Raw genomic sequence first — 71,030 nt, forward strand, 5'->3', positions numbered from 1 at the left:
GAGGAATCGAGATATTTCGGAAATTGTGTGGTAAAGCGAAATAAAGAAGAAAGTGTTTTGCACTTTCCATGCTGGCGTCTCTAAAAGTAAGATTGTGAAATATGACGCATAACTATGATCATGACTATGCTGCAGGAGCGTAACCAGATTTTCTGAAGGGTATGAGGGAGCTCGGTGAATAGGCATCACGCCGATGTTTTTCTTTTAGTCGGGAGACATCTATGACGAAAGGAGGGGCGCCCTAAGGAGGGGCGCCCTCCCCCTCCCCCGCTGAGTCGCACCTCTGCTATGCTGCCTCCCCATATTTGATAACTCAGTCTCAGCAGACCCGCTTAATCACTACCCGAAATCCCGTTTGGGGGACCAGTGTCGAACCCTTAATACCCAGCAAGCCTAAAACGTGAGGAGTCTTGCCAGAGTAGTAGCTCTGCCAGTTTAATATTTTAGACAACGCTTCTGGATGCTCAGTATGTTCAATTTGGCTGCCCTGGGGACCCTCTAGGCGTGGTGTTCCCTTCCTGGCCGGCAGAGGTATCCCTCGATTATGGACTCTCATAGCTGCTCAGGGCTCTCCGGGTTCTGAACGTTCCTTCGGGACACGATCGGGTCTTGTTAACGGGACCTCTCTACTCAGGAGCTCCTAAGTCACTCAGGGGTCGCATTGAGCGCTCAGGGCCCCTCAGACCGTTTATGGCCCCGGTTAGCTGGCCATGTTTTTTTTTGACGCTGAGGGGCCCCTCTGGTCATTGGACAGCCCCTTACAGATGGCGTTTGTCTCTGACTGCTCAGAGGATTCACTTGCTGCCAAGGGCCCCTTCCGTCACGACTAAGCTCCTCTTTGCTCGAGGCCTCGGGGGCATTTCCGGCCAGCCAAGCGCTCGTCTGGCGATTGGGGTACAGAGCCGCTTAGTGACCTGTTTGGCCACTGAGCGGGCCCATGCTACAGCCCACTTTCTGTGATAGTGGGAGCGGGTGTCCACGTGCGACTGCGGAGCGGCAGTCCAACCACAGTCAGACGGCCACCGGGCCTCCATCAGCTCCGTGACTTTTGGGGTAGCGATCGCAACGCTCCTTGTATCGGTGTCCAGTTCACCACCGCCGCCCGTCGGACCAACACCATTCTGCACGGCCCGGCAAGAGTGTCTGCCGGTCACCCGTGCGAGGTGGCCAGGTCCGGCGAGCATAGATAAACGGCGACCTCGGCTCGTCAATTGGCTGCTCCCCACACCGTGGCGACCTTTGTGGAGGCCAGTTGTTCTCTGGAGCGCTAGAGGGAACTGAGAACAGAGGGAAACTTGCTTGGCAAGTGCTCCCATGGCAGTAGTGTGCCATCAGCCTGACCCAATGGACTATTGCTGACCACAGGCGGTTTTGTTGCTCTACGACGATGTCTCATCTGGCGATATATATATATATATATATATATATATATAGATATATATATTATATATTATGTTTGTTGTGGTGTGGTGTGTTGTGTGTATGTGTATTGTGTGTGTGTGTGCTGTTGGTGTGGGTGGGTGTGTGTGTGTGTGTGTGTGTGGGGTGTGTGGTGTGTGTTGTGTTGGTGTGTGTGTTGTGTGTGTGGTTTTGTGTTGTGTGTGTGTGTGTGTGTGTGTGTGTGTCGTGTTGGTGTGTGTGTGTGTGTGTGTGCTGTGTGTGTGTGTGTTGTGGTGTGTGTTGTGTGTGTGTGTGTGGTGTGTGTGTGTGTGTGTGGTGTGTGTGTGGTGTGTGGTGTGTGTGTGTGTGTGTGTGTGTGTGTGGTGTGTGGTGTGTGTGTGTGTGTGTGTGTGTGTGTGTGGTGTGTGTGTGGTGTGTGTGTGTGGTGTGTGTGTGTGTGGGTGTGTGTGTGTGTGGGTGTGTGGTGTGTGTTGTGTGTGTGTGTGTGTGGTGTGGTGTGTGTGTGTTGTTGTGTGTGTGTGTGTGTGGTGTGGTTGTGTGTGTGGGTGTTTGTGTGTGTGTGTGTGTGTGTGTGGTGTGTGTGTGTGTGTGTGTGTGTGGTGTGTGTGTGTGTGTGTGTGGTGTGTGTGTGTGTGTGTGTGTGTGTGTGTGTTGTGTGTGGGGTGTGTGTGTGTGTGTGCATAGCCACAACCGAATAACTCAAGGGATGTGCAAGAATATGTTTGTCTGTTTAGGGCTGGATAGAGCTCATTAATAAATGTGCTTTTCGAACATAAATGTCGAAATACTTCGACATATGACAGGACACTTTGACAACAAACCACGACAGTGGTGCAACTGCATTATCAAAATCAACCGACATCTGCCTACAAAGAGGACGAAAAAGCTCTACGGAAAATCATCTCTCGACATGTGAAAGGCAAGAACGACAAAATATGTACATATTTTATATAGATATATCTGTATAGAGAGAGAGAGAGAGAGAGAGAGAGAGAGAGCAGAGAGAGAGCAGAGAGAGAGAGAGGGAGAAAAGATAGTAGATAAGACGATGAGAGAGAGGGTATATGTATTATTTATAATAAGTTATATATATGTTATTTGCTATATATATATATATATATATATATATATACAGATTGTCATTTGTTATCGGAACAGGAAAACTTCTCACTTTGCTTTGTGAAACAGCCCAGACAAACCCGACAAACGAAAATACACCAATGTAGTGTATCAGTTCAGATGCAATAATGAAGGCTCCAAACCTCGTTCCACACACTGCATTGGTATAACCACAACACTATTACGACACCCGACAATGCACTTACGTGACACCTCTGGACCATATGCGACATGGACATGGCAGGACATTGGCACGATAAGAACTGAGAGACAACATTGACATTCTTCTGATGTGCAATAACAAAAGACGGTTTCAAATTTTGGAAAGCATGTTTATTAACACGCGCTCGGGTGGGGGTCAAATTGACCCCCCTCCGAAGGTTTTTCAGGACGGTTTCCGAACGGTGTGGAGTGGCCCCGCCAAATTTGGCTTAGCTGTAGACATTTGACTACCGGATAGTTTGGTATAAAAATTTAGACGTACCGTGCAAGATCGCTGACCTATGGCAGGTCAAAGTAAGGCCATGTTTTTAGTGAAGGCAACTTCTGGGAATCTTTCAATATGATGCAATAACAGAATGTTAGACGAAGCCATATATCTCTGAGGTGCTTTCTTAGGCAAAACAAATATGGAATGAGCAAATCCCGTTGACCTAAGGCCAGGTATGAATGTCAGACCAAAGTCAAAACCAGCCTGTTTTATTTCTCTAGGGTTTGCTGTATTGGATAGTTTCTGGTGCTCATTTCGAATTCATTGATAGCATGAACCGCATTACACATCTTCTATGGACTTTTTAGAGGTCAGAATAGGTCATTGACGTAAGCTGATGTCGGTCGACGTTTTGTTTTCTAAAAAGATGCTGCCTGGCGTAATCTTTGTCGCTTATTCAAATGCAAAACTCTCAGCAGTCTTGTATGATTTTGGTCACGATGACCTGCAAAAGGTCAAACAAAATCCCTGATCTTAACTAAACATGTGGCCTTTTGCTTAGAAACAGTTATCTAGGTTCTGAGGGCACTCTGGAGATCAACCTGGAATTTGACCCTATTTGATCGTATTCGACCCGAAGGTCATAACCTGGGAGCCTCAAAAGTTGGCCTGAGTGAGTTCACGTACAGATTAACATACCCTGTAAATTTGGTGTCTCTGGCTTTCTTAATTCCGAGATCTCAGCTGGTCGAATTAACGCCCTCCCCACCCGAGCTAAGGTATCCAGCCGGCCACCCGGGCGCATGTTGATGAACTCTCTCCAGCCCCAAGGAAACAAATTATTGCACAACCCTTGAGTTATTAGGTGGTTGGTGGTGAGAACCATGGGTGTGATTGTGGCAGTGTGTTCGTGTCTTTGTTGTGTTTCCATTATGGGTGTAGAGGGAGAGAGAGAGGGAGGGAGAGAGAGTGAGAGAGAGAGAGAGAGAGAGAGAAGGAGAATAAAGAGAGAGAGAGAGAGAGAGAGAGAGAGAGAGAGAGAGAAAGAGAGAGATGTGTGTATATATACATATATTTATATACATACGTGTGTATATGTATATATATACATATATATATATATATATATAATAGATAGTGCTATATTTATGCTTACATATGTATATATATATATATATATATATATATATATATATATATATATATATATCCCCCCACGGACAATCTAGCAATATCGATATTGTTAGATTGTCCTGGTGTTCCCTTAGTCGTAGGCTACTTTCAGGCCACTAAACAAAATACGCTAGTCCCCACCGGCGAGTGTTGTAAGTAAAACAACCGAACGCGCACGTGCCGAAGCAGTCATTCAGCCTTAGTTCATTCGTTCGTTGCGGAGAAAACAGTGAGCCATCGTGACGATCAAATGCATATCGAACCTTTTTCTTTGAGAAATGTTGGAGAAAACATGGATATCGATTTAAGAATAATTTGCAATGGGTGTGATGCGAGACCTCAGAAAATGCTGTCAGTTTTCAGCAAAGCCCTTGGTTACGGTGAAATAGCACTCCCAATATCTTCATGAGGTGTGTCTTGGAGTCACAGCAGAGTGTTAGTTAGCAGATCGTGGGTGATTTGCATGAAAATGCCTCAAATGTCGTTTCCAAATAATTTCTTTTACCACTTTGGTGTGCTTTATCGCCTTCGACGCATGACTTTATGCCACGCGGTTAGTGAACGCAGTGGCCATGAGTTATCCCTATGAGTTAACGATCGCTTCTTGAAGCAGATAAGTTTGAGTTCTTCAGGCCTTTGCAGCAGCCATCTCCGAGTACGCGTCGCGTATGAAGAGCGCGGGGGAATGGGGCGAGCGGTCACCGACCGATTTCCGTCAAAGCTGCCAGCGATTCACGCCCTGTTGCTGCAGCAAAAGCTGGATTACAGTTAGAGGTTGTTTCTCATGACCTCGTACGTCTTTGGTAGTCAGCACATCACACCCGGTTCCCGTCAGGCATTCCGGCAGCCAGAGATAGGGCTCGGCCAGCAAATGGTACGAATTATGCTAAAAGCATTCCGAAATAATCAATGCAATCACTGATCATCCATTGAACACAATAGGCCTCCTTATGCGTTTTTAAAGTCACCTCCATCGTTTGGCGAAGCCAACCCACAGGCACATGGAAGGACAAAAGTTACACTCAGATAGTGTAGTTTACGGGAGTTTCAGAAGAGTCGCGCGAACATAATACGTCAACTTTGTGTCCTAAAATACCTGGTTATGCTGTCCGCCTACGACAGATGTAGCTTACACAACTTGTTTAAGAAAAGTGTCTGTCGTCCGTCCTACATACAAAAGCGGATCAAGTCGACTATATTGAAGATGGGGCAAATGAACGTCCGGTAGACCAAACTATGCACAAGGAGGCATTTTTCTCTAAGTCAATTTTCTGCTGCTTTGTGGTGTAAGGGACGATAATTCTGAAATACATGCTCTGTGACAGACTCCAATCTGCATTATGCACCATCAAGTAGGAATGCCGATCCATAAACCTGCAGCAAAGCGGTCATACCATTAGTTTACAGTCAGTCACGCGGGGACAGCCGGGCCAGGACGCGGCCGCCGACCGCGGACGGGAGCAGAGCTCAGTCACGCGGGGGACAGCCGGGCCAGGACGTGGCCGCCGACCGTGGACGGGAGCAGAGCTCAGTCACGCGGGGGACAGCCGGGCCAGGACGTGGCCGCCGACCGTGGACGGGAGCAGAGCTCAGTCACGCGGGGGACAGCCGGGCCAGGACGTGGCCGCCGACCGCGGACGGGAGCAGAGCTCAGTCACGCGGGGACAGCCGGGCCAGGACGTGGCCGCCGACCGTGGACGGGAGCGGAGCTCAGACAAGGAAACCTCAGAAAGAGGGGAAGGGCCTTTATTCTGTGACCTGCTTTTTACAGGAGTAACACGGATTTTACGGCATTTAGCACTTTGGTTTTGGAAACCAGCATTTTAAGTTTTAGAATTTATTTCTCCCTAACATGCCGCGACCAAGCCTCACCCTTGTGAAGGAGTTGGCGAAATCTAGGATCATGACAACTTTAGCCTCCTATGGGCAATGAATTCGAATCCTAAATTCCTACCAGCCTGTGCCCAGGCCGCCTTTTGACCTGTGTGCTGTGTAGGAAACCGACGAATAATTTCGGTAAGCTGGTAAGTTTTATTTACCGAATGGTATAGATCAGTCGGGTAGGCAAGATTGTGCACAAGTAGAAAACAATTGAAGGCATATGTGTCACATACCAGCCAGGACATTTACATATCTCTAAAATGTGCTAAGTGAATGAAGAGCCTAAGGAATCCTCCATCCCTGCCTACCCCCGCATCCTGGCTTGCCACCGAAGAACAGGTCCTTAAATACCCTGAGCCTGCTCCCCCCCCCCCCCACACACACACTTTTTGAAACGCTTCTACGCGTATGATCCTAGTTGATTCCCTTTTCGTCGAGCATCGTAATTGAACGAGTCAGCGAGCTGAATACGGAATTTTCATCTCGAGGTGCCAATTACTGCTAATGCGTGATACAGCTCCATCGCCTGCCTGTCTGCCCATAGCGCTGTCTGGCTTGGAAAATTTGCGACATCTTAGCCAAACACAACCACTCGAATTATCCTGTAATCGGCTTTGTTCCCTTCGACTAAGTCTGACCTTTCGACCTCTCTGGGACGCATTGACCGTCAGTTCGCCGTAAAAGAGCCACTTGACCGGCTCAAAGTTAGGCGTGACGCCTGCATGGCACGAACTGAGCGTGGCCGATAACCCACTGGACCTTCTGCCGCTTCAGCACTTATGTCTTATGTTGGGACTTATGGCGCGGCTTGGTGTCCGTCAGTTGGCTTCGGGCTACATCGGAGGCTTGTGGCTGCTTGAGAGCGTCCTGACTGCGTATTGGCTAGTTGACAGTGTCGGAGCCTGTCGGATATGCCCGATCTGTTTCTTCCCTCAAACTTTGAACTGTTGAGGAGCTCTAGGCTTTTTCTCCCTGAGAGCATGCGGCCCATTGCCAATTTCAGAGCCTCAAGTGTTGAAGGGTTATTGGACCGTTTCGAGGCTGTGCCTTAAAACGTCTCATGTTTTCTCAACGGTGCCGAGCTCTTTGCTCGCCCTCGTCCAAAGCTTCTTGAGTCTAGAAGCCCTTTGGCAGTCCGGGGGCTCTGGGTCGTCCAAGACCCTTTGATTGGCGATGGGTCCATTAACCACTTCGACCTTACGGAGTTTAACGGCACATGTATATATATATATATATATATATAATATATATATATATATATATATTGTGAGTACTTTCAATACTCCCGAGTTGATGGTCGCACTACGATTCGCTTGCGGTCTAGAAGCATTTTCGAAGCTTTGGAGCTCTTCGAACTTGGCGTTTTCATGGTGGACTCGGAGCCCCCTGGCCAACTTGATGACCTTGATACTTGACTGCCTGAGAACTTGCTATCGTGTCGGCCTTTCAGTGGCTGGTGGCCACTTGACCGTTTAGGGGCGCTTTGGCTGTCTTGAGGAACCTTGCCCGTCCAGGGTCTTGCATCGTGCTGGCCCTTTGGCAGTCTTGGAGACCTCTGATGATCTCGTCCCATGATTATCTTGAATCTTTGTGCCGTGTGGACAATTCGGCTATTCGGCTCCGTTTGCACGCCGTCGTCTCATGGAACCTGGTCATTACCTGGGTACCTAATTTGAACATGACTGAGCAAAAGCAAACTGGCTTACTTATTCATTTATTTACCTACGTCGTAGGACTCTCCCCATTCTTGGTTCAAACCTAGATCTTTTCTTTCCCAGCTTCATCGATGTGAAATAGGAGAGAAGGGCAAAGGCTGCAGTGAAAAGAGTCGCAATATATATATATATATATATATATATATATATATATATATATATGTATATACATGCATATATATATGTATATATATATATATATATAGCATATGCTAAAACATTTAAATACAGGTCATTGGCCGATAATACACCGTTTTAGGCCATATCCAAAGGGTGGGTCAGTCATTTATGAAATGTCAGGGTAGCCCTTTTTTATTATCCCGTGCGTACGGCGCAACACTTCGCCTCGGTGCTCTCTAGCCTAGGAAAGCAGCTTGATCACGGGGCGCAATACCTTACTAGTGCACGTGGAACATTGATCCGGAAAATATACGGCTGGAATACGCAGAAGTTGTTTTGGACTGCAGTTGTTCCTGTGGAAACCTGGCAACCGCTCAGAGTAGCCTTCTGTGATAATGGACATTTGAGGTGAAATGATGCATTTCTTAACAGTTCCGAATCTCACGTTGATAACGGCGAGATTGTAGATGTAGGCATTTTAGTGAGGTCAGACTGATGTTTTCTTATGGTCTTCTTCTCCAGTGTCATAACTCAAGTATGGTGAAAGAATGTCTTTCAATTTCTCTCCATGCGCCGTCACACAACGGTATTTGCTTGAAAGCGTACCACACTTGGGCCGGTACACAAGGCCTTGCTCAGACCCCTGTTATCCCTTCAGCGGCCAAAGGGACGCTCATTCCACTGACGTCATCAGTTCTCGTTCAATCAAGCGACTCCTGCGTACCTCGCAGCAAAGCTCTCGAACCAGCATCACGGGCAACCGGTGACGTCACGGGACCACATGACCTAGCGGTCAAATCGCCGGATGACCGTACTTGGTATACAGGATTTCGGCCTCGCTTTAGCCAGAACGGGCCGAAACACTCACCAGGAGTTTGTGTATGAGACCCTCGGTCCCGGGCAGAAATTGCAGCAACGGCCTCGGTCGCGACGAATCATTTTCCCAGCCCCATGCGGTATTATGTAAGTCGGCAATCTTGCTGTGACAGTGTCGTGCTGTAGAATAACCCGGTAACTAAACCGCCCCAGAGCCGCGGATATTGGACAGGCACAACATATCAGCACGACAGGCGTTTAGTGCCCGATCAGGTCTTTCCCTGGCCCGCAGGGGCAGCGGCTTCGGCTGGTGTAGGGGACTAGCGCCCCCTCGGGTCCCAGCTCCGGTAACAGGTGGACTCGTCAAGCTGCTTCTCTGAGGGCGCAGCGACGCTACCGGTACGTGAGCTCCTGCTCCTTGTCCCGCCCGCTCATTTCCATTACCCGCTTTCCAGCATCCGGCCCTACCACCACTCCTCAGCCTCGTTTTTTCGGGGTTGTCGTGCCCCCTCGCCCGCGTCCCCGGGTTGATAGGATCCTGGTGGTTGACAGGCGAGTCGTGCGGATTAGTCAAGGCGCGTCCCAACAGTCCATTTTGGCCAGGATATCCGGGGGGGGGACTGGGGGGGGGGCTGTGGCTCGTGAACTTAACAACGACAGACACCCAAAAATATCGTATTCGTCCGAAGTGAAAACTTCGTTGTCACAAAGTAATGCCAGCGAGCACATGACGGCAGTTCAGTTCGTGGGACTTTTGGGGTCGTTTGGTCTGTCGGTTGTTCCCTCGGTCCGAACGGCCGACTCCCAGCCGGCACTCCAAGCTCCCTCTCCGCCGATCGAGCAGTCGGTAGACGTCGTTCTGCTGGCCTCCTCGGTGCGCGCCGGATCACCAACGGACGACGGTTGGCTGACGGCTCGGCGTGGTCGGAGTCCCCGCGCGCCGCCGGCCGTGCCTTCGTCTGCGACTCAATTAGCCTCTTCACTACAGACACCCCTTGCCAGTGCCTGTGAGCGTGTGGCAGAGACGCTGGAGCGCCAGTAAGCTGATAGGCGCGCCCGCGAGGCCAAGCGAGCGCGCTTGGCCGAACTGGAGAGCGCTAAGGCGGCAAGCCGTCTGTCCGGGGCAGTCAAAGAGCCCGTCCCTCGAGATAGCACTCCATCGCCACGGAAGCCGGTGCAGGCCCCCGCTGGTCCCTCGAACCCCGGTAGAGGGCCACCGATGGGCCCTCCCCCGCCTCCACCCCGCACTGGGTACGCTGGCGTAATGCGTGCCCCAGCCGGCCCCCCTTCTCCATCTGACAGCGGGATCCCAAGGACTCGTCCTAGGGTGGGGCACGGCCCCCCCGGAGTTAAGCCGTAGCTCTCGGTCTGAGGCGTTCGGGCATACAACTGGCGCAGCCGAGTTCTTTTAAGCCGGGACTTGTTTTAGCTTTTCACATCTTACCGCTTTTTTAATGCGTCCTTTTACAGGCGTTTCTATAGTGGAACTGTAGAGGAATACGGGCGAACGCCCTCTCTCTCGAGGCTGTCGTCAGCAGTGTCTCTCCTGCAGCCGTGGCGCTGCAAGAGACCAAGCTAGCGTTTGAACATTTCTGCTCTTTGAAAGGATACGCGATGTTTCGCAACAACGTGTTGACGGAGAGCATCGCTCACGGTGGTGTCCTCCTTGCAGTTCATCAGAGCGTGCCAGCGAGGAGGTTAATCTTACGGTCCACACTTCAGGCCTGTGGCCGTGCGGCTTTTTCAATCTTCGTCACATCACTGATTGTTCACTTTACCTTCCACCAGGCATCGCTTTTCCGTTGGTGCACCTTAGATGTTTGCTGTCTAAACTGCCTCCGCCACTTCTTCTTCTAGACGATTTCAATGCACATCACACCGCTTGGGGATGTGACGTCACCATTGGTGTGGGAGGCTGTGTGAGGATTTTATCCACGGTGCTTCACTATGTATTTCAAACACAGGAACTCGTACACATTTTACAATTTCATCCAGTCAAACGTCAGCGCTAGGACTTGAAGTCCCCTCCAGTCCCCAGCTCGTCCAACACCTCGGGTGGAGTGTCGGAAATGACCAAATGGGAAGCGACCACTTCCCAGTGTGAGTCCGGTCTAAGAGAGGTGGAGCGTTGGGTGTTAGGCCACAACGCTGGATTTTAAGAAAGCGGACTGGTGCGAGTTTGAGACTCGGCTCGAAGAATCGTTTGTAACTAAGCCTGAGAGGACGGCACCCCCTTTTGAGGATTTTACTCACAGACTTTCAGAGTGTGCCAACAGTTGTATCCCACGCACGTCTGGCGCTCTCCGACGTACTCCTGTTCCGTGGTGGACGGAGGAGTGTCGGAGCGCCATCCGGGCGCGTAAACAAGCGTTTCGGGCTTTTGACGCCAGGAGCAGTGTAGAAAACCTGATAGCGTTTAAGAAGGCGAGAGCTTTTGCTCGACGCACTGTAAGGGAAGCGAAGCGTGCTTCCTGGCATGCTTACGTAAGGACGCTGAACCGGTTCACGCCAACATCGCATGTTGGGTCTCGTATTAAGCGCATATCCATGTTTTAATCCGTGGCTTTTAAACGCATGCGGTTTTAATCCATGGCTCTTCCGGTACTATGTGTGAACGGACAGGCCGTGACGCGCCCGTTGGATGTTGCGAACGAGGTTGGCCGGGCGCTGGCCCATCGCAGCGAAAGTGGCAACAATAACGCACAGTTTGTGCGGCACCGAACGTAATGTGAGCAATCCGCATTGGACTTTTCGACGAGTGAGCTACATTCTTATAATGATTCATTCACCCTGGTCGAGTTGGAATGGGCGATTGCCGAGCTTCGCAGCGTGTCGGAAGATCCGGGCACTGTGCACAACGACATGCTCAAGCATTCGCCGCCTTGCGTGCTTCGCGCTCTTTTAGCGGCCTTTAAAGCGCTTTGGACCAGTGGTGACTTTCCAGCCTCTTGGCGGGAAGCTACTGTCTCCTTTTTTAAAATCAGGTAAAAGCGGACTAGATCCTTTACATTGTAGACCCATTTCTCTCACTTCATCGCTCTCTAAGTTAATAGAAAAGATGGTTAATGACTGTTTAACTTGGTTTTTACAACATCACGGCGTTTTTACAAGCGCCCAGTGTGGTTTTAGAAAGAATCGCAGCGCAGTGGACAATCTTTTTGTTCTTGACACTGCGATTCATATGGGATTTAAAGCAAACCGACACATAGGCGCGGTGTTCTTTGACATAGAGGGCGCCCACGACACCACAGGGCGTCAGGGCATTCTTCTCAAGCTATTTAGGTACGGTATGCGCGGCAATACGGGTACCTTTTTTCCAAACTTTCTAGTTGATCGTTCTTTCCGTGTCCGTGTTGAAAACGCACTCTCTTAGATGCATCTTTAAGTTAACGGTGTGCCCCAAAGCGGCATTCTTAGCGTAGCTTTGTTCGCCGTTATGATGAACGACATCGGGATTGGGCTGCCACATTCTGTAGGTCGTGCACTCTTTGTTGATGATTTTACCATTTGGACTAGCGCAGCAAGAGCACCATCGATACCATAGGGCGCCAACTCCAGTTGGCTTTGGACCGTATTGAGAAGAAGGGTACCATGAACGGGTTCAGGTTTTCAAGTAGCAAGGCTGTAGCCATGTATTTTTTTTTGTCGTAGCCGGCAATACGGTGACCTATCTATCCGTCTGTATGGGCAATGCATTCCAATTGAGCCTGTGGCTAGATACCTGGGGTATGCTTTGACCGCCGACTTACATATAATGCGCATCTTGAGACGCTACGGGAACGCTGTTTTAAATCTTTGAACGTATTAAAATGTGTTTGGCGCACATCGTATGGCGGAGATCGGTGCACGCTTTTGCTGCTGTATTGGGCAATCATACGCTCTAAGCTGGACTATGCATGTTTTATTTATGACAGCGCGTGTGAATCCACCAAACGCGCCATTGACACCATCCATCACACTGCTTTACGTGCCACCACAGGGGCGTTCCGTACATCTCCTACCCAAAGCCTCTTGGTAGAATCGCACGACCCGCCGTTGTCAGCGAGGAGGAAAATGCTCGGCATGCGTTATGCACTCAAGCTGCGACAGTTCCCGTGGCATCCCGCATATCACGCAGTTTTTCCCCGGCCTGCTGTGCCGTTTGTTCGCCATGCACATCGGGCGCATGCTGTGACCGCTGGCTCGCGGAAACAAGCCTTACTGCGGGAAAACGAAATTGCCATTCGAAAGGTGAAGCGATCTGGTCATCTGTGTACTCCTCCCTGGCATTTGATATCACCCTTCACAGACACATCTCTGACTAAAATGCAAAAGAATGTCTCGCTGCCAGATATAATGAGATCCAGAGCGCTTGAGCGTGTAGCGTTATATGAGGGTTGCACACATACACGGAGGCTTTAAAACCTCTGATGGTGTAGGCTGTGCGTTTGTGAGCGGTAGCATCATCCGGTCGTTTTCATTGCCCCCAAACTCTTCGGTGTTCACATCGGAGCTAATAGCAATCACCAAGGCACTATGTTTCACTGAAGTTGGTGACGAACCCTTACATCTCATGTTGACGGACTCTTTGAGCAGCGTTCTGAGTGTGAAGTCTTTTTATCCATCATGTCCCTTTACACAGGACATTTTAATACATTTGACTCGACTGGATCAGGCCGGAAAGAAAGTCATGCTATGTTGGGTTCCTAGTCACGTCGGAATCGCGGGCAACGAGTTGGCTGACGCGGCTGCCAGGCGAGCAGCGCATGGCTCCATGTGTTTGCTCTCTTTCTTTCCCCGCCAGAGACCTTTACCCTGCAATAAAAACCTTCCCTGCACAACACGTGGCAGCGTTGTTGGGATCGGATTGATGGTCATAAGCTTAGAGAGATAAAACCTAAGCTGGGCCAGTGGTTCTCTTGTGTCCACAAAATGAGGCGAAGAAGAGGTGATCCTCTGCAGATTACGTATCGGGCACACGTACGCAACCCACGGCTATATGTTGGAGGGAAGTCCGATAAAGCCTGTCTGTCATCGATGTGGTGCTGTCCTTACCGTTCGCAATATATCTTGTATGCACCTCCTTATATCCTTATATCTTGTCTGCACCTCCTTATATCTTGTCTGCACTATCCTCATATCACCTACCATATCCTTATATCTTGTCTGCACCTCGTGGAAGAACGCCAACGTTACTTTGGACAGCATGACTTGCCCCTGACCCCCGTGATATGCTAGGAGACAACTCACAATGTCTGGAACCTCAACAGATCTTTTTGCTTCTCAAACACATCAACTTTGGGACCATTTATGCGGCTCATTAGAAAGGTAAAACACAACTCGTTATGGGCGCCAAATGACCAACGCGGTCGGCGCGCCCGTAAACTCCAATAAACAACAACAAAAAGGTCTCTCCCTGTTGATACCAAAACCGATGGCGAGAGACCCAGGAGCATAAGTCTTGGAGGGCCTGAGCAAGAGCGCCACCGTCTAGAAATATAGCAAGTCCGGCAATGCCGACCAGCCCAGGGCATCCGGAGCTCCCAACAGCAGCGACGATTGCTGTTCTGTCCACACCGCCAGCGATTTTAAACAGCGCTTGCGGGGTCGTGCTATTTAGGCATTCATGTCATTCATGCCTTGCCAGCCATTTGTCTTGCCTTTTAACTGTCCAATACGGTCAAAGGACATGCCAAATGAATGGCGATGCATACGCCTGTGAAAGGATTTCAGCAAAGAGGGACACTGCAATAGTAAAAAAAATTTTGCTCAGATCTGTTTTTGCCAAGTTGTTTTTCATCAGATCATCGATCAATCAGATTAGATCCTTTTTTATCTGCTGTTGCATTCCAGTCGTGGTCCGAAAGGCAATAAGTAATTCTGCTTTGTTGCGTGAAGTGAAATGGTAACATTACAACCAGCTTCTATCCCGTGCATGTGGCTAGTTCGTCGGCGCAGAAACAGAGAGGGCGGCTGGGTGAAACCCAGAAAGGTCCATGCCCTCCCCTCCCCTTTGTAATCTCTCCTGGACTGCATTTCATCCATTCTCGCCAAGTTCAATATGAACCAAAAAGTAACGCATCGAAGAGCTGACTTTGAAAAAAGGTTTGGCTCAGCCGCTTTGTGCTATGCCCCGATGCTGGCGCCGGTCAGTCACGACCCCGCCGCGGTTATATGGATGCCACGCACTTCAGTGCGCTTCGTAAGGAAGAAGATATTACGCACTTCAGTGCACTTCGTAAGGAAGAAGATACTACGCACTTTTTAAGGAAGAAGATACTACGCACTTCAGTGCGATTCGTAAGGAAGAAGATACTACGCACTTCAGTGAGCTTCGTAAGGAAGAAGATACTACGCGTTTCAGTGCGCTTCGTAAGGAAGAAGTGGCACACATCATACATGTCTTGACTGATGCGCACAAATCGATAAAATTGTTCGTAAAATGGAGTGGCACGTTGTGCCAAAATTGCGCCTTTTGTTAAACGAACACCTCATGGTAAAATAAACACACCAAAAAGGCGCGAAGAAACCACTTTTAAATGGTTGCTTGTCTCTCTGGCAATTTGTTTTTAAAACTGAGTCTGAATCTTTGATTGTATGGGTTTCTGGAATCGGCGCCCACGAGCATTCCTTGTCGTGTGAGCCCTAATGTCATCACCCGACGGCGCAATGCCGGGCCAAGGACAGGACTCCGTGGCGAAAGCTCAGCGCGCCGTTATGTGCGGTACGATCCGTCCTGCCCTCTGACGCCGCCTGACCTTGAGAGCGACCGCTGCCACCAGCCGCAGCCTATTACAGTGAGTCATTCCAGCGCCTAAAGCTACTAGAGCCAGCCCGGCCACGGCGGGTGAATCGGAGAGCAGGCGCTCCAATCCAATGAGCTACCTAGACGGACAAATGGGCTGAACAAATGGCAATCGCCAAAAACGGCTTTGTCAAGTGGCGCCTCCCTGCCCCTCCCCAACCCCCATCCGTGCCACGAAGCAGTGGCTGCAGATCGGGCGTCCATCTCCATGCGGCAACCATTGGCTCCCCGGGTCGCCCCCGCACGTTTGTACCATTGGCTCCTCGGGTCGGCCCCGCACGTTTGTACCATTGGCTCCCCGGGTTGGTCCTGCACGTTTGTACCAGTCGGCCCCGCACGTTTGTACCATTGGCTCCTCGGGTCGGTCCCGCACGTTTGTACCATTGGCCCCTCGGGTCGGTCTCGTACGTTTGTACCATTGACTCCTCGGGTCGGTCCCGCACGTTTGTACCATTGGCTCCTCGGGTCGGTCCCGTACGTTTGTACCATTGGCTCCTCGGGTCGGTCCCGCACGTTTGTGCCATTGGTTCCTCGGATCGGTCCCGCACGTTTGTGCCATTGGTTCCTCGGATCGGTCCCGCACGTTTGTATGTCTTCAACGACAAGAGTGTCACGCTGAGCTGCGCTCAATGGAGCTGACAACAGCAGAACCAATGCCGAGCGCGTACATCCGGGGACCTCAGACAATGCCGAGCGCGTACATCCGGGGACCTCAGACAATGCCGAGCGCGTACATCCGGGGACCTCAGACAATGCCGAGCGCGTACATCCGGGGACCTCAGACAGTGCCGAGCGCGTACATCCGGGGACCTCAGACAATGCCGAGCGTGTACATCCGGGGACCTCAGACAACGCCGAGTGCGGGGACCTCAGACAGTGCCGAGCGTGTACATCCGGGGACCTCAGACAACGCCGAGTGCGGGGACCTCAGACAGTGCCGAGCGCGTACATCCGGGGACCTCAGGCAACGCCGAGCGCGTACGTCCGGGGCCTCAGACAATGCCGAGCGCGTACATCCGGGGGCCTCAGACACCGCCACAAGCCGGACCGCTGTACAGAAGAGCCGCTTACGATGCCTCGCCGGGTATGCCGCCGTCGCCGCCCATCTGGCCAGCCAGCCCATGGCGTTCAGCAGTGGCGCGGCGGCCACACCGGGGGCATCACGAGGCGGCGTCACGCTTGGACCGCCGGCGTGACGTCAGTCCGCGTGACGTCACTCGCGCCCGGCCGCCGGTCGGCGCGTCCGGCGACCGCTGGCCCTGTGGCGCCGCGCCTCCGTCGCCGACGACGCTCTGTTTACCGGTCGTCGGGGAGACGGCCGGTGACGCGCGGCGGCGCTGGCCGCGGTGGAAGCGACGCCGCCGGACGGTTCGGGCTCGCGCTGCAGCCGCCGGCGACCGCGGAGGACGCCGACCTGAGGGAGCACACCTGCAGAAAGCCCCCGGCAAGCCGCGGGTATCGGCCACAGCGTCGGGCGGCAACCTGAGGAAGCACGCCAACGCCTGCAGGAAGCCCTCAGCAAGCCGCCGGTATCGGCCACAACGTCGGGGGGCGACTAGGTGAGTCAGACCCGCTCGGCACGGGCGCGGACGACACACACGTGATGCACACGTAACCCCTGTCGGCCAGCGCAGCGTGGAGACAGAGGTGTCGGACGATAAGTAGCTGCGGATATGGTGTGCCGTTTTACATTAGGTATCTAAGTAAGCATACACATCGTCTTACGAATGCAGTCCATGTACTGTAGGCACTGTTGTAGGCATATTGGTGGAGCACCTAAAATAAGCAGGTTGAATCCAGTCATACTGAGCCCTGATTCTTCACGTCGGCAGATGAAAGCGTATCGACAGTTCATTCAAACGGGGCCGTGCGCCAAGTATGTCTCATCTGAATGATCAGTAAATATCAGCCTGAGCAGCCTGTTGTGACCGGAACCGCCATGACCCAGCCTGACCAGACCTGACCGTCACCCTTTCTATGGTGGTGACGTCCCTCTATCTTTGCAACACTGCTCCTTTGCAGTCACCCACCGTGCTTTCTTGGATTATTGTAGTTTTGTAGTTTGGTAGTCTTTGTGTGCTGTCAAATGTTTCAGTTTCTGTGTGGGAAGACTATTATTTGATAAAGCTAGTTTTCCATTCTACATTATAGCATTACCACCATCTCACCTCCCCTTCGATGGGAAAGGTACACTATTCAAGCTGTGAAAAGCTGATGGACACAGGTCGGAAACTGGCTTTGGTCGTCGACTTGGCTTTGGGGTGACATGAGGCTAATCAAAACCAACGGAACGGAACGCCGACGACAGCCCTGAGTGACGGTAGAGATGCTCAAACCAGCACGTCCCATCGCATCCAAGCCCTGGATCCGCCCTTTTGAGGATTTGGGGCTTTTTGAGGATTAATGTCAGATTTCATCGAACAGAGCAGGAAAGATGTTAACAAATGCACGGCGTATGCAAGTGTAGCATTAACAACCATTCAACAGACCTCAAAATTGCCCGACCCATAGGCATGCATCCCCTCAGCAGACCCCAAGACTTTCCGACCCATAGGCATATAACCCTTTAACAGACCTCAAGATTGTCCGACCAATAGGCAAAGGTGAAATTTCTAACAACAAGGAAATGGTCAGCAGCCAAATGTTAATTTTGGGTCAACCATATCTGTGCAATGCCGTAAATCTGATGTTCAATTTATGAGACGTTGGTATACGGCTGCATCCTCATTTAGCAGTCAAAAGACTCTCATACCCTCAATGTATTCGTCACCGACACGTGAAGGACACTAGCGGTGTTGGAATCTATCCCCCATCAATATGAGGCGCGCGGCCCAAACCGCGCAAGATTGTGGAAAATTAGACCACTGTCAGTGTGATCAACATTCCCGCTGTCACGCTCAGCAAATTTTCGAGCAATGTTGAGCGTAAATTAGCGCACAAATACTACGCCAGTGGACCTCCATTTGTTAAGCTTTCATGAAAGGTCCTTTCCAGAGCGTTGGTAAAATCCACTGGTATTGGTTACCAAACGTGTGTGGCCCACCGTTACGAGTGGGGCCTCGGACCGGTTTAGTTTAAACGTCGACCAGCCGAAATTGCTGCAGTTTTAGCGACGGGGCCTGACAGGAACGCTTTGACAGGGTTATCTTTGTAACCGACTGCAACGAATTATCTTTGCGTGCGGTCGCACCGATGCGACAGTCCCAACAACACATAGCGCAGTGCCGAGCTGTGACGTAATCATTTCAAAGGGCTAAAATGCAGCTGTTTGATCAGGCGATGTGTGTTTGCAATGCTGCAATATCATAGCTATTCCATCATTCATTTGATTAATATGGGAAACATACAAATTTCAACAGTTCGCGAACAACCTGAAGCCTACGGTTGGGCGACAGGTGCCGATCGCGACGACCAGGCGCCGCAGTGAGATAAGACTGGGCCATGCTGACGTCAGAGAAAGCGAACAAACGTTCGTGCGAGTGTTGGTCAATGTGTGCAGACCCTCATGCGCAACTGTGCGCAAAGCATGGATCCTCTCGTTTTCGAGCGTGTTCAAGCAAATCATTAAGCGATCTCAGGACTGTGCGAGCCGCTGGTCAGGCGTGCTGGTGCACCAATGCGACCTTCTCCTGAATGCAATACGATTTAGTCTGAAGTCAGACAGATTGACCTATTTAAACTACATAAAATTGTTACCTGGCTTATTTTGTCAAATATTCTCTCCATTTTTTAACGCCTTCTTCCAGCACATTGGCAGTAGTCGCGAAAATGCAAACCATTCCAAATTACTTTACCATGCAGATTAGAATTACCAGCCCTTGACAGGGCCACAGTCAGTCATGATTGCAGCTATAGATATCTAGTGTGCGAACGCCTAACATCAGCGCACCTCCGTGCCCAACGCACGAAAATGGAGTGCGCCAATGCATAGTCAACATGCTCCCTTTGCTCGTGTTTAGTGATCTGCATGGCGATGGTTACGATGGTTACGATGGTAACCATGGCGATGGCGATGGTTATGCTGTCACCTCGCCGGTTCGGCACCGCGAGACGCCATGCCGACGTCACTTTTTGGCGCCATCTGAATTACAACAACTGACAAGTCTGGCATGTGTTATTGCCTCGCTCTCCTCACACCGCGCGAAAGGCATCTTACTAGGCCATAGAAACATAGACTGGAGAGATGCAACTGCGCATGAGGGAGGCAGCGCATCCGTTCGGGGGCAAGCCGCGCAGGCCTGCCAGGAAGCCACGGCGCTTGTTGCCTATCGTACTACACACGTGCGCGTGACTCCCGACTCGAGAGAGGCGCGCGACTTGTGCGTAGTCGTACGCCCAACCTGGCATGCGCGCACTCGGATCCTTCGGCGGTAGTGCTGAGCGGAGCATACGCACGTGCGTACGTCCGTGCGCCGGGCCTCGCCCAGGGGTGTGGTCGTGACTGCGGAGGTCGGTGCATGACCGCTTCTACTGCTGATGCCTGCCGGGCACGCACGCCGACGTCACACGCCTCCGCCTTCGACGAACCGCTTCTCGGAAACGCCCGCGGTTGCGGGTATAGCATACAAACGCAAGAGCTGCGTCAATACGCTGAGCTTTGTGCTTGACCTCAGGGCGCGCTGCACGCGACCCTGGTGCTGATGCTTTTTACTTCCAAGCATGCTAGGTCGTAGATATGCGGCATGTCTCTTTGTGACCTGGTTTTTTGTCGCCGGCCTCGCCACGTGGCCCAGCCCGGTGTATTCTGAATTATACAGCGCAGCTGGTGAGGCGCTTAGCGTCATTTGCTTGTATGCAGGACGGCGACCCAATTCCGTAAAAGCGAACAGTGTACCAATACCAATTATCTACTTTCCATCGGGATTACTAGTCAGTTTGTTTGGGTCGTGGCATGTCGTGGCATGCATCCCAGTGAAGCACAGATTAATGCGCGCATCAGCGCGCGCTACCAAACCTAACTCGTATTATCGTCTCCTGCGGCCTTTCCGTTGCGCGAAAGCTCAGCAGCAGCTGTATCGTGCTGCGCTATGTTCGGTAGGCACGTCTCTGCTAAACTGCCGACGGCGGCGTATGGCTGCCTGCCTGACATCAGCTGAGCTGTTCCGGTGTGGGCAGGAGCGCCTACGGCGGCAGCCGGGCCTCAGAGCGTTCCGTCCGCACACTCATGTCCAGCTCTGGGCCCCGTCCGGTGGCGGCCGGCCAGTCTCGTGTCGCAGGGCAGTCGGCACCTTTCAGTTGCGTGGAAGTTGGGACGCTGAAGTGACTAGTTTGATCATCAAGGATCGATGCGTCGTTGTGGCGGTGAGCGCCAGTAGCCTGTGTCTGGCCAGAGAGAAGCCGCGGTTGGGGGATTGTGTCTGGATCTCTGGAGTTTGTGACCGGGGTCGGCGACTTGTTTTGGAACGAGGAGATTTCGCTCCGCGTATTGGAGCGAGAGGCTTTTGCTCTGTGTGTTGGAGCGAGGGGATTTCGCTCTGTGTGTTGGGGTGTTCGGATTTCGCTCTGTGTGTTGGAGCGAGGGAATTTCGCTCTGTGTGTTGGAGCGAGGGGATTTCGCTCTGTGTGTTGGAGCGGGGGGATTTCGCTCTGTGTGTTGGGGTGTGGGGGTTTCGCTTTGTGAGTTGGAGCGAAGGGATTATGCTCTGTGTGTTGGAGCGAGGGGATTTCGCCCTGTGTGTTGGAGCGAGGGGATTTCGCTCTGCGTGTTGGGGCGTGGGAAATTCATGCCTGCCTGTCCGGCGTTTGTTTTTGGTTGGCTCAGTTTCATGTCGATGTTGCGTGCCGGAGTCGGAGTCGCTCATGTCGATGTTGCGTGCCGGAGTCGGAGTCGCCCATGTCGATGTTGCGTCGTTTCTGTCCGGCGATGCGTCAGGTTCGCGCCAAAATTTGGCGTCTGGGTCTGAACGTTTGGAGTTGTTCTCGGATGTGTTAGGTCTGGGGTTTGGGGTTTGTATTGTAATGCCCCAGGTTTGTGCCGGGATGGCTGCGGATTTTCATATCCGGTGTTTAATTCGAGTATCGCGGATTTCCATGGATATTCAGTGTTTGCGTCGTGTGTATTGGGTTTGCTTGGAAGTCTGGATGTGGCGGGCTTGTGTCGAATAGGTGGATACCGTGGCGACAAGTTTGACTCGTTCACGTGCGTCAGGCCCCGCGTCGGATGTCTGCGGCTTGCGTGGGTGGGGAGGACCCTATGTCCGCAGTGTCGGAACCAGCCAAGCCCATGCAGTTGTCGTCGCCCGATGCCCCACCTCCCGCTGACCTCGGTCGGGGCTGCTCGCTCGGGGCCAGGCCAGACAGTCGCAGTAGCGGCAGGACGCCGCCGGTCGAATGCGGCCATCGCGTGACGCCCCAGCCGTCTGAAGTGGTGCGTGCTCGGCGGCCGATCCCCGCTCGTCCTCAGCCATGCTGACTGATGTCTGCCTGGGGCTGCGCACACATGCTGATGTTTCCGTCTAAGATGTGGCTGTGTTTCTGTCTGTTCTGCGTGCTAGCTTTTGCGTGTTCGTGTGTGTCCTGCCTGTGCCTGTCTGCGGCCGTGTGTCTTCTGCCTGCATGTGTCTGTCCCCCGCCGCTCGTGTGTGTGTGTGTGTGTGTGTGTGTGTGTGTGTGTGTGTGTGTGTGTGTGTGTGTGTGTGTGTGTGTGTGTGTGTGTGTGTGTGTGTGTGTGTGTGTGTGTGTGTGTGTGTGTGTGTGTGTGTGTGTGTGTGTGTGTGTGTGTGTGGTGTGTGTGTGTGTGTGTGTGTGTGTGTGTGTGTGTGTGTGTGTGTGTCAGGTAGCGTCGGCTGCCGTCATCGATCAGCGGGCGTCGGCGGCGTCGGCGGCGGACGGCGCTCGTCGCTCGTCGCTCGCCGCCGCCGCCACCGCCGCCGCCGGCCGGCCAGTGTGGTCGGTGCTGACCGCGTGGCCTGACGGGGGGCGCCGCCGTCCGAGGAGTGTGCGCCGCCACCGTCGCCGACAGAGTGCGCTGCGGCAGCCCGCCATCACAGGATACAGGGACAATGGCCGGCCACTCGCAGGTACACTGCTGTTCGCCTCTTTGACGTCATGCTCGAGTCGGGCAGGAGAACATTCGCTTCGGTCCCGTTGTGTTGAAACACGACGTCATGTTTATGGTGTCGGCTTCTGAGCACATTCAGAATAGCAGTGTCAGCGAAAAATCACATAACAGTCCCCCTTAAGAATGCGTTTTTAAACATGTGCTCGATGTTTATAGGATTCATAGGATTCAAGACCGGGAATGATCTGGATTGTCCCGACGTAGCACGCTTGTTCAAAGGAGCACTTGCCCGTTACAGCTGCGGTTCGTTGGGTTCGCGGCGTGACGTCGTTGAACTCTGCCCTCAGCAATACGATGCATGACATTCAAACATGATGATGCGCGGTACTTGATCCGAAGAGTGTGGATGTGATCCCGATGTGGCGTCACGCCTCCCGCGTGAGACACCAGTTCCTTAAGCACGAGCGAGCGCATGCCTCAGCATCGCCCCAAGCTACCTGGGGTGATTGGGGTCAGGTCCACTTTTGTCATGCGCCCGGGTCGGCTCACGTCCAGTCGGCGCTCGCATTCCACATGTAGGCGGCCTCGACGTGCCGTGCCCTGCCGTGCCGTGCCGTGCTGCGCATGGGGCATGGCGTTTGTCGCCGCCGTCCGGCGCCGTTTGTCTCGCGCCACGCCGTTTGTCGCCCCCGCTACTTCGGTCCCGGCGCCGTTTGTCGCTCCCGCTGCCCCAGCCCCGGTGCCGCGGCCGGCCGATCTCGGCATGTGTCGGCGGCTCGAGACCCGCCGTTCGTCGCTCCCGCTGCCCCAGCCCCGGCGCCGCGGCCGGCCGATGCTGGCATGTGTCGGCGGTGGACGGCTGCCGGTCCTGCATAGCCGAACTCCGCATGAGAGCGCCGCCCTGCGCCGCAGGTCAACGGTCACGCTACAGCCGACGTGTGACGTCACGGCACGCGGCTGCGAGCTGCACTGCTATCACGCTGGGCCGGGCCCTGCCGGGCCAGCCTATCGGCGGTGCGCGGCCCGGCCGTGACCGTCACGGACGGCACGGCTCCAACAAACGGCGCCGATCTCCGTCATTGTCCAGTGTGGGCGTGGGAACGGGGCCGGGGGAGGGAGCGGACGGCAGGGGCGCAGCCGTCATTCCAACTTTGGCAAAGTCTAGCGCTGGCTTTCGGCAAGTTGGCCATTGGCCCTGACCACCGACTTTCGGGAACTTTTAGCACTAGACATGTGGCACCTCATCACTAACAGCGGATTCAGCGGATAAAAGTCTCTGTGCTGCAGATTCTAATGTGGTATTGGGAAGGACTAGGGCTGAGTAATGAGTTCTCACATCCCAAGCCTTTTTTCGTTCACACTCTGAACATCAGCTGTGAACGGCTGCATCTTTGGCGGGTCGAACTGTGTCTATAGAGCTGGCTGGAGTCGAAAGCCCTCCAGTCGTTTCAGGTGTTCCTTACTTCAGTGCGACTTCATACGCAAAGCCCACGAGCTTACGGGCGAACTTCGCCATTTAGGGTCCCGGGCAGCAGCCGCATTCTGAAATCTCTCAAAACCTGCTTGGAATGCGCCCAATTGCAATGTCACACAGAAATCCATCCAGTTAACTATCTACCAATACCAACGTCAAAACAAAAAACACATACAAAATGTTGAAGATGTCTTGAGCTGACGCTGCAGCTCCGAATGTCTGCCCTGGCAAACGAACAGGGAGTGTAAAGTGTTTGTATGTTTGTAAGGTATATCACGGCGCGGAATGCCGACAGGTCCGGGGGCCAGGTCTCCGTCGGCGGCTGGCAACGGCGCCTCCTCTAACGCCCGGCAACACCGCAAGCACCCTCTGGCACGCGCCGCCTGGCCATGATCGCGGGGGCTGGGGGGGGGGGGGGGGGGCATTAGCCGGCTTGTGCCGCCGGCGCCTCACCAGGCCGCCGTGCCGACCGGGCCTCGTTCAGCGCCACCGCGGCCCGCAGGCACCGCACTGTGTATAGGTCATCACCTCTCGCCACGGGGCGCAGTCAGCGGCGGTTACGTCACCGGCGGGGTGCAGGTGCCGGGCAAATCATCCGGCGTGGCACCGAGCGCTACCCCGGGGCTGGCCGGCCGCCGGCCGGCACACAGCGCTGGCCGCCGGTCCGACTGGGCCGGACGGAAATAGCGCGCGCGGGCGCCGCGGCGGTCGGCCCGTGCACGGAGTCACGCGCCGTCCGCCGCACTGTTGCAGGCGCCGGGCGACTCGTGACGTTCCCGACGCGGCATCGACCGCGTGTGTTCAGTCGGCGTGGACGGGGAAGGCTGGATTCGGTGGCGCTAGGCTTCGCCGCCGTACGGCTGCCCCGCGCGCTCCTGGTCAATAGACACCGCCCGCTCCCTGCACAGCACGCCGCCTCGGTCTGTCGCTTGGTGCACGGCCGGCCGACGCCCGAGGGCATCGATTTTCCGGCCCCGCACAAGTAACAGCGCCTTTGGCGCCTCGCGGCGCGCGAAAAGAAGCTACTCGCAGGCGAGCGCGGCGGGCCGGCCGTCGGCGGCCTCTCTTCCGTCCGCGGATAGAGGTGATTGGCACGCACCTGCGCTCTCAGCACGCATCACCAGAGAGGCTGGCTGCGTGACCGAGCTCCGTACTGCGCTTGGACGCGGCAGTCTGGGCAGTTTGTGTGGTTTGTTGTATTTATGGGGGATTTGTGTCAAGTGCCTGCGAAACGCCGAGATAAGCCCCATCATGGCTCCTAAGGGTCAAACGGTGCAAACGCCCGTCAGAAGACCCGGACATCGCTGCTTCCAGTTCGCGCAAGAGAAATTGTTAACGCCTGCCAACCCGTCGCCGTACAGCGGGGACGTTTGCTTTCGATGCGCCGCGTCTGCCACGCCCATCGCTCGGCCGCGCCAGATTTGAGCCGCCGCCGCCGATGGGCCATTTCTCGCCGTAACGGCCGTCGTCGAGCGCCGATCGGCCTCGGGGGGGGGGGGGGGGGACGCTGCTGCCGCTTCCCTCCCTCCCCCCCCCCCTCCCGCCTCCCTGACGGATCACACAGCGTCGCCGCCGGCGGGTCATCAGAGCCGAGTCAGAGAGAGAGAGAGAGAGAGAGAGAGAGAGAGAGAGAGAGAGAGAGAGAGAGAGAGAGGAGAGAGAGAGAGAGAGAGACAGAGAGAGAGAGACGGAGAGAGAGAGAGAGGGGAGAGAGAGAGAGAGAGAGAGAGAGAGAGAGAGAGAGAGAGAGAGAGAGAGAGAGAGAGGGGAGAGAGAGAGAGAGCCAGAGACAGAGAGAGACAGAGAGACAGAGAGAGACAGAGAGAGAGAGAGAGAGAGGGAGAGAGAGAGAGAGAGAGAGAGAGAGAGAGAGAGAGAGAGAGAGAGAGAGAGAGAGAGAGAGAGGGAGGGAGAGAGAGGACGCTATGACGATCCCCCCTCCCCCCGGCGCGGGGTGGCTCCGGCCGCACTGCGACAGCGTCCGGCCGGGACACGCTGTGCGGGAGCGGCGTCAGGCCGGAGTACGCTGCGCAGGAGCGGGAGCGGCGTCAGGCCGGAGCACGCTGTGCAGGAATGGTGTTCGGGCGTTGGCAGCCTCTCTGCTCCTGCACACTCGCACACACAGCCTCGTTAAGTCAAACCGAGACACACCGGGCCGGTGCCAGTGCTTGCTGGAGGGTCGCCTCGTGGGCGCCGCAGTAAACGTTGGAGTGTTTTCTCAGGAAATATGTTGGGTTGTGTGAAGTGATCGACGTGGCGCTCCCCTGGCAGCGTGCCAAGTATTTCACTGCACCCGCCCGCCATGATGGTTGACTAGTCAGCGCCAGTACGTGAACACTGAGAATACGATCTGGCCCACGACTGCTGGAGCATGGCCCGCGATCAAAGCCGCCAGCTAACTCGTCAGTGATTTAGGAGCCGGCCACAGAGCCACAATCCGCCATGAGCGCAACCGCCAGACAGTAGCGCTGTCTGCTGAAGTGATTGCGCCAACCACTGCATGGCCGCGCTGGAGGACGTGCGGCGGATGAGGGGTGGCTGCGATGATTTCCTGTGCAGTGTGGCTGCACACCTCCGGTGTTCGGCATAATATCGGTCAGGTGCGGTGGTGACATCCCAGTGTCAGGTCATGGGCATTCATGTGCGGCACTGGTGGCAAAATGATGATCTTTATTTGTCAGTCATCCCTCGAAAACGCATCGCGGGACTGCAGCTGCAAGCAGCTCAAGTTGCAGCGTGCTGAACCTCGTGTGTGCGGAATGGCAGTGTTCCATGGGAATTGCGCGATGCATTTTCATTTGTATTTGTTAGACGGAACCTCTAGATTAGACGGATGCCTGGGGTCTGAACGCACGCCAAGTAACCCTCGTTGCGAGGGCCCTGACTTCGCCCTACGATCCTAAAATTCCAGGTCACCGGCAGCATTTTTGTGGCAGTTTAGCACACCGTAGCGCTGGCCATGGTCCGTCCTGCCCTCTGACCTTTAGTGCGGCCGCTGCCACCGTCCGTAGCACATGCTTGTCGGGGGCAAATAGTGAGCGCTTAAAGCGACTCGAACTTAGCCTGCCATAGGTGGGTGAAGACCAAGACAGGAATCCTAATGAGATGAGCCACCGGGACATTATCGGACAGCCACCGGGACATTATCGGACAGCCACCGGGACAGCCGCCGCGTTACGACGTGCGTGACGGCTACCAGGGCGATGCGATGTTGTCTTCCCCTGATACCGCCTCGGTCAGAGGGCCCTGCGGCAAGGAGCCAGACGCCTGACTGGCGGCCGGCTGGCAGAGCGACGGCGTCGCTCCGGTCGGTGCCAGCCCTGCTCTACACCCCGACTGGAGGTCCCATCGAGCCCCGGAACTTCGCTGCCCGTCCCCGTCTCCCCCGGCAGCCCTGCACCACACCGGCAGGAGGTGCCGCGGAGCCCGCCCGCCGAGCCGCGTAAGCCGCTTCCCACGCAAGGGTTCCGGCAGCAGGAGTGTCTGGTTGGTTTGGTCCCCTAATGTTTTTGGCTAATTTAGTGCAAAAGGGGGGGGGGAAGTCGGATTTCACACAAATCTTACCTTCTTTTCTTTTTTACCTTCTTCTTTCGGAATATTTCGCAGTCATTACTTGCATGCTGCTCAACCAAATAACTTTTTTGGAAATAATGCAAAGAAACAAATACAAATTTTGTTTATAAAAAATCAGGCTAATTCTGGTGAGAGACGCACACCTGAGGAAGCCAGGCTGCAGTTTTCTTTCAGTCTAGAACCCCAGTCTCTCAAAACTTTGACGAAAGTGGGCAAAAAATATGGGAAATTTTTGGCGTATTTTAAGAGTAAGTTTAACCATTTCAGTTGTTCAGCGCTCCTCTTCCCCCTCCCATTCCACCTATCTTACGAAGCTACGCCCCCAGTAAGCCGAGTTGTGATGACCTCGGCTGGGCCACCCTAATCATTCACACAAATCGATTCTTCTGGCCGACGGCGCGGGCTGGCGCTCCACCGTCCTGAGCAGACCACCGGCAAGAGAGACCGCCCCTCTGTTGTCCTCCTCGGCCGAGCGGTGGCCGCACTCGCCGACGACCCGGGGGAGCGGAGGGGGGGGGGGAGGTCCCGCCGCTGCCGCCCGGCTCCCCCGATCACCATAAGCGGTCGGTATCGATCAGCGGCGGCGCCCGTGGGCCCGGCCGACGTGTGACCTCGCTCGGCAGCTTGTTTGCGCTGAAGCTGACCGTGTCGGCAGCTAATCGCGCCGTACCAGGAACGGGTCTGCACCTGCTCGTGTCGTACCAGGAATTGGTGCGGCGCCCGTCCGACACAGCCTATGTTAAGGGCAAATAATGGGAGGATCAAGTATCTTCCTTTCATGGGCACTACAATTCTGACAAAAACAGCTATGGAACAAATGGGTTGTGGGCGCGCTAATCCACTATTCAACGAAGTTCGAACTTGTCCACCTTCGCCTGATGATGTTGAGAAACTAGACTTTCTCGGATCGCTGCGCGAAGTGTTCCAATCGACACACCGTAGTCGATGCGTCGGAGGCATACGAGCAACGAATGCGTTGGTTCATATATCGTTACCCAGTGGACAGCAATGTACCAAAGTAATTTTTCACTCATGTCATTTTGGGCTGCTGACATGCTAAAATACACCTTTCTCTAGTCGCATTGAAGCAAAAAGCTTGAAAAGACCATTGACAAAAAAAAAGCATCAAAAGACCATTGTTGATATAGGGAGATAAACAAACAAGAGCATGTGGATCGTGACCGAGGGCACCTGCGGTTCAACAAAGCTCAAAGTCGTGCTTGTGTGTTGCTGACATACCAAAAGCACCTGTACTTGCTCAGAGAGCAATACAAAGGTCACCCATTGACGCATCGTAGGCGATATTTCGTAGTAAACAACTAGAGGATCCACACTTGAACAAGGTTCAGATTTGTTCAAAGGGTGGTAATATGATTTTCTAGCGGGCCAGCGGCCGAAAATGAGCTATTTTGCTTTTGTTGACACGTGAGTCATGGCGACGTTTATCGCTTACATGCCACCTTATTGCTTGCCTCCGGTAAATCCATAATGACACTTTTATTGGTGGACTTGTCATTGCACTTCGAATGAGTGGATATCATTGTTTAGCTCGTAAGCAGCCTAAAATGGCCATTTTAATCATTTTGAGAAGGGTGTCGATGTTCATGATCGAAATGTTTCTCCGTGTTCTCCCCCAGTAAATCGATGGCGCCGCGTTAAACGAAGTATCTGTGTCCGATGATAGCAGGACAGTAGTTTTTGTGGGTGTCAGCATTTTAGTATCCTTTTTATGTTTGCCCGCCTCCCGTATTCGCTCTATTTTGTGCGACCCGCTACATTCTGCTGGCGATTGCGACAGTTTCTGAAATCGAGCCATGAGAATGTCATCCAGAAGAATCTTTTACAACTACGAAAAGTATTTGTTGGTAATACCCATCTCTAAGTTATCCACTATCCACTCACCTAGGCTAGTCAAATTCCAGCCGACCTGAATGGTAACGTATCTGAAACTGGAAAACAGTTTTGTGTTCACTTTCCGTTTCTTTTCTTGTTCCTGCATACGAAGACGATAAGCCTAGAAATATCTCGCAGATATTTTGTTTATGTGTGACCAACTGCATTCTGCTAAAGCAAAATGACATGGATGTACTAAAATGCAAGAACTCAAACATACCACAAACAGTCTGCCTACATGTGTTTGTACTGGGGCATATCTGCACAATAATGATGACGAGTTTGACGGATACATGCAATGTGCTAACGCGTTGATCGATCGTCTTACATCGTTGCTGGCGAAGCGACATTTTCACTGCGAAAATTTCGCTGTCTTCTGGGAGGGGGGATGGCGAGGTCGTCACTGAAGTGAGTTATCCCCCAGTCAGCATGTTAATAATTCCTGCTGCTCTCGCTGTACCAGGGGTAGGAGCACGTTGGTGAGCGCGGGCGCAACAGCCACTGGGCTTGGTAGAATCCCAACTCCAGTGACCCTTGGAAATATTGAACTATTTTGTGTTTTAACCATATAAAATGACACGAAAACAGATATGAGCCCAGTGACATTTATGGCGCAGCTACATCCACGCCCACGCCCACGCCTGGGCCCAAGAGGCTATGCGCCCTAAACCAACAACAACAACTCTGATTGGGAGTGAGAGTGTAATATTAGGAGTGCGTGTATGCCTGTTTGTGCCGCCCTCGAAAGTGAGTCCACCTGATGGTTGTGCTGAACTAGCAATGTGAGCTCGCGTCTTTACCCTGGGCGAACAATGTAAATGTTTGGGCTTGAGTCGTGTCAGGGCCATTTTTTACCTGCTCGTGAAAGACAAGTCGCGTGATATTTTGCCCTATTGCCCGGGCTCGTCATGACTGGCGCGATGTCAAGGTCGTCATCCTTGCTCCCAAAGCTGCCTGCGTACTACTCTGCTCCCGTGTTACCAGACCCATCTACCCACTCGTGTCTTTCGCGAGCTGTGCCTCCTATGCCTTCGTTCGGGCGCGGTCATTTTTCGGAGCATGGCTCAAATGTCCGTCAAGACTCCGCTTGGACTCGCGTTCTGCTCCGCTCAAAGCTCCCTTGTCCATCTCCGCCGTGGCTGTTATCATTTCCTTCGCATGTCCAGTCTCTGGTGTGCCCGCGTCTGCCCACGTCAATGTTCACCGCACTTTTCTGTCACTTTCGGTGTCCGATGCGTCTGTGCCCCTGCTTCCACCGTGCACTCGCGTGGTTCCGTCACCCATCACCACCATTGTGCCCGTGGCTCCCTCCTCCAGTACGCATCGCTTCCACGCCTCCCACCGCCAGTTTCGGATGTGGTCTTGTCTCCCTCCGTCGGTCACCACCGTGGCATTGTATCCCTCCTCAGACATCTACTACGCTCATGTCTTCCTCTCCGCCAGTCACCGCCGTGGCCGAGTCACGCTCCCGTGGCCTCTCATGCGTCCAGCTCTCTCACGGATGTGGCATGACCATGCAAAGTCGAATGCCTCCGAAAACGGAAACTCATCACCGTCGTGTGTAATCACTCGTGTTGTGGACGCATTCCGGCCATTACGGCTAGCAGGCGATGGGACCTTCCGCGACCCTGCGCCGTGGCATCGTGTCCCCGTCTGTTTCCAGTACGGCAGGGCTGCCCCCCACCCCCCGCCCTCTTACTCCACCGTCGGTCGTTTCTGGCCGCTGACGGGAGCGTCTTATCGCCCCCGTTTCTCGGCGGCGGCGGCGGCGGCGCCCGAGCCGCCCCAGCGGAGCGTTCCGCCCGGCCGCCGATCGAATGGCGGGAACGGAGCTTCGGCTCCCGGCGCGCCAATCGGTAGAAGTGCCCAACTTTCCGGACGGGGCGACGCGTGAGGAGCTTTCCGGCTCGTCGGGGCTTTCGAGGCGACCGCGCGGAAGCTGAGTAGGGTGCGCTGCCTTCTCCGCGGACGCCTCCCTTTGGAGGCTGACTGGAGCAGCCAAAGCACGACATAAAGCGCCATGCCGTGCGAGCGGCGGGCGGCGGCGTGTGTCGTGTGTTCCGGGCCCCGGCAGCCGGCCCGGCTGGGTCGGCCTGACCGCCTGCCCGGGGAGGCTGCAGGCCCCCAGCGACCGGCGGGCGCCCGTGGCCGGCGTGTCACGGCCGGCACCGCTGACCGTGGGGCGATAACAGACAGCGGAAGTGTCGGCTGCCGGCGGCCAGCGCGGCGGCCGTCCCCGCCAGCACGTCCGCCCGGCTCGGTCAGCTGGCGCCGCCACGCTTCCCGCCGGTGGAGTGCGCCGCAGCTGGCGCTTGGGTCTTCCCAGAGGAGGCCGGAGTACTCCAAAGGCTTGTGCTTTGCTCGGACGTGGACACGAAGAAAAGGGCTCTTTTCTCGCGTGGACGAATCGACGCATAAGCGTGATTAGGCGCGCGTTGCCTCGGACCAGGGCAGGTTCAGGTCCACCGACGGGGCTGAACCTGGCCGGCCCGCCGGCTCGCAGTGACCGCAGCCTGTCCGCTCTTCGGACGGTAGACGGCTCACCAGTGCCGTACTGGAACCGACCGGCGGAGCTGGTCTGGTCAGGCGAGCGTGGACTGACGTAATTCGCTCGGCCGGACTCGGACTGACGTAGCTTCCCTGGTAAACCGGACACGGACGGACGTATGCTACCAGGCCGGACACGGACGGACGGAGCTGGCGTGCCCGGTCTGATGCAGACGGACGCCGCTGGCCGCTGGCTGACCGCCGGTGCCGTCACGCCTGCCTCCATCGACGTTTGTACGCGCCGCCCGCATCGTTCCGTCGATCACAGGGTATTCAGGTGTCAGACCGCGCGGAGCGCTTCTCAGTGCATGCGAAAAAAACAGGCGTCGCACTCGGGTGTGACTGGCTGTCTCATAAGTATTAAACACCTGAAGTAGAAACGTGTGCGGATACGCGTGGTAGGACATGCTGCATTAAGTCAAGTAAGCTGACGCCTTTTCTACCAATCCTCACTGCGCCAGATTCTTCGTTTCGGTCAATAGCACTGTACTTAAGGATCGACCACGCTGTAAGCCACGCTTCTAGTCATCTGCGACCTTATGCCACGAGCTCCCTGTACCTGAAGGCCAACCGGCTACATGGCAGGGAGGCAGCTTGGGTGCCCTTATTTCGCGTTTGCGGGCAATATGGACAACGGGCGCACCCACCGCTCACATAGTTTTCAACTTCTTTTGGCTACTTTTGCATCGCATCGCTCCAGAAGTGTCTCAAAGCTCTGGCGATTGTCTTTCCGTGACCGCACATGGCTCGGACACGACGCTTCCACGGAGTCGGCGTCCCAGGAACACAGAAGACAGCCAGACGAAGCGTGCTTTGGAAGGACTACGGGCACCAACTCGCATGGCCGCTACCCCAGATGTGATCAGTCGGCAGCCAAAAGTTGTTGTATGATGACTGGATGTCTGCTCTGCGCATTTGTGCTACAGTTGTGCTTACAGCGTTTGCGTGATTGTTTAGAGAAGCTCGTAGCTTGACTAGCGCTAAAGGTAGATAGCGTGAATATACGGAAATGTAACGGGCACATAACGGCACAAGCCAGAAATGGTATGCGGGCACGATGGTAGACATGCCTATTTTAAAGTCAAGTGGCACAGGCTCATGTAAGCCTTTATCGGTAAACCTGAGCATGTTACGCTGCTGCGCCATTTAGGCATTTTGTGGCGCAACTGCACTGAGCTACGTTGCAGGGAAAGCTACGATTTAGGTAAGCAGTGCGAATCCCTGCTCATTCCATTTGATTTGGCACCTAACCAGCACAGTGTTTGCCGACGTGGCCCCTCCAGCCAGCGGCGCCTGCCTTCCCCGGCTGCCGACCAGATCATGCGCTCTTTGTGCCAGCCCAGTCACGGCGGAGGGGCGGTAGCGGTTAAAAACAGACCACGGCTCGCGTGCAGCGGAGGCGTAAGAGAAACATGGCCCTGGATAGACCTTGGGCTGCTCGTCTGCACCTTCGGCAAGCAGCTTGCTTTGTCGCTGCGGGCACAGCGGCCGGGAGCAGCTCGACCAGATGCCCAGTGCCCGTCTCGAGTACAGCGCGGGCGAGTCAGCACCCGAGCACGCCAACACTAACGAACAATGGCCCAGCGCTGCATTGTGGCCGGTGTTCCTCTGTAGTGGAGGATGCGCGCCGAACGTCTGAATGCACGGCGGCCGGACAGCTGGTGAGGCAATCAGAGGTAGCCCCTGACGTGCCGCTGTTCCGACGGATTGAAGCCGATCCAAGCTACCTCTGCACGGCCCAGCCGGAGAGAATGCCGGTCCGAGAAACGGCGTCATCGTCCAAACATTCGGTTTGGTGTGGGGTCGGGGGGTTGCCCCCGTGATTTGCCGCCCGGAGACAGAGATCCAGACTGTTTACACGTCGAAGGGATCGAGATCTAAACTTGCAGTCACTGACGTCCAGCTATCGGGTGAAAGGAATCTGCATGCTGCAGTCTACTAAATCTAGGGGCCAACAGTTGATATGCGCCGATGTTCATCGTTACATGACGACTGTCCATCAGTCTCACCGAGCTCGAGTTCTCACCGGCCCCGAGTTCATTAATCTCATTCCCATTATCCTGCCGCCCGGCGACGAAGCCAGAGTTACTATTTCGGGGGCTAAGTTCACTAGCCGGAGGTGTGGATGGCGACGAAGCCAGAGTTACTATTTCGGGGGCTAAGTTCACTAGCCGGAGGTGTGGATGGCGACGAAGCCAGAGTTACTATTTCGGGGGCTAAGTTCACTAGCCGGAGGTGTGGATGGCGAGTGTATCGTCCTCAGAGTCCAGCCGGCCGGAGGCAGCACCGGGGTTTGCTGCCCCCCCCCCCCCCCTGGAGTCCAGCCGGCCGGAGGCAGCACCGGGGGTCTGCTGCCCCCCCCCCCCCTGGAGTCCAGCCAGCCGGAGATAGTACTGAGGATATGCTGCCTTCTGAGTCCAGCCGGCCGGAGACAAAAGCCGAGGGTTTGCCATCCGAGTCCAGCGGGACGGAGATAGGGTCTAATGTTTCCCGAGCCCAGCGGGCCGGAGATAGGGTCTACTGTCCCCGAGTTCAGCCGGCCGGAGATAGGGTCTATTGTCCCCCGAGTTCAGCCGGCCGGATTTGGCACTGAGGGTCTACTGTCCCCCGAGTCCAGCCGGCCGGAGACAGAGACTCTCCCACCCGAGTTCAGCTTCCTGGAGATAGAGACCGGGAGTCTGCCGTCCTTCTGAGTCCAGCTCCATGTAGACAGAGGCCGGGGGTCTGTGACAGAGGCGAGGGTCAACCGTCTCGCGAGTCCAGCTCCATGTAGACAGAGGCCGGGGGTCTGTGACAGAGGCGAGGGTCAACCGTCTCGCGCGTCTATCTCCATGTAGACAGAGGCCGGGGTTCTATCGGCTCCCGAGTCCAGCCGTCCGGACACAGGGGCGGAGGTCCTCTCTCCTTGGCGCCCCCGGCCCGCAGGCAGCCGGCGGGGCTCGTCACCGGCGACCCTTTGCGTCAGTGCATGCCGGCCCATTACCGCCGCCGCCGCCGCCGCCGGCGCCGACGGAAGCCGAGTCCAATCGCCTCCCACCGCCGCCGGCGGCGCACCGCTAGATGAGCCCCCGCCTTGGCTCGCCGGGCCTCTCCCGGCTTGCCGGACCTCCCCGGCGACGCGGCACGTTCGTTGCGTTTGCGCCTATCGATCGGCTCTCATTAGCAGCTGGACTGGCTGGGGTCGGGTCGGACAGCTGTCGGCGCGGTGGCCTCCACACCAGGCCCAGACGAGAAATTCCGTGTAAAATGTAACACACACACACACACACACACACACACACACACACACACACACACACACACACACACACACACACACACACACACACACACACACACACACACACACACACACACACACACACACACACACACACACACATATATATATATATATATATATATATATATATATATATATATATATATATATATATATATATATATATATATACATGTGTGTTTATACATATACGCATGTGTGTATATATACATATATAATGCATGCATAAAGGACTATAAAATGGTTGTAACATCTTAGCCCCATGTCATGTGATGGAATGGGATGGATAAGCATGGTTTACGCATTCTGTCATTGTCTGGCTTGAAATGGTGCGATGGCTACAAGTACTGGTTATCCCCTGTAAAGGTTGCTGTATCCAGGTTCGCCCATGTAGTTGTGTGTTCATGCTTTATGCTGTGGAAACATTAAGTAACTAAAACACATTTTAAAAATATTGCTATCAGCGCGAGAGATTGCAACGGTGGTGACCGTAGCGTGCAGCATGCGCCGCAGAGTAAACCAGCCTCAGTGATAGCGCCAGTGTAAACGTACGCAAAACCATGCGATGGGTCGCTAGCGAAAACCAAATATATGAGCACTTATCTGTTTGGAGGACTGGTGTGGACGTGGTAGCTGAGAAGATCTTTAGCAGGAGGGAAAAAGTCAGCCCGGCGGCTGTATCGAGGTTGTTGTTTTAAACGGGAATCTGTCTTGGCAGTAATCACCTGTAAAGCATTTAATACAGTCTGGTTTATTAACCTATCGTTGGAGTAACCGTTGCTGTCGTAGCAGTGTTCCTGGTGATCTGCCGTCAACTGTCATCAACTGTTATCAACTCATTTGCTCGGGACGACTGGCAGCTCCCGCGTCGCCGATGTGACGTCAGACCCAGAACCCCCCATGACTGTCGCCGTCAAATTACGTGCGACGCCAAACACGTCGCTGATCTGAGGTCATGTTTTGTTGCGGGAGTACGATGTCGGCCATGCAACCGACCTGAGATCACGTTTCATTGCAGGGGCGCGTTGCCGGCCACATCACTGACCTGAGGTTATGTTGTGCTGCCGGGGTGCAGCGTCGGCCACATCACTGACCTGGGGTTATGTTGTGCTGCAGGGGTGTGGCGTCGGCCACGTCACTGACCTGAGGTTATGTTGTGCTGCAGGGGTGCGGCGTCGGCCACGTCACTGACCTGAGGTTATGTTGTGCTGTAGGGGCGCGGCGTCGGCCACGTCACTGACCTGGGGTTATGTTGTGCTGCAGGGGTGCGGCGTCGGCCACGTCACTGACCTGGGGTCATGTTGTGATGCATGGATACGGCGTTGGCCACGTCACTGACCTGAGGTCATGTTGTGCTGCAGGGGTGCGGTGTCGGCCATGTCACTGGTCTGAGGTCACGTTTCATTACAGGGGCGCGACGTCGGCTACGTCACTGACCTGAGGTCATGTTGTGCTGCAGGGGTGCGGCGTCGGCCCCGTCACTGACCTGAGGTCATGTTGTGCTGCAGGGGTGCGGCGTCGGCCATGCCCCGGCCCGGCCATGAGTGAGCCGGGCGCCGAGAGATGGGCTGCGGACTGAGCAAGTCCTCCGACTCCGACAGCCCCCAGCAGAAGCGCCGGAAGGGATCGAGTGAGTGGCCCCGCTCGGCAGGTCACGCTGGAGCCGCTCCGCCCCGCCGTGCAGCGTCACTGGAGCCAGCTGCACGGCTGGTGATGGGGGCCAGCGTACACCGCAACATTACCATACGAACTTCCGACGTAACGTACAAACTGCCGCTGTTTCTGGTGCCCCGGCTGGCTCACTGCCAGTTAGGACATTCGTTTCAACTACGTTAAACACAAATGTAACGACCGAGGCAGGCTATCCGACTCTCATCGACTCAAGTCAGCTTACCACACAATGTTCCGTGAAGTTTTGTAACGATCTCCAACTCAACAGCCATCCGCTATGCACATCGTCGCCTCTTTGGTATGCTCCGCCGTTTAACCTTCACCTCCACGCGGTATTTTGCTGTCTTCAACGGCATGGGTGGTTCACTGCAACTCGTGCCAACGCCAAGTTCGGCGTGCCTTAGTGGAAATGCAGAGGCCTGGCAGTAATTTTCAAGTGATTTGCCTCTTTTCCGGTAGATCGTTTTTGGGTGTCTCTTAAGAATGACATGCCAGTTGCCCGATGAAGTCATCTTCACGAAAATTTTACGAGATGTATGTACCTTTCATCAAACGAACCAGTAAAAGGGCGGGCGAGTAAAAAGCAGTGATAACGGTCATGATGTAGCCACTTAACTCTTCCAAAAGCAATAAGCGATAGGAGGTGGTACTCACACGAGGCAAAATGTCTTGCGGGGCGCCGATCTCGTACATTTTACCGTCCAGAACTTTGAAATCCACGTCAAGGGTAATTATTTGATAACGCAGAAAGCTTATCTTTTCGCGCCACGTTTGAAAATATGTGAAACAAAGCAAGCTAGAATTTTACTTTCATGCGTTCAGTGGTCAAAGGGATGCCTCTGAAAAGTTAAGCGAGGCAGCGTTATGGTGTTCGTACTCGGGTTCAGTGACGTCACGTGTGGGCCGTCACATGTAGTCGTCTCTGAGCCGTCTGGAGCTGGACCCAGGTCACGCACCACTGACGAGTCTGCACCTGGTTGACCCGCCGCCGGTAGCCGACTGCACACTGACCTCTGACCGTCCAGAGGGTGCAGGGCTCATGTGCCAGCCAAGCCTCATTTGGGGCGGCGAACGGCACGCCGCTCGGCCGCCGAGCCGCCCGCCACCGTATCTATAGCAACAAGGTCAATAGCGTGCCGCGGGCCCTGACGCCCCCCCCCCCCTCCCCCTCCCCCTCAGAGCGGCGCAACAGTGTTTCCGCGTCGGATGGCTCGTCGGAGGAGTCGGCTGGAGCAGAAGTCTCGGCCGACAGCAAGAAGTCCAAGCTGCGCATCTCGGTCACCGCCACACCGGTACTGAACCAGACGTGAGTAGGGCGGCGCCGACAGCAAGAAGTCCAAGCTGCGCGTCTCGGTCACCGCTACACCGGTACTGAACCAGACGTGAGTAGGGCGGCGCCGACAGCAAGAAGTCCAAGCTGCGCATCTCAGTCACCGCTACACCGGTACTGAACCAGCCGTGAGTAGGGCGGAGCGCTACACCGGTACTGAACCAGACGTGAGTAGGGCGGCGCCGAGTCCAAGCTGCACATCTCGGTCACCGCTACACCGGTACTGAACCAGACGTGAGTAGGGCGGCGCCGAGTCCAAGCTGCGCTTCTCGGTCACCGCCACACCGGTACTGAACCAGACGTGAGTAGGGCGGAGCCGAGAGAGGGGCTGCTTTCGCGCCGGACCGGCTCTTGGTGACCAGTGAGCGGAGCAGCGCTCAGCAGACGGACGGCGACGGGCGTGGCGATGGGAATTAGGTGTGAGTGGGGGGCAGGCGTGAGAGGAGAGAGCGAGAAAGAATGGAGACGAAAGAAAATAAAGTGTACACGTAAATTGTATGTATAAACAAAGTAACGTATGCTCTGCTGTACGCTATGCATATACATCTTAATATATATATATATATATATATATATATATATATATATATATATATATATATATATATATATATATATATATATATGTATGTGTGTGTGTACATACGAATGACATGTAATATATATTTATATATAATAATAAATATACATTGATGTATACATAGCAGCAGGAATAATTACCTTTTGGTCTTAGCTCCTAGACTGCAAAATGGTCTGAGTAGCCGACGCGCTGTGTAATACCAATAGCTCCTAGGCTCGCATGTAAAATAGCATCACGCTACGCGTGTTGCTAGGAATGAAGTAAACACCTGCTCGGAAGACGTCTGGGTGTCAAGTACCTTTTACCATTACAGTACACTGACGCATCAAAATGGGTCTTGCCCGCCCTCTGAACGGACATATACATGGTAGGCAGATATTAGGGGTGCTATGCGCTTCGTACTGGGTAAATAATGTGTTCGGTGAGAAAAACGAGTGCTTAAACACTGTCTGTGATTGCAGGAAAGTACTTTCGGCTAGCCAATTGGAGTTTTTCCGACAGCTGGACCAAAAAATCGAACAGGTAAGGAAGGAGCGGATTTTCTGGACAGTGCATGTGCCCGTGTCTTTTTGCCAGATATGACATTCATGTGTGTCACAAGATGGTTGCGTCGCTGGCGTCAGGATAGAGCAACATGGGCCTTCTTTTAATTATTCTCAATGATACCAAAGCCCTGGCGAGCCGTCGCAGCTCTGTCAGTAGTCCGATGATGCCAGTACTGTGAAGTCCGGTCATGTCAGTACTGTGGAATCTGATTATAGCTCTGTGACAGGTTTAGTCACTGGAATTTTTTAACATGCATGAGGAACTACGTCATGACTGTACAGCTCTATGCTGCTATTGAAGTTTGGTCTCGGTGCTTGTATTAAAAGTCTTTCTTACTGAGCGTACCTGTTTCTCCGCTAACGCTCGATAGCCCCATAGCAGCCTCGCGGCGCCAGGTACACTGCACTGTCACCAAATGTATGTACGGTACCGGGCAGTCCTGGGCCCCGAATAAACGCGGTCAGTTCCCGTGACGGGTCAGCCAGACAGCCGGCTCGCCGTCTCGCCGAGCATGCCGGGCCGCCGGTCTGAGCGTCGCGCCCCGCCGTGCCCGCAGGGCAGGGACCTGGACCTGGCGCAGGCGGAGCGCGAGACGCGCGCGCGCATGGAGCTGCTGCTGCGCCACTGGGACGAAGTGGTGCACTCACGGCCGGGCACCACGCGGCCGCGGCCCAACTCGCTGGCGTCCACCTTTTCGGGCGCGCTGCTGGCGAACGGCGCCGCGCCGCGCGGCGCGCCGCTGCCGCCGCCGGCTGAGGGCACGGAGGATGGCCGCGACGCGCCGCGGCTCGAGCGCAATGTGCGTAGCAGCCGCCGCTCGATGCGCAGCGCGCGCGCCGACTCGACGGAGCAGGAGCCGGCAGCCGCCGGCGAGCGTCCCCTCGACGACAGCCAGCTGGTGACCAAGCTCATCCAGCTGGGCGACGCGTACGTGCACGACCTGGACGCCGATGATCCGGACAGCTTTGTGCGGCTCGGCCGGCGCTCCAGCACGTACGAGGAGCCGGCCATTCTGGAGGAGTCGGAGGCGGCGCACGCGCGCGGTCAGTACGGACGTTCGAGTCTGGCACTGCGGACGATGCTGGATGATGCGGTGCGCTGACCGGGGCTGCGCTGAGGGGGGCCGCTGGCGCCTCCCTCGGCTGCGACGGGTCAGATCGCGTGCCCGCGGCGGCAGCCCCGGCGGACGCCAGGCGTCCACGCGGCCGGCGCGCGCCGGACAGTGTCATCGGTGGTAGCGTCATCTATAGATGGCAGCAGAGGTCGCGCGCGGCGGACCCCGAGCCTCCGCGGGGGCGGCGCGCGGAGCAGTGACCACCCACTGACGTTAAGCTGCTGAGGAGTGGCTGCAACTTTCGTGCGACCGCCGAGGCTGACGTGGAATCCCCTCTCTGTGTGAAGTGGATTGGTCGGCCTGGCGGCGGCCTGTGATTCAGCCGGCGGGCGTTCGTCTCGGGGTCGGCCCGATGCTCGCCACCCGTCAACGTGCGTGTTGTAGAGAGTCGTGCAATCGTGTGTCTAAAACAAATCCTTATTCTGTGTAAGGTGTCTTGGACGTGGTTTGGATGCCATCGTTGTCTTGTTCTTTCGACTGGTGGACTCACAGTCCGAATGGCGCGGGTCGCATGTGAACCTCGTGTGGTTATAGGATGTTTGAGCGAGGTTTATGCAGTCTTGCCTCCGCTCCACTTTTAGGTTGATTCATGAGTGGATTGCCGTGATCGATGGTGAATGTATAGTACTCCATCTTCATGCAGTTCTCCATCACGCAGTGGAATCCGATCCAGGCGCCCGGAATACATGTGATGTTGCGACGGGTTCGAACAAGCCGCGTTGTGGCGCCAGTTGTGCGCAAGGTACACGCCGAGGCCACGTGGTTAAGCATCTACAGGGGCAAGGCCAATAAAGGACTGTGCCCCCATGTTGCAAGACTCGGTGACCGCGGCCTGACCGGTGGCTTACGCTCCGCACAGTTGGCTGCCGCCCGTCGCGTGAAGCTGCTGTCGGCCCAGCGCGCATTGACGCTAACAATAGCCACTCCCAAAACATTGATACCATCAGCTATTTGCAACAGTTCTAATCCAGCTAATACTTTTACTTCCACACATATTTAAGCAGTTTGTCCGGGCCGTACGACTCAATGGCATGACGGTCTAGCTGTTCTTACTTGGATATTCTCTTCGCCAGTTTCCAGCTGTATGTTTGCCTGTGGCAGGCAAGTTCACGAGCCCTTGTTCCGGTGCGTGGGTTCGCTGTTACTCCCCGAACAACACACTGTTCGATGTCACTTATTCCCTCGCGTGTCAACATCGGAATTCGCCACGACAATTTTCGGGATAGATTTCGTTTGTGGTATTCTTGGATAGTTATGCTGAAACTTGGGAATTCAAATTGATTGCTGAATGAAATACAAGCTGAATATCACGTAACCAAAATGCGCATTGCACTTTAAAATTCAGATTCGACGCATGCTCGAATTCAAAATAAACAGCATTGGTTGTCCAAACACCATGCTACCTGTACACGCTGCAAAAACTAGTGCATTTAAGGCGTAAATGGGCCTAGATACGACGTGACCCCATATTCACTCGTGTTACTTGACGATCATTGGACGAGTCTAGAGTATCAGTCAGTTATAGATAGTCAAGGCTATCGTCCACCAGGCATCATGGCAGTCTCAAAAAAGTGGTTTCACAGGCAGCTACTTGCGAACGCAACGCATATTATCCCGTGTAACGAGCTACGTTGTATACGTGCAACGGCCTTGACTAGTCTTAGCGGCATGCATGAAGATATAATATATAATAATATGATAGAAAAAAGTTTACGTAAGCTGTTAAATGCATTTTCGAGGAACATTTCACGACTAGATAAGCCAGTGGTATTAGCCCTTTTGCTCGTTAGATAGCTAGGAGAATGGATAATTTGATGCGTTAATATTACGCCTGCATGTCTTTGTCAAAACAAGTATATCGTTTTAAAACATAGTTATTTTGACAAAGACACGTGGCCGAAATACTACTGCATCTATTTCTCATCTTCTGCTGGTTATCCGACGAGAAATAAGGCTACCAGTGCCGTCTTATCTGGAAAGAACGTGTCGACGTTAGACATAAAAAATATATCAGCTCTTCAGGAACTCAAAAAGGTGCTTTGTTGTATTGATTTTATGCCCCAAATCCTACAGCAACCGATACCCACTGGAAAAACAGATTGCCCACTGTCAAAACGTGAAGGAAAATTTCTATTAAACGCTAGTTCACGCGTAGCATGGGACCTGATGAAGGTGGGTTCACAATTGCCGCAATCTGCTAAAGACTTTTAATTGGCCCCGAAGCGCAAAAGTAAAGGCATAAGGAATAGACATATCACACCACGTACCGTGGATGTAAAGCACTATGCGCCTTTGGTGGAGTGACTTGTTTGCGAGCATCCGGTGAGCCAATCACTAGCTCTGTGGCTGCGTGAAAACTCGGTTAAAGAGAGTGTTTCACATTCGAAGATATTGAATCAAGCATCAGATATGCTGAAACAAGCTCACTTATGACTATTGGTATACTTTCTAAGTATGAAAAACAGCTCTAGACAGCATAATGGTCTGTTCAGAAAATTTGTTCCTCAATGCGTCATGTTTTGATGGCGTCATCGTAGGCTGCACAACATTGATTCATTGGGAGTCAATTGGCGGCCGTTATATATGGAAATCGTGCTCACAGATGCCAGATACTTGTACGCCTCGACAATCATTTTTTGGCCTTGATGGACGCATGACTTATGGAATGACTGGAAATGAGTGACATGATTACGGCGTCTTGAATGCCAAGGTGACTTTGAAATACTTTCCCCGACATGACTTTCCCCATTTTTGCGGACGTATACCTCAGAAACTAGAGGAGCTTAGGTCTTAAGGGAGGCAGGATTGTGAACAGCACAGAAATGTCTTAAAGGTGACTATTTCAGTTCAAAACCCCATATAAGTGTGCAACACCCCCTTTGAGAGAATGCGCCCGGCTGATAAGCGCGTCAAATCTTTTCGCAGTTTTTCGAAGCGCCAAGCAAGCTGACGTTCACTTCACATCGTTAAAAGTGTTCGTATTATTTTTGTGGAAAAAATAATTCTGGATTATCTTCATCTGGACTAAATAGTATATATACATATTGAATGTAGATTACATTCTGTATACAATATATTACGTATATATATATATATATATATATATATATATATATATATATCCCAAGAAAATGAATGCTTTCGAGGGATAAGCCTGTTTTGGTGCCAACTGAGGCCTCTACAGCAGCGCTTTCAAATGCATATGGTCGCACTGCTCGCTGTATTCATAAGTACTTCTCCCCGGCTGCCCTACGTTGGCCAACGCGCTGGAGACTTGCCGGCTGCATTCACTAATGTGCTGTCAGGGCGTCATATGGACAAAGCAGATATTGTGTGACGATAACCGACTCGTATTGCCGGCCAGTAGTGTTCCCAAAGTATTGTCATAAATACACGGTGTCATTCGCAATGAGCGCAAATGATTATTTTTAACTAACCACCGCAACTTCGCAAATCGCCTTTGCGGCAGGACCACCAGAATGCAATAATGTGCTGTCGGGGGGTTAGCCCGATACAATAGATGCATTCGACGGACAAACATTTTCTGCTGCCGGATGATAACCAAACACCAAGGCCATCAAATCCGCACGATCGAACTGTTCGCGGACGATTATAAACATTTCCCACAGGATGCATTAGGCTGGACACCTCGCTCGCAGACGACCGGCCGCCTTTAGTGATGCGTCGTGAGCGTGTCATATAAAACATAACAACATAGCTGCTCTGTATGCGGATGATCGATTTATCAAGCCGGACGAAAGCGCTCCCACGATGGAATGGTATGCGTACGGTCCCACCTGCCGCGGACGACAAGAAGTATTTTAAACGGACCGCTTTCATGCTGCATATTCCCGTTGCGGTCGGCGCCCCTGCACTGAGTATGCCTTGCACGGATTCAGAACATAATACTGATATATTCCATAGACAAAGGAACATGGGAGGGGGGCGATGATGCTATACCTCCTCACGTGTCAAGGTGGGAGGCCAGCAATGATAACTGCCCCTCCCCCACTTTTTCAGATTTCATTTGAGGTTAGGGTAATTATGTGCTACATTAAGCACGCGCACCTATTTACCTAAATCACCACCATATTTCTCAAACTGCACTGGACACAACTGCTTCATATGGTAGATGGCAGGGTATCCTCCTATCACGTACGACGAATGGTGATATGTTGGGGTAAGCTCTAGGTTACAAGGGTGTGTCCTGCCTTTTCTGCATGCCTGCTAACATTACCCAGTTAGCACAGGTTCATGGAGTTCAAGATGGATGTGACATGGGCGGTTGGCTTAGTCCAGCACGCCAGGTAAAAACAAGGTTTTTACAAAATGTCGGTGCTTCATGTAGCATTCATGTAACTTGCAACATTGGGCGTTCCAAGAAAGGGCCTGCTTAACGAAATATACATTAGTATTAAACAGTGCTCTACATTTGTATGCTTTTTTAACTGCATAGCCATTTTGAGGATCATTCGGTGTAGTTCACAGCCTTGCTCTACATAGGACGTATAGCACTAGTCTCTGAGCTACACGCCCGCGAAGTTCTGTAGACTGTTTTCGTGCACACTATTTCAAGGTCGCCTAGGCATTCATGACGCCATGATAACGTCATTCATATTCTGTCATCACATTCGCCATGCGGCGATCCAAGCCAATATAGATATAATTGTCGAGTTGTCCGCACCTAACGTTCGTGGGTATGATTTCCAGATATAACGGCCGTCAATGGGCTGTAAATCAATGTTGTGCAAGGTACGATGTCGCAATCACTGAAGTATTGAGGAGTATATTTACTAATTAGAGAAATTGTGTCGTCTATATCACTCATTTTCACTTGAAGCATACCATGGTTAACACGCGCCCGGGTGGCCGGTTGGATATCCTTCGCTCGGGTGGGGGTCAATTTGACTCCCCCCTGAGATCTCAGAAGCTAAGAGAGCTAGATACACCAAATTCACAGGGTGTGTTGACCTGTACGTGAGCTCACTTAGGTCAAAGTTTTATGTTCCCTGGCCAAGTCCTTCAGGTCAAATAAGGTTAAAAAGATCAAATTCCAGGTTGATTTCCAACGGGTTCCTGAAACCCAGAAAACTGTCCTAAAAGTTCACGTGCTCATCTAAAGTCAGTGACCTTGTTTGACCTTTTTAGGGTCATGGTGACCAAAACTATATAAGACCGCTTTGAGTTTTGCATTTGGATAGGCGGCAAGATTACGCTAGGCAGTATGTTCCTAAAAACAAAGTGTTGACCTGGTTCATTCCAGGTCAGTTACCTAGTATGACCTTTATGGGAGGTTTATAATCCTGTTATCGATACATCTGAAATAAGCACCAGGAACTACCTCATACAGCAAGCGCTGGAGTAATAAAACAGGCCGGTTTAACCTTCATACCTGACCCTAGGTCAATGTAATTTGTTCATTCAATTGTTGTGTTGCCTAAGGAGGTATCTCAGAGCTGTATAGCCTTGTAAGAGAACGTGGCGTGTATTCCCCTGGACTCGTCCAAAAACCGAATGGTGTCTGCGAGCGTCGGGTCCCTGCCACCGCCTCAGCGGCCGACCCTTGACCCCCGGCGAATCGGGAAACCCGCGGTCACGTGACGCTCCCCGGCACCCAGTCAGATGTAGAGCTCGTAAGACATCGAGGGCGAGGGTGCACAACGCGCACCATCACAACACAGGCTTCGTCTAACACTCCGTTGTTGCACCAGATTGAACGATTCCCTAGAAATTGCCTTCTCTAAAACAATGGCCTGACTTTGATCTACCACAGGTCAACAACCTTACAAGGTATATCTAATTTTTTATATCAGACGCTTCACCATTCGGTTGCCTACAGCTTGGAAAATTTGGCGCGGGCACGCCACGCCTTTCAGAAACCATTCCGAAAAAACCTTCGGGGGAGGTGCAAGTTGACCCCCAACGGAGCGTGTGTTAAGAGTGAGTTTGTTTTATCATATCTGATGCTCTATTTTATCATATCTCATGCTTCCTTCAACATAGTCAAATGTGGAACATTCCCTTCGACCGAGTCAGCAACCGTGCCAGTGTTGTTCACTGTACTTTCGCCATACCAGATATAACGAGCTGCACTAAACTGCTCACGCGCCAGCTGCCTCGTACTCAACCGTCTCAGATGCACGACTTATTTAGAGCACTTTCGGTTGGGTACCGACATTACGAGTTTGTGTCGTTAAAGGGAGTGTTTCACATTTATATGGGGGTTTGAACTGACATAGCCATATTGAAGACCTTTAGGTGATGTTCATAATCCTGCCCTTCTTAAGACCTAACCCCCTGCAGTTTCTGAGCTATACGTCCGCGAAAATTGGGAATTGGTATATCGAGGAGAGTATTTCAAAGTCATTTTGACATTCTTGGCGTCACAATAATATCATTCAAATTCTGCCATTCTATAAGCCATGCAACGACTAAGGCCAAGAAAAATATAACTGTCAAGGCGTTCATGTCTGGTGTTCGCACGCGTAATTTCTAGACTGGCGACAGCCAGCTGGCTCTCGATCAATGCTGTGCAAGATAAGATGACGTAACCAAACCATGACGAGTGGAGGAGGATATCTATTAAACAGGGAACTGTGCTGTCCAGGGCAGTCTTTTCCACTATAAAAGTGTACCAATAGTTATAAGCGAGCTTGTTCCATTATACCTGATGTTTGCTTCAATATCTTGAAATGTGAAACATTCCCTTAAGCCACTGCAGCTAACGATGATGATCAGAAAGCCAGGAGGTCGCGAGAGACATTTCTGAACGGTTCTGGTTTCAGGAAAGGGGTTTACCATGTGCACTGGTCGGGCCGAGGTTTGTCTGGATGTCGCGATTCGCCGCCATGTGTCGACAAGAAGACCGACAAAAGGCCAAGTTTGTTAGTTTCGCACAAGCAAAGGTTTGAACGAGAATGCTGTCGCCTGCCATTGTTAAGCGCTACTTGTGTTGAGCCACGAAATACATGTTGGTGTTTTTAAAGAATGCGTTGGTATTTTCTATTTCGGTTTGGTGGAAGCGGCTGGCAGAGATGACTTTTTGAGATTACGACTTTGCGCATTTCGTCGGAAAATTATGCCTGCGATCGTCCGGCGGAACCTTGAACGGGTCACCAAATGCATTGACAGTCATGCTGCATAACTGTAGAAATCCTTTTGCACCCAGCTGAATGGCGTTTGCCCGGTCAACCAACTGGCTGCCTTAGGAACACGACAGGTGCCTACCGCATGCTTTAGTGGCGAGTTTGAACCACTCGCGCACCACTGCGGGAACTGGCATAAATATGAACATGTGGTTAATATACACCGTAATGAGCGACCACCAAAAAGCAAGACTACGGCGACCGAGAACAGCATGGTTAACGCCTGAGGAACAATTGGTGCAATTGGTTCTGTCCTATTAGGCGAAACATGTCTGCATAATAATGGATTCTGATTGAATGAATTCAAAAGATGCTTGTACAAAAAAATCAGTAGACAGTTATTGTAATGAAACACTAACTGAGCATCGAACATGAAATCCCAAACCATATCGTGCTGTACATGATAAATTCAGCATTGATTTAGGGCGCTTCATGAATTGTCTAGAACATTGTATATATTCGTCAGGAACACTAAGCTATAATGTCAATTGCAGGAGGTGTTCGTAATTTGGCAGCCATCTTAAATAACGACTGAAATTTCAGCCAGATGGCGCAATAATTATAATTTTACAGAAGTTGCATGGAACGTAGGTAATATACAAAACACCAACTGTATCCTAAAATACCGGGTTACGCTATTTGCCTGGGACAGATATCGGCACACAACGTCATTGATTTCCTGCTGATAGTGCTCTCACAATAATGCCGCTTGTGCAAGGTTGCACATTCTGTGCTTAAGTGGAAGTATTTTAAACTGTACTCAGTATCTGCGCAATTCACCGCTCTGGCCTGCACACAAGCATCCAGTGATATGATGAGAGGTTGGTGTCGAGCAAATAAAATGTAAACCGAAATCCGTCGAGTGTGTTTTACTTGGGCCTGTTAGCCCTGTACCAGTGTCTTCAACAAGTTGTAGCTGCAGTTTTCGGGCTTGATAGCGTCTTTTTTGGGGGGGGGAGCGGTACTCTTGCCATGGCATGACGTGAAGGCCGGCCGCCATTATCTCTGCGCTGTAAAGGAGAGATTTGAACAGAATGGTTATGTTGGCCGATGCAATGGCATCGGCCGATTTACATTGCCGGCCGATGGTGCTCTCAACAATGACATGTGCGCAAGATTGCACAATCCGCGCACAAGTACGAGTATTCCAAACTGTACGCCATATCTGTGCAAACCACTGCTCCGGCGCGCAAATAATCGCATGAGTGCTGCGCTGTGGCGTTGTCTGAACAAATTCGAAACCAATATCCGACGAGTGTGCTGTGCTGGAATCTGAACACCGCAGACGAGCGCTGCCGAGTGCACATAGTCGCAATCGTCGGGTTTTATCATAAGTATTTCCCAGGGCCGCCGTATCATGACCTCTACGGGCCGGCTGGCGGCAGTTAGCTCTACACAGTCTAGCAGTGCTCTGAACACAAGAGGTCACGTCGGCCCATGAGGGATTGCTATCGTTGGCCGATAGCGCAATGCCATCGTGTGTGTGAAATTGCACCTTGCGCGCACAAGTTAAGGTATTTCAAACTAGACGCCGCGTCTTTGCAAGTCACCGCCCTAGTGGGCCCACAGGCATTCATTGTTGCACTGTCAGGGGTCGCCCGAATACGGTCACCACTGGAATCCGTCAATTGTGATGTACTCGCAGCAAACACTCCCACACGGCTATACCAGTGCTATCGAGTGCACACAGTCACAGTCTTCGGGAGTTGGACAAAAAATAATGGGTTGGCTGTCGGGGTGTATCGAGTACAATCGAAACAACAACCCGACGAATGTTTTACAATGGCAGCTGATAGCCCTATCCAAGCGCTATCAAAGGCACACAGTGGCAGCCTTCCGGTCTGAATGTGAGTAAATAGCTATCACTCGACAGGCAAGCCAGCCGCAGTTGCATATGCGCCGTCAGAGTGGTTTAAAAAGACATGTTGGTTCTGTCGGCGGATGTTAGATTTACATTGCCGGTGAATAGTGCTGCCCATTGGCATCGTGTGTGCACGTTGCACCTTCTGCGGAAAGGTGACAGTGTCTTAAATTGGACCTCGTATCTATGAAAATCACCGATCGGCCTAGTCCGCAAATAGCGAATGATACGCTGGCGGGGGCCGACCAAAGAACATGGAAACAAAAATGCGGCGAGTGCGCTGTGCTTGCAGCTGATAGCCAAGTACCAGAGCTATGACACGCACAATGATAATCGTCTGGTTTTATTGCATAGTTCACGGGACGGGGTATGATGACAATCACACTAAAAGCAGACATGACGAAGTTAGGTACGCGCATTCTAGAGGTTCCCTTATCACGCGCTCGGGTGGGGGTCAAATTGACCCCCACGAAGGTTTTTTCCAGAATAGTTTCCGAACGGCGCGGCGTAGCCGCGCCAAATTTTGCTTGAATGTAGATAATTGAATAGCGGATCGTTTGACATTAAAAAAATAGATGTACCTTGTAAGATCGCTAACCTATGGCAGGTGAAAGTCAGGCCATGGTTTCAGCGAATGCAATTTCTAGGGAATCGTCAAATCTGATACAATAACGGAGTGTTTGACGAAGCGATACATCTCTGAGATGGTTTCTTAGGCAAAACATATAGAATGAGCAAATTACGTTGACCTAAGGTCAGGTATGAAAGTCAGACCAAGGTCAAAACCAACCTGATTTATTACTCTAGGGATTTATTATTCTGTATGGGATAGTTTGTGGTGCTTATTTCGAATTTATTGACAGCAGGAATCACATTATACATCTTTCATTGACTTCTTTTGTTTTAGGAACATACTGTCTGGCGTAATCTTTGTCGCTTATTCAAAGGCAAAACTCAGAGCATCCTTGTATGATTTTAGTCACCATGACCTTAAAAAGGTAAAAAAGGTCACTGACCTCAAATGGACTTGTGACCTTTGGCTTAGAAACAGTTACCTAGGTCCAGGGGGCACTTAAGAGACTAACCTGGAATTTGATCTTGTTTGACCTTATTCGACCTGAAGGTCATGATCTAGGAAGCTCAAACTTTGACATAAGTGATTTCACGTACACATCAAGACCCTTTGTAACTTGGGTGTCTCTAGCTTTCTTAGATCCGAAGATCTCAGGGGGTCAAACTGACCCCTCCTCCCCCCCCCCCCCCACCCAAGCGAAGGGTATCTAGCCGGCCACCTGGGCGCATGTTGTTGTATGTTGAACATACAAAGAATGTTGAGCCGGCCGACGAGCGATTTAGTCAAAGCTATAGACAGTAGGGTAGAGTGATCCGGTCTACGTACATGCAGAGCCTATGGCTTTGCGAAAAGCCGCGAATTCGAAAATCATACTGGCCCTTCAGTTTGTCGGAGGTAGCCATATCGTCACACAATTTAACTAGCATTGTAACTCTAACATTATACTAGCGCTGTAAAATGCACACAGTTGCAATATTTCAGTTTTGATTGTGGGCATTTTTAATCGGCAATGACAATTGTTAGTACTAACCACAACAATGCCGTCGTCACAAGAGGTTTGAGGGTGTTCATGAGGAGACGATAAATCTACTGTGACGAAGATCAGATGAGAAGCCCTCAGAGCGTAATCATATGATGAGTGGTAGTCTGACATAATGGTGTAATGATATAATGATAACACATTTTATAACTAGGAATAATTGCATAACAAGCTATGCGATCACCCACACTATTTGATAATTTTTTTAGTGGCAAAATATAAAACCCAAAATGGGGCTTTTGAAAGGTCATGAACGTTGAAAAAGGTCAGGAGGCCAAAGGTCAAGGGATCGAAGATAAGGAAGGGACTGAGAGTGGACATATGACTGGAAGTGGAAGTGGTAGTGGTCCTTATTATCTTTCTTGAATGTAAGCGGGCATACGCTTTAAGTGATATGCTAATTTCATCAGATCTAAATAAACATTGCGCACAGAAAAATAATTTTCTGGTCCAACTTTTCAGGCCACTGCTAAAACTCGATGACCTCTTTCTATTTCGTAACCTATGTCACCTTGAAAACGTGCGTCTAAAATTTGAGCAAAATCGGAGGCGTCATGGTGAATACGCCTTGGTGATTAGTCGTTGCCCATTTATGAACGCTTCTGGTCTACTCCGAAACACTATTCGAGCTTTTTGGCCGATTAGGCTAAATCTAGGATTTAGCCTAATCGGCCAAAATCTAGGATGGCTAGAAATCGACAGAGCAGCACATTATTGTTTAAATTCCATCACCTTTGGCCAAAGCATTTCCGAGTTATCTGCGTAACTTGATTAAGCACAAAGATCGCTGATGAGGATTGCCTCAAGAACTACTGTGTCGATCGAGCTAAATCATGTATCTTTCAATGAAGCGGTATTCAGTAGTGCCTTATGTGTACACAGTTGCATGCGCTCAGCTACGACCATTCCCGGGATATGCTCATTGCAAAGCATGGCATTTATGAACCATCGCATGGCACTCCCAAACACCACGTCAAAGATCACTGGACTGATTAAACTAAATCTAGCATGGCCGGCGCGGGACGGGCCGGTGCATTATATCCATGTCATTTCACGACCGTGGGTCAAGTCAAGCCATTTCCGAGTCATGAATGTCGCAAAATCAAGCACAGAGATCGGTGCTAGAGACGGTGTTGGACACGACGGTCCGCCCGAACTGAATCTCGTTTCAGTGACACGGCGCAGAGTGGCACGTTAGGTATAAACGACTGCATGATCCTCAGTCTTGTGTTTTCCGAGTTATACGCCTCGTGTAGGGCAAACCTCCGCAGTCTACCTTCAAACACTATGAACATTACACTACCGATGGGGTTAAACACTACGGACATTACACTACCGATTGGGTTAAATCTTGTATGGCGAGGCGGACAGACAATCGCATATATTTTCGGCTCCATGACGAGCCACATCCAAGTCTATCTATCGTTAAACCATATCCAGGCTAGCAATCTCATGAGTTTCAATGTGAATGGTGCTGCCGAATCTCATCACTGAAACTGGTAGGCCGATCGAGTTGAGACTCGTGTCAATGGAACCAGCACGGACGGTCATGTTTTATGTACGCATTTGCTTGACCACAGGTTTTACGATTTCCGAGTCATGCGCCTCATGGACTATGCCACTTATCAGCCGCCGGTCTGCCGCGAAACACTACGTCGGAAACCACTGGATCGATAGGGCTGAATCATGTGTGGCGGGGCGAGACAGTCGGGCGCATTATGCAATGCAATTTAGTGACCTTAGGCAAATCCATGTCCGAGGTATGAGACTCAAAAGTCTAAGCACAAACATCGTTGACGGAACTATCTCAGGAACCGCTGAACAGATCAGGCTGAGTTGTACATTAATGCATGGGCTTAGGGACAGGGGGCCAGAGGGGCCATCCCCCCGCCCTTTCAGTGTGGGGGGCAGCGGTGTTAACTGGCTTCCCGACTTTTCAACTTAAGGTTGCCTTTAGTTTACTTTTGCACCACATTAAGCATACCTGCCGATTTACCTACCACCCGTCTTCTTTCGAGATGCGTCATCTTTTTCGTTTGCTCATTGGCCATCGCTTAGTGTCAACCGCAGGCCGACGCCGTGCGGCCTATGGAGACTGCAATGCCGGGCATCGAGGCTGCTGTTGCTACGACTTGCGAGCGCGCGTGTTCAAAACCACATTAGATAGTTTTTATCATTAATCAATCCTGACTGAATCCTGAACATTTTAAGACGAACATGGATTAGCCATGTTAATACAAATTCGGGACCCCACTTTATCTACAATCTACGTTCAGGAAGTCCCCAATATCTCTCAAAAATACAGAAAACCGTGGAACTGGCGTATATGTGACAACTATTGGACCACCTGCAGCGATCAGGGATGTTGTTGCGTCAATGAGGTATCCTGTGCTGATCCGGGGCCAGACTGCTCTGGGTCAGAAGGCCTTCCGTGTCAGGTAGGGAACACTGTAATATGATATATCCTCCAATGGCCTCCGGATCGACCAGGAGATTCCGCCCCGTGTCGCCAGAAGTGACAGCCAGAAGACACTTCGTGATGGGACGGGCGGCCCTTCAGCCCTTGACCGGAACCGGCTAATGTGCCCCTAGTGTTGTACTTAAGGGGTCCCTTGCCCAGAAGGAAATAAGGGGATTCATTATTGTTGAGTAGAGTGGGGCGTCATTATTGTTGAATAGAGTGCGTCGAAATTAGTTATAAAAAACCAACGAGGCCATCCCATGTTGCCTGAGAATGTTCATCTTTAAGAATGGATAAGTGAAAACATGATCAAAAGATTTGAACATGCCCACCCGCAGCCTGAAGAGCGAGGACATCAGCCTGGCCTGGGTTAACAGCCTGGGTTAAACCGAACGGCGTCGGCCAGTGCAAGTAGCCACCATCGGCGGGTGCCGTGCCAATCTGCCCTCTGGGAAGAAACAGAGTTACAGAAACACGAAAATAGAGATTCTTCCTCCACTCTTCTAGTTCCAGCACCAGATTCCAGCACTACTTCGCGGTGAATTAAGGGTCAATCCGTTCTTATCATCAGTCTAAAAATCGCACGTATGAAACATGCACCCAGTCCGCCTACTAAATGTACGATTTGATGTCCTGAAGCGATCAAAGGTACTCCTTTCAGAAGCGTCATCATTTTCGTCCACCCGTTGGTCACGACTCAATATGAGCTGCTGGGCCTACGCTGCTCGGCCTGCGGAGACTGCAACGCCTGGCGTCGAGGTTTTGTTATTAAGATTTACGGGTGCGCATGCTCAAAATTACGTCACATAACTTGTATTACTAATCGATGTAAGTGGTTAATAGTAATTATTTCAGAACCGTCATCATTTCTGTCCACCGGTGGGCCACGGTCAAAAGCTAACCACTGAATTTTCGCTTCGCGGGCTACGGAGACTGCTACGCCTAGTGTCGAGGCTTTTGGTGGTGATTTGGTGTTTTAAGGCGCGTGGGCATCGCGGCCATTTTGCGCCCACTTGATGACAGTTATCTACATCTGCGACGTCGCGATAAGTGTGTTCTCAACTAATAGCAGCTAGTATCACTGGTACACTTACACCAAGGGGTGAGTGAAAATAGTGTCGAAGTCAATGCGCGCTAAAAATGCGAGTATATCCCCAAGCTCATAACATGGGTCTCCACCGATTAGCCGATGGAGGAGCGCTGGAGGAAAAAATCGTCCACTGTCCGTCTTAAGGAGCCGGCATGAGACGGGAGCATGTTCTACAGACAATCGGTCCCCTCATCTGTCACACCGTGGCACATCCTTACGCGTCAAGTAAAACGATTGTGTCGTATGTGTATGACCCAACCGAAGCCTACAAAGGGTGACTTCCTGGAGGCGGCTTCGGCGGTGGGAAGATTCCCAATCACCCAGTTGGGGCTTAATTTCCCTGAAAGCGTGAAGGTGTTGGTCGAATTTGTTCTGCCGCGTATCGCGGACGTATTTGGAAATGACTGACTTCAGATATCGAGCGAATACATAAATTGGAATTGGTTTTCTCTCACACGCCTTTCCCTCTGCTTTTTCATTTCCCATTATCCCTATGTGGACTGGGGATCCATATAAATGTGATACGGCAGGAAGTGTTGTCCAGCCATTCCAGTTCCTCCCAAATTGAGCGGGTAAGGAATGAGTGGCCACATAACATGGCCGTCGGGTCTAATGATAAAAGCGCACTTAGTGAGTCGGTCAGAATGACTGCATCCTTTCAGGGCAATAAGTAACATACTGAAGAGCTGCTAAAGTAGCAAACAGTTCTGAAAAACTGACACGCGATGCGGGAGGCCGAGACCTACGGTGTGATCACCGCAAACAAATGCGCAACCCGCTCCTGTCGAGCCCTTGGACGCATCAGTAAATATTAATAATGAGTTAACGTATTGGGAGGTCCACTCCAACAAATAGCTGAGCGACTCTCGTGGTGAAGTGCCACGTTTATGATGCTGACAAAATTCCAAACCATATTTCAGACTCAGACGTCTCCACGGAGCTGGGTCCCGAAGAGTGTGCGGGGCAATGTCATCCAGCGTAATATGCGCCTCATCCAGCCAGTCCCGGACGCGCAGACACATCGGCCGCGCTGACGTGCGCCGCCCCTCAAGAAAGAACAGATTAACGTCAGAGAGAAGATGAACTCAAAGGTTGGATGATCTGGAAATTGTGAAACCTTTGTAGCGTAATTCAAAGCAAGCCGTTTTCTCCTAAGAGGCCAAGGCGGTTCATTCGCTTCCACCAGCAAGTTTCTTGTTCGAGTCATACGAAACGCCCCAGTGGCTGTACGAACACATGTATGGTTGATTATGTCCAAAGCCTGCTTCAAAGATGTAGGAGCACTATCGTAAACAGGGCTTGGGTAATCAATGGCCGGTCGAATCAAAGCTCTCTCCAAGTTCAACAGGGTGCATCTGACGGCTCCAAAAGTCATACGACACATCACTCTCATGAGGTTCATGCGCTTTAGACAATTAATATAGGTCGTCTTGAAGTGTTGCTTGAACGTGAGCCGACGGTCAAACGTGAGGCCGATGAAACAGATCTCATTCCACACTGGAATAGCGGCATCACAGATTCGCAACTCCGGGTCTATGCAGTCTCTATTTCGTGAGCAGAAATGTATGCACTTAGTCTTGGTGGACGAAAATTAAAAGTAATTTTTTAGGTTCCACTCAGTTAGTTGAATGAGGCATAACTAAAGTTGCCTCCCTGCAGACGTCGTTGTGGATGCTGTACACCAGATGGCAAAGTCGTCCACAAACAGTGACCGACTTATGATGGGTGGCAGAGAGCCGGCGATATCGTCGATAAGCAACGCAAACAGGGTTTCGCTAAGGACGCTTCCCTGGGAACCACCGTTCTCTCGTTTGTAGCGGTCAGATAGCATGACACCCACTCGGACGCGGAAAAATCGACGACGTAAAGAGTTCTCAATGAAGAGTGCCATGCGATCTCGGAGTGCACACTTGTGTACTTTTTTATAATGTCAAGGCGCCAGGCAGTACCGTAAGCCCCATCAATGTCAAAGAAGATGGCTATCGTGTGACGTCTTTGTTTAAAAAATGCCTGATAGCTGTCTAAAATCGTTAAGTGGTCAACAGTGCATCGGCTCTTCCGAAACCTGCATTGCACTCTGGAAAGACAGCCGTGAGTTCCGAGATAGCATATGAGACGATCATTCACCATCCTTTCTAGCACTTTGCATAGGGCTGCAGTCAGCGAAATTGGGCGGTAGTGCAGTGGGTCGGAACCATCCTTTCCGGGCTTCTGTATCGGGACTATAATGGCCTCCCGCCACGACTCCGGGAAGCCATCATGCAACCATATGCAGTTGAAAAGCTCAGTTAAGGGATGGAGGGATTCCTTTTTTATGTGATTTAACATATTGTGAACATCATCCAGTCCAGGGGACACACTCTTAGCTCTCTCAAGACCAGTGCAGAGCTCCATTACAGTGACTGGTTGGTTGTCCTCATAAATCTCTGAGTCAGGGATTTCAAAATTGATTGCCGTCTTCTCACGCTGTTCCTTGTAAAGAATAAAGCGTGGGTCGTCTGTTCCATGTCGGCACGTTTCTGCGAATGCAAAGCCTATTTTGTTCAACACTTCTTGGGTGTTCAATGTCGTGATTCCCGCCACTTTCAACACCGGAACTGCGGTAGAAACGCTCCTACCAGAAATGCGACTAGCTGGCTGCCATACTGCACTGAGTGAGGTGTGACGATTGAAACCATTTACATATTCCTTCCATGACGCATGCTTTGCCTCACGTATCGAACGTTTCGCCAGCGCTCTAGCCTTCTTAAAAGCGATGTGGTTGTTGGTCGTTGCAGAACACTTAAAAACTTTGAACGCCCGCTTCCGCTTAAGAATTGCCGCCTTGCAGCCCTCCGACCGCCAGGGGACAGGGATGCTGCACGGCTCAGGTGATGTCAAGGGAATGCAAGACCTTGCATTGTCGACCATTATGGATGTCAGTTGTTGTGTAAGAGATGTTGCATTGTCGTCCTCGGTCGGCTGCATTCTAATATGACACTCGTCGGTAAACCTTTGCCAGTTAGCACGTCGAAGGTTCCAGCAGGAAGGTCTCCTGCCTGGGTGTCTAGCATTCATCCCAAGCCAAATTGGGAAACGGTCACTCCCACACTTAGTGCTCTCAACGGCCTAAGACAACGGACAGAAAAGGGACGAGGAGTAGATAGAAAGATCTATCGCTGAAGTGATGTTGGACGGAAGAGATATATGGGTATGCCGGCCAGTGTTTAGAACGCAGAGACTATTTGAGTTCAGCAAACGTTTGAGATGTCAGCCTCGGCGGCTTGCATGACCGCAGCCCCACGAAGGGCTATGGAAGTTGAATTCACCTAGCAGCAGGAACGGCGATGGAAGCTGATCGAAGATAGACTGTAACATCGAATCCGGTTCTGCCTCAGCAAGGGGGAGGCAGATCGAACAGAGAGTCAGCCTCAACGACCCAAAGGTTGGCGACGGCAGCAACAGCTTAAAGGTCATTATTAAGACTTGCAGGAGAACACGGCATTATTGTGATGAACTAAGAGCGCCACCCCACCATTGGCGACCGTGTCAGTTCTCACGTCTTTCCGAAAAATACTGTAGCATTTGGCGTTAAGGTGCGCGCCATTAGACACCTTTGTCTCCTTTAAGCATGCCACAACCGGGCTACCATTAGATAAAAGTGTGTGAAGGTGCGACATGTTGGTCCTCAAGTCACGCATGGTCTGTTGTAAAAACGGCAGTGGCATGCTAGATATGCTTGTATATGGGGTGTACGGTTAAGATCCATCGGCATACCTCACGTGTGCTTCAAACGTTCACCTAGGATTTCGCACTGAACGAATCTCCCTGCCGACGCTCTACTTCAGTGGAGGTAAGCCGGACCCTTGGCCGAAGCCGTGGGGCTTCCACCCTCGGTAGGCGACGTCGGCCAAGGAGGGCACGCTTTGTCGCACGGACCTGCCGCCGGGAACTGCTGGGTAGGCCGACCCGATTCGCCCGTCTCCAAGTGGAGGACTGGGAGGCGGACCCATTGACCCTCCCGGCGAGTGGGGCGGAGTCGACAGCGGGAGCCGGCCTCCGGTCCGCGGTGTAGACACCGACCTGGCGGCGCGCCCTGCAGGTCCAGGGGCCAGATAACCCGGATGGAAGCCAGTTTCAGAAAGGCGGCTCCCGGAGGGAGCGACAACTGGGGGATGCTGAACGTTATCCGGCCCCCGTGAGCTGAGAGGACCGGCGCTCCCGGCAGGGCCAATAGCTGAGGAGCCAGTGGGGTCAGCTCTCGTAGCGCCCCTGTGCCAGGGACGACGAATCCCGTCGTAGCTGGTATGGCTGGAGGGAAAGATGGAGACCGGGAGGGCGTGTCTTCAGCACGGACTGGGCTGGGGTGCGATGATGGGGGTGAAGTCCACGGCCTCGCTGGAGCGCGGTCCATATCCCGTTTCCGGGTCGCACCCCAGTCCCGGGCTCTCTGACATCTCCATCAGGAGGTTTCAACCCCCTACGTTGAGCTTCTCTAAGAGCGGCTAATGCCGCAGGTGGATCATTTTTCGTAGGATCCAACTTCCGGGACGACGGGGCAGTGGGGCCGGTTGGTACAAATGTGTCTAGAATCAGCGGTACAAACTCGCCTACGGTCATGCCTTTGAAATCATCAAGTCCACACAGTTTCGGTACCTCGTTTGCTGCAGATGTTACTTGGGCTAAATTTCCCGCCGGTTTAGTAAGGGCGTTTTTGTGTGTCCTTGTGGTGGTCGCATCGTTGTGTCAACGTTGGGTCTCCCGACACTAAACTCCTTCATTCACCTTAATGTTCAGGATAGCTTTCTCTGGCAATGACCGGCATCTACGATATGACACCACATGACCCTGACCACAGTTGACGCATTTAACTCTTTCCGATTTACACTCAGAGCGTTGGTAGCCTATTTCTGCACACTTTCCGCGTCTAACCTCTTTCCAGCACTTGTCAGTGAAGCCTGACCATACGTCTGGCATCGGTAGCACCGGACTGGATCGGGTACGTAGACCCTAACAGGAACTGACTGATATCCGACGCGGACCCTATCTAGCACTCTCGCAGAGCAAAACGTCAGACTAATCGAATCAGTATCGTTCAGCTCTCCTCTCTCTCTCTCCTCTTGATACGTCTCACCACATTTACCCCTTCCTCACACAAGCCATCAGCAACATCCTCATCACTCACACCGCGAAGGTCCCGGCAAGTAACCAACCCTTGGAGTAGTGCTTAGAGGGATGACGCTGCATCGACACGGGCACCCTAATGTCTCCCTGTCCTCGTACTTGTAGATTAGTGTGGTCGTCTTGAGCATGCCCTGGACATCGAGTTCGTCTGTTAAATGCACTTATATGGACCCATCCGTACACGAAAGGACGTCCTTGGGTGTTCCCATCTTGGAAAATGTTTGTTGGTGCAGAAATGGGTTCAGTCGGAGCGGTGCTGTTTTTCCTTGGTCATGTTCCTTGGCGAATCTTACAACCAGAAACTGGGGTGGTGGCACAAGTCGCCTCACCTCAGTGTCTGTCAGTGGAGAGCTCCCGCTTTCTCCTTGGCTACGACGGTCAGGGTTTGGGGGGCTGGTTGATGATATAGTGTCCATGAGTATGTGTTTATGTTCCGCGCGCTGGTTTCCCGCCAGCCATGAAGCCCAACACGGGGACGGGCCATTTTTAAGAGAGGAGCCGCCAGGGCTACCAGCACGCTATACGCAGACCTGTGTGCCAAAAGAGTTGCTGCGAGGACCGCTGGACACGAGTCTGAGAGCGCCAGTGCCTCGGTTCACAGGGGCTAACCGGGCACCCTGGTAACAAACCGAGGTACGGACCCTTAATGGTGTCAGGAGGCAAACACTGCACCCGGCAGCGCCCCCCTCAACACCCATCACATGGCCTGCTTGCCTCCAAGCCAGTGTCGCGAAAAGACGACGCCTGACCAGCCGATTTCCTCGTATGGCTACTTCACGAGGCATCCGCAGGATCACAAATTCGGGCCAAAGCCACGTGTTGGTAAGCTGCCCCGCCTCATCCTCAGGTCAACTCCCTCAGTGACCAGGATCCCTCCACCGCTTCCTGCTGATCCAACGGGGCACGGCGAGACCCAGATAAGACTGGAGAGCTGGGGCCGAGGGGTTGTTAATCCCTACTCTGAGCGAGTCAGAGCCCTTGCGGGAGGCACCTTTCGTCTGGCCGCTCCCCTTTGGCCGGAAGGCGCTTTACAAGCCTCCACAATCGCCCGCAGGATCAGTGGGGCACACAAACGGTTTATCTAGTTCAACGTGTGCACACAATTCCACGTCCTTAGTCCGAGTCATCAACGAGATATGCTTCCTGCGAAGTATACAGTTTATCAACGGACACAATCGTAATAACTGTATTCGTTTTGTGTTCGGCAGTACTGCCAAACTCCATGTCGTAAATGTCTGAACCAGTCGGGCCCATCCTTGCATGCAGGGGAGTAGTTTGAAAAGAGCGTGGAGGGGAGGGGGGAGGGGGTAAGCCGTGAAAAATGATGAGGCGTAACCTCTGAGATTCGTTAGCAAACGGTTTCTCTCCGGATTGGACACACTTCTCTCTCAAAGCTGGGGGAGGGCTGGAATCCCTACAACTGAATAGCAAACTACACTCAGATAGCATGGATGGAAAAGAGCGAACCATGTGCGCCGTCGTAGCTCAATCGGTTAGGGCACCTGCCTCCTAACAGACCTGTAGTGGGATGGGTGGGTTCGAGTCGTTTCGGCGCCCGCTTTTTGCCCCTGGCTGGGACTGACTGCGGCCGGTGCGGAGGCAGCGCCTGCACAAGGCCAAATGAGGTCAAATGGCGGGTTGGACCGTGCGTAGCATCGTGGCACGTTATACCTTCGCCACAAAGTTCTGCCACTAACCTGCAAGTTACGATCATATGGTGGGGTCGCAGCTCACGCAAAAAGCCTTGCTTAGCATGAGGTCAGATCCCAGAAATCCATCCATCAAAAATGTTTGGGGGTAACAGCGTTATTTAAAATTGCAACTGCGTGTATGTGATGGAGTCACTGTTTGCCCTGTAATGTAAGACTAGGTCAACTTTCCTAATAGTTAATAAGATCCCAGGTAGGGCTTAGTCGCATGCTTTCGTGCTGATAACTTTCTTGTAGCTCGTTGCCTCACGATTGTCGTAATCAAAAGCAATTAAATCTTGTCCATTTAATGTGCTAATAAATTTTTATATGATACATGATAACATTAGGTAAATCAATCCAGTACTTTCACTGTTCGGGCATAGCTGTAAACTTTGGCAGTGAATGAGCATAGCCACAAGCCCAGGGCCGTGCTTGAGCTCTCCACATTTTGTTGTGGACGAAAAGGGAAGGCGTTGTGCGGTGTGGGGACGGGATTAGAAATGAGAGTTTCAGGGAATATTTGCCGCCCTGATGACCATAAGGCTCAGTGATATGGATGAGGCGACCCACGTTGAGATAGACATAAATGAAATACAGCTCAAGGAGGTAGGAACTAGCTTGCATTGTGTGGCCTATGTTGTTAGACAAATCTGGTGTGCTTTTCCCGTAGAGACCATTATGAGCTCTAAAGCAACGATAACTTATTGCCTTCCTGTCACGGATGTTGATATGATTGTCGTGCTCAGAATACGTTTTTCAGGGAGAATGCCAGTTTCTTGAAAATTATTTGTGACTGCAATATGTTGTGAATTTGAACAGACACTCATTAATTCCTGTGGAGAGCATGTTATTATTGTTCTTTTTAGCAGCCATAGATAGAGTCTGATGTGCTGATAGAGATCCTTGCCAAAACAAACATTATAAGGGTGGAAATGCTCAAATTGCAGCATATTGAGTTATGCAGAAAATCACCTTCATGTTTGGTATTGCAGTTTTTGTACATTCATCGGTATGAGGCACTGAATTGTTAAGCCTATGCAGCTTTAGCTGCTGGCCTTGTAATAGGCTCAAGCTGATGTGTGGGAAACTGTTTTTTGTCAATTATTTGTATCACAGGACTTGGACTGTAAGTGCTTAACCAATTCCAGTTTATTATGAATATAAGTATATCTTGGTTTTGAAAGCATTGATTGTGCATAATTGATGAACTGATCAGCACATGTTAGATTAAGGACACAGCATTGTTGCAGAGTTATGAGCTGTAATGTTTTATCTGATATAAACCATGGCGTGTTTCGATCAGACCTCTATCAGATTATTAGTCATGATGAGCAGAGCATTGTTGTGCTGCAAGACAGGCATAAGGACATCATTTGGTAACCATTTTTCACCTTTACACATTAGGGTGAACTAGTATGGATTGAGTAATATCTTTTTGTAATGAGAGCTGTGAAATATGCCTGATAATAGTGACTGCTTGTGTTTGGTGGCATCAATTGCATTCATTGCAGACATGTGGGATTTACTGTCATTTTTCCATCCAATAAACATGCCCCTTCATTATCAGGATTACAGGCTGCTATAGAGCACAGGGCTGTTTAGTTCATACTCTATTCTAAATACCTTGTACCAGCATAAACAAATTTATTTGTTATGGTAATAGGTTGCAAAACAAGTAGGCATGTATTATTAGACATAAGCTTTGCAATCTGCTAAAAAACAAAGCAAAGTTTTTCATTGCCCAAGATATCTAACTACTTTTCTGTAGAAGGATGTGTTTCTATGCATAGCTAGTTTACTCTACAAAAGTGAGCTACAGAGTGCCCAGCTACATTTTATATCTGATTTTTGTCACATTTAGACTAATTTTTATAGCACTAAAGTATGTAGCTTTCTGAGTGTGCAAATTATAGGTGCAGCTGGGTAGGTAGCATTCAGCATCTGAAAGTAATGTCTCTTGAGAACTTGGTGCAACAAGTTATGTCAGCTTTTTAGTAAAAAACAATGTGTTCTTGCTTAATCTATTTTCTTGGTCAATGTTGTGATGTTTATAAAACTACATCCAAAGAAAACTTGATAACAAATAATTTTGAGTAAGAGCCCTAGTAAAGCATTGTAAACATGTCATACAGACTGACTTTTGCATAAGGTAACAGTGAAATTCTGTCTTCCTCCAACAAAGACATGAAGTATAGGTATGGAAACTTTTGTTTCTGGAGACCCAAAACATCAGGAAAACCCCAGAATCTGGACTTGTTGAACAATCATGGTTTTGCAAAATCAGTTTGGAGTGCTGAGTGGTGACACATTCAAAATCTGCCCTCATGATGGACTAATCACCAGGTTTTCTGCTAAGCTGGTTCCCTTTCCTTAAAAAAGTTGGGGGGGGGGGGGGGGGGTAGAGCCTCTCCTCTCCTCCCTTCCAAACTGGAAAGGGTGGTACACCTCTCCAAAATTCTCTAGGAACAATAACACAATTGCTCATGTGTGGTGTTCATGGATTGCAGGATAGATCTGTGCTTTGGCTTTACATTTCTTACCCTTTAAGGTTCAAGCATAACTGTCCATGTCTGTTGCTGTTGTCCATGTCAAGCATAACTGTCCATGTCAGGCATAACTGCATGCTCCCAGGTTTTGGGGGCAGGCTTTTCAAGTACTTCTTTGGTTTTATGGCATTTATTTGAAAATTTGTATTACTCTGAGGTTGCTGTGGTTGAAAAACATCAGATCAAAATTAAACACGAAATAGTTATTCACGACCATGGTCCAACATACATGCATGGTCAAGTCAGCATAGTCTAACATTTAATCAAAAAGCCTCCTCCATACATGCAGAGTGAGCTAAGTGCTACAGCTCAAGACTGCATCAGTCCAAACTAATTGCTGAGCTGAGGCCAGGACCAGCAGAACCCATCTATCATGGTCAACTGGAAAAATAACAATTTGATTTGTGTGGATAGTATTCTTCTACTGTCTGATCCAGGCCAGACTTTTTAAGGAGAACAAACAGCAGACAGTTATGTTTGACCCTCTGAATCCAAGGATGCAGGTAATGCAGCACTTAAGTAAGCTGCACACCTGGGAACTTGAAGAAAATGGTGGTGCCTGCCTGATTTTTGGTGGTGCCTGCCTTTCCTGTCAAGGCGAAAGGCAGGAGACTTGGCATAGCCCAGTGGCTGTGTGCATCATAAATCCCTCATGGTGTTTAGGACATGGGACATGATGAATGACAGCAGAAACCCACCAGATTGAATGTCACCGAGTCAGAGCCTCAAAAACTATATGCTCTAGAAATAACCACCGCCACAAGCAGGCTCACCACATGTACAGTTTCAATACTTTTTTAGGCAGAACAGTCCATTAGGCTATCCCACTTATGGTCCATCTTGTAAGGTCATGTGATGAGCAGACATGAGAGTGAAGTTGGCTTCTCTTTGCTTTCATAATGCCACTGTTTTTCTCCAGTGACTTCAAGTTTTGCTTTGGGCTATTTTTCATGGCCGACTTCAAATTCAGCTTTGTGCCATTTTAGGTGGCTGGCTTTGACTTCAGTTTGGGCTTCAGCTTTGGCTTTAGGTCATGTTGAACATCTTGTGGTGGCTTTAGGCAATGTTTAACTACTGGTTGTAGCTTTGTTACAGGATTTGTTCACTACCATTGTGACTTAACTTCGCTTTACGAAGGCAGCCTTGCTGGGCTTCTACCATAGCGCCAAGCTGGGCCAAACAATATGCGTTAACAGAAGGCAAGGAGAATAATCCGAAAAATGTCATACATTGTTCTAACACCTCTCAATCACTCCACAAAACCCTCGTTATAATTTTTCACCTCAAACAGTTTTATCATACGCGGAAGTGGTTTTGGTTCTGCAAGTCAGCGTGGCTCCCCAGATTCAGTCGCAGCCTAGGCTTCACGAATATTTAATGTTGGGTTCGGCCCTCGCTTCGTGTTTGCTTAGATCGAAGCGGCTGATTTTGTCTTCGGTGTCGCGACATAGTGTTAGAATTCACTTATTTCGGATTTGGCTTCTCTTGTTCTTACGCTTTGGTTTCGTAGTTAGAAACTCCGAAACCTCCGGCGTCGGCTTCAACTTTGACTTCGCATTATTGCCTCTGAATTGGCTTCAAAGCCAGAAGCCAGTTTTGTCCCCGTGACTGCTACCGGGGAAGTAGTCCGCTGTTCAGCTGTGGCCAATTCTTTTTCGGCGAAAAGTGATGAAAATACCTGAGTGGATTGTGTGGAGTCGTCTGATTACATGGACTTTGAGAGCAATCATTAACTTAACGTTGGCAATCTCTGGTAGGATGGCCATGCCTAAACGACGTGGAGTGAAATTCATTCCCGCGCTGTGTGCGGTTTGTCGCGGGATGCCGTGGCGCGGCTCCGCCGGGTACCGCCCGCTGCGGCACCACAGAGAGATGTGGTGCTGTTTCGCTGTGTATGGTTTATCGCGGGTACCGTGGCGCGGCTCCGCCGAGTACCGCCGGCTGCGGCACCACAGAGAGATGTGGTGCTGCTTCGCTGTGCACGGTTTGTCGCGGACTACCGTGGCGCGGCTCCGCCGGGTACCGCCGGCTGCGGCACCACAGAGAGATGTGGTGCTGCTTCGCTGTGTATGGTTTATCGTGGGGTACCGTGGCGCGGCTCCGCCGGGTACCGCCGCTGCGGCACCACAGAGAGATATGGCGCTGCTTCGCTGTGTATGGCTTATCGCGGGGTACCGTGGCGCGGCTCCGCCGGGTACCGCCGGCTGCGGCACCACAGAGAGATGTGGTGCTGCTTCGCTGTGTATGGTTTATCGTGGGGTACCGTGGCAGCGGCTTCCGCCGGGTACCGCCGGCTGCGGCACCACAGAGAGATGTGGTGCTGCTTCGCTGTGGGCTGTGATAGCGTGGGATGGCCGAAGACACCGCGGGCGGCCGCGCCACGCCGTTCGCCGCAGGACTGCCTCGGCGCCGCCGGGCGCGCTGTCGGGCTGCGGCTCTGCGACGCGGCCGACGTTGGGCGCCGTGTCTCGGCAGTAGCCACTGCGCCCTTGTGGCGCGGGGCGCGCCGACGCACGCTGCCGTGGCACGACTTCCGCGGCGGTCGTGATTCAGACCAGCTGTGCACCGCCGCGGTGCCGCGCCCCTGTCGCCGTGTGGCGCGGCCGGCATAAATAGATACCGAGAGCGGGGCGGGATATATAAGCATGGCTATGTTAGCTGCTCTCGATTTTCGTGCATCGTACCGTTTTATCCGTCAAACTGACCGATCACGTGAAGCAATAACTTATCTACCAAAACCTTTAGAAAACACCAATCCATCTCGGCAGTCCATCTCCTATGAGCATCAATCTCGGGCTTCTATCTGTCGCTTTAATGTGTACGTAGAAGTGTACAGTAAAATGGATGATTTATAGTGCATGATGGTGTACAGATGATGTCTAGAAAGGTAGACCAGTAGAGAGTAGAAAAGTAGTAGTAGAAAGGATGATGACCAGAAAAGGAAAATACTGGATGTTAATGCCCCCCGCCCCATCCTTCTCTACCCACCCACCTGTCTCCCTCAGTTTGAATTTGTTATGGCTAAAATTTGGCGGAATTTTTACAGCATAAAAGACAACCCCTGGGTGAGGAAGAGATTAGAGTACGAATGGGCATGCTTCCTGCAAGCTCCTACATAATTACGTCAGCTACAAAAAATACATTTGTTGTGGTCTTGATCCATGAAAGTGAATTGTCTTGTTTTGTGTGTCGGGATCCGAACGGTAAAGGCGGGTGTGTGCAGTGCGTCCAGCTGGAGCCGAGATTGTCGGCGTCCGAAGGTCGTGTTGTTGGGCCGGAGGGACAGACCTGGCGAGCCCGAACAGCTCAGACGGCGTCCAGAGCTGGCTTGACTGGACAGCTCCGTGGTGGAGACACCGCGTCGCAACTACAGGCTCGCTATATATTGTGTCCCTTACTTTTTGGTTCGGCCCTGCTCTCACTGCAGCCCTCTGTTCTCCAGGGCGTCGGCAAAGGCTCATTCGGCGTGGTGAAGAAGGGCATCTGGCGGGGACGCCAGGTGGCTGTGAAGAAGGTCGAGACCGAGTTTGAGAAGAAGGCGTTCCTGATCGAACTGCGTCAGCTGCAGCGCGTCAGCCACTCTAACATTGTCGAGCTGCTCGGCGCGTGCACCAAGCCCGAGTATGTGTGTCTGGTCATGGAGTACGCCGAGGGTGGCTCGCTTTACGACGGTGAGTGGGTCGGCGGGCGCGCCAGGACGGTGCAGCACGGCGTGCAGGGTCTGCAGAGTCTCATTCTTGTGACTGAAAGGGCGCGGCTTCGGGTCTCACTGTCGGGGTTGTCCCGGTCGTTCCGCGGCGATGGATGCAGGCCATTGGCTCTTCAATGCCGCAAGCAGCGTTCATGCACGTCGTGAGGTAATCTGAGGTGATCCTGGACGCGACACACTCCGGGGCTACGCTCCGATCGGGACGGAGGGCGGACGCCTCCGACGTGGGCCGGGGGGCGCGGGGCCGAGACGACCGTGACCGCGTCGGCGGAGCATGGGCCGACGGCGCGGGGCCGAGACGACCGTGGCCGCCGCGGCGGAGCGCTCCGCCGGCGGGCGTCTCCGACTCCGTGTCTGGCCCGTCCGCAGTGCTGCACAACGAGCCGCGGCCGACCTACAACGCCGGCCACGCCGTCTCCTGGTGTCTGCAATGCGCCGAGGGCGTTAAGTACCTGCACGGCGTGCGTCTGGTGCACAGGTGGGTGTCGGCCGACGGCGGCGCGCTTCCTCAAGACGGTCGGCGATCAGCAGCCGGTCGCTGGCCCCCGCTTGGCCAGCTTTTATGGTATATTCTGGACGCCACGAACTAGGGAATGCCGTGTTCGGGGTGTTGGCCGTCCAGTGTGTGTCGCGGCATTGTCCCGCTCAAATCCACACCCATAGAAACGTTACGCCCATGGTTTGGCCCTGGTTTCGCTGGAGACGCTGGATGAGAGCGCCCGCTCTCCATGACCCGGCCTGCTGTCTGTCAGCAGCTGTCTGCCGGTCGGCCAGCCGGCTGGTGTTCCGCCGTCTGTCCCTGCCCAGAGGTGGCCGGCGGCGGCTCGCGCTCCCGGCCGCGACGCTCCGTGCCCTGACCAGTGACGGCTCCGCCAGAGATCTGAAGCCGCCCAACCTGCTGCTGCTGGACTACGGCCGGAAGCTCAAGATCTGCGACTTTGGCACGGCGTGTGACGTCAAGACCCACATGACCAACAGTCGGGGCAGCGCCGCCTGGATGGCGCCCGAGGTGTTCGAAGGTGGGTCAGCCCCTCACGCTACGGCAGCGTCCCCCTGGGCATCAGTAGTGAGGTGATGGGGAGGGATGTGAGCTGCTGTGTTTCGGTGACAGGTGTCTTAGTGGCATGGGCCAGGTCCGTATGTAACTTGGTAACAATCCAAGCAGTGCTGAAACGTTCCAAATTGGCGGGTGGCCAGTCTGTCCAAACGTTTAGCCAGTGTCAGAAAGTAGCTTTTAACGTCATTGGCGCCTGTCTGTGAACATGCCGCACGTACTTTTTCATTGGCGCGGCGCTTGACGGCAGGACTGCAGGACACGTGTATCCCGGTGTGCCAGGCTTCGTGACGGCCGTTACTCAGCGGTGACCACGCCGCGTCCTCAGGTAACACCTACACAGAGAAGTGCGATGTGTTCAGCTTCGGCATCATTCTGTGGGAGGTGATGGCGCGCAAGAAGCCGTTCGACCACATCGGCGCGCCGGCCTTCCGCATCATGTGGGCGGTGCACAGCGGCAAGCGGCCGCACCTCATCCAGGGCTGTCCCGAAGTGCTCGAGTGCCTCATGCGACGGTGAGCGGCACCCGCCGGCCCTCCGGCCGCGGGCGGTGCGGGGGCGTCAGCCCCGGGGCAAGGTGCGTGCGCGGGCGGGCAGCGCGCTCCTGTTCGTGAGTCCACTCGATTGTTTTGCACGCACGTGGTGTGTGTGTGCGTGATGCGTGTCTCACAGAGGTGCCAGCAGTCCTGACGTGATGGGTGTGGCACGTCGCCGCGCCGCAGTTGACCGCCCGTGTCGCGCGGTGTGTGCCGGTGATGTGGCGCGCGCGGCACCAGCCGTGTCCACGCTGAGCGACGGCCTTGTCGCTTGGTGTGCGCCGGTGATGTGAGCGCGCGCGGCACCTGCCGCGTCCACGCTGAGCGACGGCCGTGTCGCGCGGTGTGCGCCGGTGGTGTGGCGCACGCGGCACCTGCCGCGTCCACGCTGAGCGACGGCCGTGTCGCGCGGTGTGCGCCGGTGGTGTGAGCGCGCGTGGCACCGGCCGCGTCCTCGCTGAGCGACGGCCGTGTCGCGCGGTGTGCGCCGGTGGTGTGAGCGCGCGTGGCACCGGCCGCGTCCTCGCTGAGCGACGGCTGTGTCGCGCGGTGTGCGCCGGTGGTGTGAGCGCGCGCGGCACCGGCCGCGTCCCACGCTGAACGCGGCGCCTCCCGACCGGCGGGCAGGTGCTGGGAGAAGGACGCCGTGCTGCGGCCCAGCATGGTGGACGTGGTGCTGATCCTGCAGCGCATCCTGCCGCTGTTCGCCGGCGCCGACGAGCAGCTCCGCTACCCCTCCAACAGCTGGCCCGAGAACATGGGTGAGCGCCGCCGGGCGGTGCGAGGCCGTGTTGCTGCGTGCTGCCTCCGCCGTCTCGGCGTGGTGGCCTGAGCGCCTGGATGAGATGGAGACACGGTGTAGGGGGCGGGCACGAGCGGGTCCCTGTGATCAGTGCGGGCGTACGGGCCTTGCCGGTGCTGCCATCTGTTCCCTTTGGCGGGTCAGGTGCTGGAATAGCGTGTATGTGGGACGTTTTGGACCACTCGAGGAATGGCCAACGGCGGTCGCTGTCGGACGGGTACTGTGGACCAGAAAATGTTTGCGTTGTGGGTCGGGGGCCATTTGGTTCGCTGCGGACTGGCGGCTGTTGTGCGCTGCTGGGGCTGGCTCGTGTGCGTCTCTGACTCGCCGCCCAGCCGGCCTGACCTGACCTGACCTGACCTGACCTGACCTGGCCTGACCTGACCCGCGCCCGTCGTGCTGCACCAGGCGGCGGCCACCAGGACGAGCCCGAGACAGAGTGTCACGAGCTGCAGCGGCCGATGCCGGCCGGCATCGCCTACCACCAGCCCATGAACATGGGGCCCATCGAGGAGAAGGTGGGTCCACCAGCGGCGCCGTCTCGAGCGGGCACCTCGCCTCCCCGGGACGCGGCGAGCGGTCCAGCCCCGGAGGTTGTCGCCCGTCGCGCTCGGGCATCGCCGCTGCCATGGTGGCTTGCCGCCATGTGATGTGTGGCGTGCGTGTGACGGCCGTCGGTGGCCTGTGTTTGTAGGCGGCGCCGCCTGCTGGCTGCATGAGCGGCGTCCGGCGGCCAGTGCTCAACCTGACGCCGCGCCGGCTGTTGCAGACGGAGGAGGGCCTGTTCGCGACGGACCGGCGGAGCTCGGTGCCACAGTCGCCGGCGGCCGGGCCCGGCCCCGGTGCCGAGGCGAGCTCGGGCGCGCGCCGACCCGAGACGCTCGTGCCGCCGCACCAGGGTCACAGCCT

At 52.7% G+C, this 71,030-nt stretch overlaps 2 protein-coding genes across 3 annotated transcripts in view; both read left to right on the top strand.

Moving 5' to 3' along the window:
• Positions 1 to 16,739: 16,739 nt before the first annotated feature.
• Positions 16,740 to 41,150, top strand: LOC119102467 (uncharacterized). 2 transcript variants are annotated; one of them, XM_037225839.1, is made up of 5 exons: positions 16,740 to 16,998; positions 36,718 to 36,839; positions 38,060 to 38,186; positions 39,252 to 39,312; positions 39,893 to 41,150. In XM_037225839.1, exons 2-5 carry the CDS (start codon positions 36,773 to 36,775, stop codon positions 40,436 to 40,438), a joined length of 801 nt encoding a protein of 266 aa, XP_037081734.1. In that variant the 5' UTR covers positions 16,740 to 16,998; positions 36,718 to 36,772; the 3' UTR covers positions 40,439 to 41,150. The 2 variants fall into 2 exon arrangements, with proteins under 2 accessions (XP_037081734.1, XP_037081733.1); XM_037225838.1 differs by lacking the exon at positions 16,740 to 16,998 and adding an exon at positions 22,330 to 22,458.
• Positions 41,151 to 61,938: 20,788 nt separating this feature from the next.
• The window catches only part of LOC119102764 (mitogen-activated protein kinase kinase kinase 7), a 10,583-nt gene continuing 1,491 nt past the window's right edge, over positions 61,939 to 71,030 (top strand). The window contains exons 1-8 of the mRNA XM_037226219.1: positions 61,939 to 62,080; positions 67,463 to 67,691; positions 68,099 to 68,207; positions 68,606 to 68,748; positions 69,112 to 69,298; positions 69,947 to 70,080; positions 70,530 to 70,639; positions 70,891 to 71,030. The exon at positions 70,891 to 71,030 is cut by the window's right edge and continues 383 nt beyond it. Coding sequence (XP_037082114.1) covers positions 62,006 to 62,080; positions 67,463 to 67,691; positions 68,099 to 68,207; positions 68,606 to 68,748; positions 69,112 to 69,298; positions 69,947 to 70,080; positions 70,530 to 70,639; positions 70,891 to 71,030 — 1,127 coding nt within the window. The 5' untranslated portion in view covers positions 61,939 to 62,005. The remainder of the gene's footprint in view (positions 62,081 to 67,462; positions 67,692 to 68,098; positions 68,208 to 68,605; positions 68,749 to 69,111; positions 69,299 to 69,946; positions 70,081 to 70,529; positions 70,640 to 70,890) is intronic.

The sequence above is a fragment of the Pollicipes pollicipes genome, unplaced genomic scaffold (genome assembly GCF_011947565.3).
Source record: "Pollicipes pollicipes isolate AB1234 unplaced genomic scaffold, Ppol_2.1 Scaffold_5724;HRSCAF=6776_pilon_pilon_pilon, whole genome shotgun sequence".
In the NCBI taxonomy this organism is placed as follows: Eukaryota; Metazoa; Arthropoda; class Thecostraca; order Pollicipedomorpha; family Pollicipedidae; genus Pollicipes; species Pollicipes pollicipes.

Excerpts from the sequence above, each read along its gene's own strand:
- LOC119102467 (XM_037225839.1), top strand. The coding sequence starts at position 36,773 with ATGGGCTGCGGACTGAGCAAGTCCTCCGACTCCGACAGCCCCCAGCAG. Across the intron at positions 36,840-38,059 it reads GAAGCGCCGGAAGGGATCGA|AGCGGCGCAACAGTGTTTCC; the intron begins GTGAGTGGCCCC and ends CCTCCCCCTCAG. Across the intron at positions 38,187-39,251 it reads ACACCGGTACTGAACCAGAC|GAAAGTACTTTCGGCTAGCC; the intron begins GTGAGTAGGGCG and ends CTGTGATTGCAG.